This window comes from Scyliorhinus torazame, chromosome 29 (assembly GCF_047496885.1).
Source record: "Scyliorhinus torazame isolate Kashiwa2021f chromosome 29, sScyTor2.1, whole genome shotgun sequence".
Lineage (NCBI taxonomy): Eukaryota > Metazoa > Chordata > Chondrichthyes > Carcharhiniformes > Scyliorhinidae > Scyliorhinus > Scyliorhinus torazame.
Genome location: NC_092735.1, coordinates 19,497,102 through 19,565,477, shown reverse-complemented (window position 1 = coordinate 19,565,477; position 68,376 = coordinate 19,497,102). Strand labels below are relative to the sequence as shown.

The 68,376-nt window shown below is 48.1% G+C and overlaps 1 protein-coding gene and 1 non-coding gene across 2 annotated transcripts; one reads left to right on the top strand and one right to left on the bottom strand.

Annotated features, from left to right (window-relative positions):
* Nucleotides 1-7,675: 7,675 nt before the first annotated feature.
* Nucleotides 7,676-37,883, bottom strand: LOC140403917 (BTB/POZ domain-containing protein KCTD5-like). Its single transcript, XM_072492158.1, has 6 exons — nt 37,695-37,883; nt 22,930-23,038; nt 16,194-16,285; nt 13,978-14,073; nt 12,902-13,027; nt 7,676-8,542 (listed from the first exon to the last, which is right to left on the bottom strand). The coding sequence occupies exons 1-6, from the start codon at nt 37,842-37,844 to the stop codon at nt 8,513-8,515; spliced, it is 603 nt and encodes a 200-aa protein (XP_072348259.1). The 5' UTR covers nt 37,845-37,883; the 3' UTR covers nt 7,676-8,512.
* A 26,427-nt stretch (nt 37,884-64,310) lies between these two features.
* On the top strand, nt 64,311-64,383 carry trnar-ccu (transfer RNA arginine (anticodon CCU)). The gene has a single exon. It is a non-coding gene; the product is annotated as a tRNA-Arg (tRNA).
* The last annotated feature ends 3,993 nt before the right edge of the window (nt 64,384-68,376 follow it).

Here is a 68,376-nt window from a genome sequence, read left to right as displayed (position 1 = left end):
ATCAAAGCTCCAAGTCTTTTCTTTCCAGGTTGTCAGTTATCTGGGATGGAGGATTTGGGTTCCAATGTGCCGTTTGGCACTAAACCACCAAGCTGCCTCGGGGGCAAGCGGAAAGGTTGGAGCAGTTAGGGTCAAGAGTGGCTCTTTTGAGATTTGAGTTCAAGCACGGTGTCGAAGGGAGGGGACTCCCCTTTGAATCTAAACTGTGCTGCATCTGACCTGGGGACACCTGACATTGATGTTGAGCATAATCCTTTCCCTGGAATAAATTGAAAGGGATACGCCCAGCGCATTTCTAGATGGCCCATTAAACTTTAGGAACTGACAAAATTGAATTATTTTGCTAGTTGAAACTTTCAAAGCTCTTCTGACAATTTTACACAATAGTGATGTTATTCTGAAGCTGTTGCATTTAGTGATACTTGCAAATACTTGAAGCACCTGCTGCTGTATATTTTGTATAAAACAAATGATAGTATTTCTGGGTTTCAGTCTTTTTATTGTGACGGGGATTGTGATGTGCCTGTTGAGTAGCGGGGGAGTTGAAGGGGCATTTTATAAATCAATACTTTCAGGTTGAAGCAGTGGAAAGATCTTGCAATTACTTTTTAATTTCCCCAATTTTAATCGGGAAGTGGGTATGGGAAGCACGAGTCCTGAAGCAGGAACACACCGGAGGACAAGATCCAGGGACCTGGAGAATCAGTTCATACAACAGCTGGAACTTTTTCAAATAAACACTTCTCCAACTCCCCAGAACCTGACTCGGTTCATTACTAGACCAATGGGCAGCAGTGGAAGTCTGACCATCAGCAAGGGGTAGGGACTCGAGGGGATCCGGGAGATGGCGAAGGGAATCCAGAAAAAGGGAGGAGCACCATTTCGGTTTTCCCACAATGAAACTTCAAATTAGTTTTGTCCAACATGCCTCTTACAGAGCTGGAGTGGCTCAGTGGGTAGATCTCCTGCCTCTGATTCAGAATGCCCCTGGTTCAAGCCCCACTCCAGGATCTGTTGGCTACGAAAGAACCCAACCACTGGTGCAGGCAAACCGGTACCATCTTCAGCGATCACTTGCTAACACGTCTGAGTATCCACCTAAGAAACTCTGTGTTATTGGCCATGGGTTCTGCGAGTTCTTGCATGGCTGATGAGCCCGATCCTAGAGCTGCATCTTCGACCATACACTTGGCAGATGTTTCCAGGAGGTGGGATCGGTTCTTGGATTCTAGGTCCTTGGTATTCCCTTGCTCATGCTCCTTTTCCAGATCTTCTCTTGCCGTTGGGTGTCCTCGAAGCCCCGAGCCCCACAACCACACCTAACCTTTGGACACTAAGGGGCAATTTTATCATAGCCCATCTACCTAACCTGCACATCTTTCGACTGTGGGAGGAAACTGGAGCACCAGGAGGAAACCTGACACGGGGAGAAACCTACAAACTCCACTCAGTCACCCAAGGCCGGAATCAAACCCGGGTCCCTAGCGCTGTGATGCAGCAGTGCTAATCACGTTGGGTCACCGTGTGAATTTCCAAAGAATTTCTCGAAGAATTGTGTGCCTTCCATCAGGAAGTTCCTCGGAGTAGGTCTCTTCTCAGAAAGATCTCCTTTCTCAGGCATTGACGTCGACGTTGCATTTCTTGAGCTAACCCTTCAGGGTATCTTTGAAGCACTTTTGCTCGGAAGCTTTCCCTGAGCGGGGCAAAGATGATTGGTAAAGGTTGGTAAAGGACGCGAGTCTTCTTGAGGTTGAGACCAATTCTTTGGTATGCTTCCGTGAAGGTGTCAAGCATGGCCTGGAGATCCTCTTCTGAGTGGAGATGGCGGTGACATCCACATACTGAAGTTCCACAAGCGATGTCAGTGTAGTTTTTTTCTTGGATTTCAACCAGTTGAGGTCGAGAAGGTTTCCATCCATCCTGTAGACAATGTTTTTTTTACTGGGAAGCTTGCTCTTGACAAGGTGAAGGATGGTGGCGATGAAGATGGAGAAAAGCGTGATGACACATCTCTGCTTGACTCCAGTCTTGACCTCGAAGGTTTCCAGAATACATCGGTGCCCATCCCCAGCCCAGATAAACAGGGTGGGTTAGCAGCAGGAAGGGCATCTTGGCTGCAAAAACCACCCGCCAAATCCAAAAAATGTAATGGGTGATATAAAGGTGATCAACCAGCATTGCGGCAACCCTATGTAAAAAGCCAAACGAGGAACCAACCAACCAACCAGTTGGGCCTCTTCTGGTCCACAAATCAGTTGCTGACCAGGTACGCCCTGACGGGGAAACCGTAACTGCTTCAAGGATATAAAAGCCAACACACCATTGAATTAAGTTTAGAGAGGCAGCAAAGTGCTGAGGAACTGCACAACTCATTGGATTTTCACAACTTCAGCTCATCCAAAACTCTTGTAACTCATGCTCGCTGATTTCTGCTTGGCTGAAACTCTATTTCAAAATTCTCACCCTTGCGCTCAAATCCCATCTCCATAAGCTCTTCCAGCCTTTCCAAATTTGGTCTCTTGTGCACCGATGATTCACTTTTGGCGACAGTGCCTTTGCCTAACCTTTAAAACTCTGCCTTCCCTCCTTAAACCTCTCCAACTATGTCGTTCCTTAAAACTTACCATTTTTAGCAAGCTTTCAGCCACCTATCCTAATATCTCTTGATGTGGTTCGGTGTCCGACAACACTCAGCAAAGCGACCTGGGACATTTTGCAACGTGCTACATAAATGCAAGTTGTGGTCACTGTGGACGGTGCCAGATGTCACAACACAAAGTAATCTTGAAATGCAGGGCAAAACAATGGCCAATGAGGCTCGTTGACAATGTAGAGTGCTCCACTTTCCTAATTCCCTGGCCTGCTTGCTGCATTTAGCAAGTGACTTTTCATAGAATACCCTAAAGTGTAGGAGGCTATTCAGCCCATCGAGTCTGCATTGACCCTCCAAAAGGGCACCCCACCTAGGCCCACTCCCCCACCCGAGCCCCACAACCACACCTAACCTTTGGACACTAAGGGGCAATTTTATCATAGCCCATCTACCTAACCTGCACATCTTTCGACTGTGGGAGGAAACTGGAGCACCAGGAGGAAACCTGACACGGGGAGAAACCTACAAACTCCACTCAGTCACCCAAGGCCGGAATCAAACCCGGGTCCCTAGCGCTGTGATGCAGCAGTGCTAATCACGTTGGGTCACCGTGTGAATTTCCAAATCCCCCCCCCCCCCCAATCACAGCTCTTGCTTTATGGCAACAGCTCCTCCAATGCTTACGCAAATAAGCCAACCCTCAAAATTGTGCTGCAATAAATTTTGTCGAACATGAGGGCACAGCATGGGGGCTAGATGAAGGAACGGCAGCACCGCACAGCGTGTGAAATTGGCAGTGGGGAGTTACACTTCGGCAGAGGTAAAACCCCTCACTCCACGTCAGAGACAAAATTAAGTTCTGTTCTTGGCCACAACATTCAAGTTGAAACCGCTCTGGTTAAACATTTACTGTACTTGTTCAACATTCGTGCCCAGAAGGTTATCTAAATAGGACAAGCGCATCAAAGGCTGATGTATTAAAGCAAACTTCAGTTAAAGAGAATGTGACCGCCGTACTTGACATTAACGGGGACTGATGCTGAGTTATGCACAGAGGGTTGCCAACTCTCCAAGATAAGGAACTCCATCTCTGGGACGCCGCTGCAAGCAACACCCGGAACAAAGATAATAGGTGGAATGAAAAAAAATATTGTGCGCTGCTCTCATTTCCTTGGATCACTTTCATTCGTTAGTCGTTGACCGTCAGTCAAGAATCAGCCAATGGAGTGACAGTCTTTTTCACTTGACACTTGGTGCGGAGGTAGAGCTTTACAAGGGTGGACTTTGTAGCGAGACCCAATGGTCAGGATGAAACTTCAGGAGTACATCCAATTGGAGCTGGCAGCCTTACATACACACATCGGAAGGCCCGCAGGTCTGGGCTGAGTCATGTGACTCCAGACATACTGGGACTATATAACAAGTTTTGGTGTGAGCGATAGAGTGGTAAGAGGAAGTGGGGGGGGGGGGGTGATTTTGAAAGACATCATCAGGCTTCCTGATCATCATCCAGTGAGATCCACAAAATACACGTGACACTCAATAAAGCAGGACGGTAAAGGAGAAGTGTGGATGGAAGGGGACAGCGAGCGAAGAGATGTAGCGGAATTAGGGATGGAATTCCCAGTTGATGACAGGGCCACCAATGGTACAGCGAAGGAGGTCAGGGATGTCCAAGAGGCCAGCGTTGGAGAAGAGCAGCAATATTGCAGCGATGTAGGGCTGCAGGAGGTCAGAGATAGGAAGAGATGAGATTTCTCAACATGTAGGTAAGTCTTTTTTAATTGTCTTATCACGATCCTCGAGTCAGGCTATCACTATCCAGCCAGTAGGCAGTAAAAGGCAAATCCCAGATCATAAAGTAGTTGGAGTATACTTATGCAGTGGACTTGTGATACTGAGGCCATTACACCAGATGGAATTCAATGTAGAGAAGCATGAGGTTTACCCACTTTGGCTCAGAGAATAACAAACTGGAATATCTTCTTAATGCTAGAGGGCTGGGAACAGTGAAGGAGCAGAAAGATTAGTGTGCCCACGTCCACAGTGCCCAAGACCTTATGCACAAGCACTAAACAAATCCGATAAGGCCAATGGAATATTGGCGTTTGCCTCCCAAAATAATCTCAAGGTCCCACCATCAGGAAGGACATGAAGATGCTTACCAAATCAGTTTTGGTGGTATGGGGCTGAGGAATAAAGTTGATCAGGGCAAGATACCAGTAGAGTTTTATTAAACTCAAGTCGTGAATAAGCAAGTCGCATAAAGGAGTGAGCGTGTCCTCTCTGTTATGTGGATGACAACCAGTTTGGTCAAACAGCTCCCCAACAAATGATTCCCATCAACAGGGAACTCATGCAAGCCATCCTTGGAAGATTTGGACGGTACCAATGCTGGGAAGTGTCTACAAGCAGAGTCTCGGCGAGCTCAAATAAATGTTCACTTGTGGGGAATTAAGAGCCAGCTCTACCTTTGGTGCTGACTTGACCATCAGAATTTCAAAAAATGCTGGAAATACATGGCGGCTTGATGAAAGGGAATGATCACAGGATGCTCATTGGAAAAAAGCAATCCACCCCATTATAATTCATCCATGATACAAAGCATCTCCCACTGCTCTACTGGGAAGTTCATTCCACATGTTGATCATTCTCTTGTGAGCTTTACCATTTAATAGTTTGAACCCTTCCTGCTCCCAGTATCATTCTGGATTAGCCTTGCCAGATCATTAGTTACCTTCATGTACCTCCATCAGATCTCCTCTCAAATATTATCTTTCTGGGTTAACTCCCCGAGTACCCATAGCTTTGAGCTTTACTGGTCCTCTTTTGTGCCTTTTCGATTTCCAAATGCCATGGATTTACCAATCACCTTGCCTCATTCCTACAGTACACCCTTAAAGAAAGCGAGAGTATGCCCAAGTAATGTTGATGAAGCAGGATCACATCCCGTGTGAGGCAGTTGACTGCTGTATTAATGAATTCCATTTTACATTCAAGTAAAACTAATTGGTCTAGTTATAATACATTTACTAATGAAAAATCACATTCTTCAGCAAGTCCTCATTACCCAAAAGGATCCTGCATTGCTGGGGGCCGTTTCGACACCCTCTTAGAACCTGGGCACCCCACTAGCCTGTTTCTAAAACGCTCGCGCTCTCTGGAGTCCCATTCCACCGGCCTGCTTTGTAATAATTTCTTTTTAAATAAATAAATTTAGAGTACCCAATTCATTTTTTTCCAATTAAGGGGCAATTTAACGTGGCCAATCCACCTACCCTGCACATCTTTGGGTTGTGGGGGCGAAATCCACGCAGACACGAGAAGAATGTGAAAACTCCACACGGACAGTGACCCAGAGCCGGGATCGAATCTGGGACCTCGGCGCCATGAGGCAGCAGTGCTAACCACTGCGCCACCATGCTGCCCTGTCCTTTCTAATAAGTCAGTGCCTCATAAATCTCTTCCCTCATCTTTTTCAGCTCTCTAGAATAACTATCGTCTGTCCCATGGAATGTATTTGATCCAAGACCTGCCAGATCATAAGACTTCCATCTCATTTATCTGAATTACACCAGTTCTTTTTTAGGGGATTGGGGGCATCTTGATAATGTTCTGCCTTAGGAACACTTCGAGTAAGTCATTAGATTGGCCTTCTGCTTGTCAGTTTCAAGCTCACCCCCACTCAAATGTTCTCACTGATTCTCCAACAGCCCCCTTGCTACTCAGTGCTGGAAGATTTTCATGATATTCTATGCTTTAGCTGCCACATTTTATTCCCCCCAGTTCAAATCGCCATCCATTGAATAGTTCCCACCACGTCATATGAGCAATGTTTCCTGTGGCTTTCGTTTGCACAGAAGATTGGCGTCTCTCCAAATTATATTGGGGTGAATTTCCTATTCACAGTAACATTCCTGCTCGCACGCCCTTTTCATTTCTTCAAAGAGCAAACAGTCCTACTTCCCGAGTTAAATTAGATCGATATTTCTGAGGGTTGGGGTCGGGGAATGCACTCTTTTGTCTTGTTGAAGGTTGCCGCCAAAAAGGGGGATTGTCCTGGAGTCTCCAGGATCTAAGGTTTCAACACCAATAGCACCCAGAGGAAGAAAATTATAGGAGGCAGTAATACTCATCTGTTCATTAGTTACAAACAGTATTGGAGTTGAGTGGAAAAGGTTGTTTAGACTGGGCGATGTTGGCAGAGATCATGTGATGGAATCTCCCAACTATAGTTGGCGACCCAAATACCCAGAGCATGAACCCGTCGTTCTACAGCTGCTGACCAACATGCGTACTTACAGCATTTTCTTTTCCCGTTACAGATGCACAGCATATGGAGCAGCACGGCGGCGCAGTGATTAGCACTGCTGCCTCAGGGTGCCGAGGTCCCAAGTTCGATCCCGGCTCTGGGTTACTGTCCGTGTGGAGTTTGCATTCTCCCCGTGTTTGCACAGGTCTCATCCCCACAATCCAAATATGTGCAGGGTAGATGGATTGGCCACGCTAATTTGCCCCTCAATTGGAAGAAAAGAATTGGGTACTCTAAATTTATTTTATTTTTTAAAAATAGATGCACAGCATATTCAGTTTTTCCACCTTTTATTGGGGCATGTGTCAAGTGATTTCTCCAAACCACTCAGTTTTGTTGCATGCAGAGATCGAAAATGAATATACTGGGGCTGGTTCAGCACAGAGCTAAATCGCTGGCTTTGAAAGCAGACCAAGGCAGGCCAGCAGCACGGTTCAATTCCCGTACCAGCCTCCCCGAACAGGCGCCGGAATGTGGCGACTAGGGGCTTTTCACAGTAACTTCATTTGAAGCCTACTTGTGACAATAAGCGATTTTCATTCCATTTCATTTTCATATCCAATCCAATTTTTGAGACCTGATGGTGTGAACCAGGGCTCCGGTTGGTTGGGTGGGTGGAGGGAGGGGGTTGGGGGGGGGGGGGGGGGGGGGGTAACATTTTTTATTTTTAATACTCTGATGTATGAGAAACATATGGGCTTGAACGGCCCCACTTCACTAAAAATAAAATCTGAATTTCCGGAAAGAATTACAGGACCAATGAGTAAAAATGTTTTTCCACACAATATTTATCCACATAACTGTTGTATTATCAATACTATTGTCACATCTAAATAGCCAGTAGCTCAACCTAAACCCTCAGCCAGCAATCTCAAAACTATTTTATTTTTTTAAAAAAGTGTCCACTATAGATTAATCTTGCTTTCTGTTTATAGCTAAAGTTAAGATGTACCAAAAAAAATTTCATTTAAAAAGTTAACATTTTCAAGTACACTCCCCAGTCTCAGCACTACAACTGTTCAAAGTTTTGGTCCCGACCATCTGTAAACAAAAAGAACAATACCGGGGAGAACACAATGGCATCTCGTTAATATTCACTTGCTCTAGTGCCTAAATTGAGAACATGCATTGCCGACCTCAAAATGGTGGCTGAGGTGTCCAAAGTTTTGCCTGACCCGGCGAAGTCCACTAGTGTTACCACCACAAATTGCTCCCCCTAAAAATAAAAAATTAGCTGCCGTTATCCTGCCAGCATCAGAAATGCCTTCAGTACAAGAGTACCACAATGTCCCTGGTGTAAGAAATCTCCAGCCTTCCACAGCCACCAACACAGAAACACACGTGCTCCTCCCCTGCCCCCCGAGGAAGGCTGCAGGTACCGAGATTCCAAAGAGTGAACCCGCAACTGTCCTCTTAAATCGGGAAGAGGATCTACATTTAACATCAAAAGGAGAATTTAAAAAGAAACAAAATTGCAGAAACGGTTTGTGTGTGTCCTGCTATGGCTTTTGGTGTTGTGATATGCTGTAGAGATCCACATTGTCCGCAGAGTGGGATATGCATCATTTATATAAAAAGGGAAGAAAAGGCGAGTTGAACGCATCCTCTCACATTGTTGAGCCTTTTGCTTGCAAAAGCTGCGGGAAGGAAGTCAGAAAAAAAGGTTACAATTGCAGACACCAATAAAAACATTTTTTTTTTAAATAAACAGTTTGGTTCACAGCCTTTGCTTATTAATCGGGCGATCAGGAAGGAAAACAAGAGGAGACAGTAGGTCTAATGCCTCAGTGACTTCCCTCCAATATTTCTCCCTCCCTTTTTGGGCTCAGAGATCACTTCGAGTGCTAGGGAAAGGGGGATAACTCTCCCTCTTACATTGCCGGGCTCACTGTTCTTGGCAGCTCTGGGTGTCTGTTTCAGTCAAGGGGAAGCATTGACTTCACTGAAAAATACAGGGCTGAGGAATTTTAAGAGGGGACAAAGTTTCATCAAGGCCATTTCGGGCAAATGTAAAGGGGTGGCACGGTAGCACAGTGGCTAGCACCGTTGCTTCACAGCTCCAGGGTCCCAGGTTTCGATTCCCAGCTTGGGTCACTGTCTGTGCGGAGTCTGCACGTTCTCCCAGTGTCTGCGTGGGTTTCCTCCGGGTGCTCCGGCTTCCTCCCACAGTCCAAAGATGCGCAGGTTAGGTGGATTGGCCATGATAAATTGCCTTTAGTGTCCAAAATGGTTAGGTGGGGTTACTGGGATGGGGTGGAGGCATGCGTTTAAGTGGGGTGCTCTTTCCAAGGGCCGGTGCAGACTCGATGGGCTGAATGGCCTCCTTCTGCACTGTAAATTCTATGATTCTACAACCAAATAACTATAGACTGAAAGTAGTGCCTCCAAGCCAAAATTTGTTTTTTAAAAAAACAATACTTGGATAAGGACTACAAATCAAGAGCTGGAAAATGGGATTAGGCGAGTTAATTCTCTTTCTGCCAGCAGACATACTGGACTGAGTGGCCTCCTTTTGTGTCATACATTTTTCCACGTTTTTTGCCATGAGGCCATTCGGCCCATCACGTCTGTACCAATCCTCCGAAAGAGCACTCTACCCAGGCCCAAACCTCTGCCCGATCCCCGTACCTCTGCGTGTTGATCATGGCCAATTCACCAAACATGTACACCTTTGGGCTGTGGGAGGAAACCGGAGCACCCGGGGGAAACCCACGCAGGCACGAGGAGAATGATCAAATTCCACGCAGTCACCCAATACCGGAATCGAACCCGGGTCCTGGCGCAGTGAGGCGCAGTTAGTTTTTAAACTAACTTCCCTTTTGGCAGTGAAGAATCAGAACCCAGGGCAGGCTGAAGAGTCAATGTTTTGAGGCAAATTGTGTTTAAAGGAACATCCCAACAACTCAAATACTCTCCATAGAAACACAGGCCAAAGAATCCCTGATTTAGCCCATTCCCCTGCACATTACAGGCATTTATTTGTAGAAAACAAAACAATGAAGTTAGGCCATTCTCTATGTAGGCAAATAGAAACATTACGCAAATAATTTTTGGTAAAAACATTTAAAGCACGCACTAAAAATACCCGTCTCACACACACAGCACCCGTCCTAGCTGCACTACCTGGTGACTCCAAACAACACACATTTACCAACCATTCCTTTCATGCCACATTGCAATTGGGGCAACAGACGATAGGAAGGTGGACAACAAGAGCTGTGCACAGTAGAAAAAGTGAAGGAAATGACTTGAAATCAAAGACAAAATGGTGTGAGTGGAGCAGACATACCACACAAAAAACTCATATCAAAAGAAGCAAAACCAATGAGCGCGCACACGCCCACCCACAAGGTGCAAACACAAGGGACACACATGCAGGAGAGAACCCATATTCAAATGTGCTGGCATATACATGGCGCAGGCATATATATATATATATATATATATATATATATCACACACAGTTGTGTATACATGGGCGAGAAATCTGCACAAGTACCCATGACAGGGGCGCATGAACAAGCAAGGCGGTATGCACACATATAGAAGGGTTTTCTGCGCACATGACACACAGGGACCACGTGTGGCCAACACACCTATACATAAGGGACTCAAACACGAATGATCAAACGCTGCACTTCCCTTCACCCCGATGAAGGCGAACGTAGACATGTGACAGGGGTGCATACAAAAGGAGGGAGGATTTTTATTCATGCAAACACATACAGACATGAGGGAGCTGGAGGGGGTGACAGGTTTGGTCAGGAAGAGATTTAAGCACAAGAATGCGCAACTTTAAATTGGAGGTACTGCAGAGAAGGCTGAAGGACAGGAGTGGTGTACGAGCAGGGCTCAGTACAGGATTGGATGCAGACCATCAGACAGTTTTGGATGAACAGCAGCGGACAAAGGATGACGGATAGATAGCAGGCTAACCTGGAGGACGTCAGGATAGTCGAGTCTGCAGGCGATCAAAACGTGCAAAGATTTCAGCCACAAGCGGGTTGAGGCGGGGGTAAGGAGATGGAAGTAAATGGTCTTTTGTGGTGGAAATATGTTGGGATGGAAGTTCAGCTTGGTGATAAACAGATTGTGAACAGTCTAGTTCAAGGTGAAAAATGACTGGACGTGGATGGAATTGGTGGCAGAGGCTGAAAATGGTGACTGCAATCTTCCCAATGTTTGACTGAAGGACAACACAGATGAAGCAGTGTGGTGAAAAGAAGTTATGGGGAAATAGCTAGATAGCCTCGGTCTCCAGGCAGAACCAGACCATATCTCCATGTGGATCCAGAAAAAACCAAGTGCAGCATGTAGGGGTGACCAAGAACAAATCCGTAGTGATTCTAAAAGTAATGGCATAGGGGAAGGAAGAAAGGCTGCTGCCCGAGGTACTTGAGCTGCAGTTGTACAGGTAAGAGTGGATAATCTCACTGAACTGGACAATGATGAAAAAGCTTTGGCGAAGTTTGATTGTTGCAAACATCAAAGAGAGAGCCTCATTCACAGAGGACGGCATGGAGGCTAGCACTGCTGCCTCACAGCGGCAGAGATCCAGGTTCAATTCCAGCCTTGGGTGACTGTCTGTGTGGAGTTTGCACGTTTTCCCAGTGTCTGCATGGATTTCCTCCGGGTGCTCCGGTTTCTCCCCACAGCCCAAAGTAGTACAGGTTAGGAGGATTGGCCATGCTAAAATGCCCCTTGGTGTCGAAAGGTATGCAGGTTAGGTGGGGTTAGGGGGGGGGGGGGGGGGGGGAAAGTGAGCCGAGATACGGTGCTCTTTCTTGATGGGCCAAATGGCCTCCTTCTGCACCAGGAATTCTATGTTTCTATATATGAGAGGGTTGCACATCTGCATGCATACATGTACATACACAAAACGTACAAGATACATGTGAATGCAGATGCCACATGTATGCACAGACAGACAAGTGCCGCAACCTACACCACGCTCATTAAGTGACACAAAAGCAGACAACAGATCTTATTGGCCAGATCTTCTTTCATAGATGGCTCATTTTCATCACTCTCAACATACGAATGCTGAAACGATCCCATCACCAACTATTCTAAATCACTACCAGTTCTCACCACCATGTACGTGAGTTACATTTTATTCCCCGTCATTCATATCACAATCAGCTTCCTCTTCCTCGCCCTTTATCCAACATGCAGCATGCACAAGGGGTCAAATGTTAAACAGAAAAGAAGAGTGGCTAAAAGATTAAGAAACAGCAATTTTGACACTTGTTAAAATGTTTTTTGGCAGTTTTCAAAATCAGAACATGCACAATCTACCAAGTAGCTCAGTGGCTCAGACGGTTGAATTCAGTGAATGGAGAAATGGGGAGGCCAATACGCAATGCAGAGCTGCCACAACTTAACAGGCAGCCTTTGGAGGTGGGATGGGGAAGAGTAGCCCCAGTTACGGGCAATGAAAGGCTTAAAAAGAAAAAATCAAAAGTGTGTTTTTCATTAACCAACAGAAAGAATATAAGAAAGAGAACTTTCCCACTCCAACCCTATCTCTCAGTTGAGGATAAGGTCTGCATTACATTGAAACACTCTTTGAACTAGATACTGCTAGATTTTTCTGCAGTGTCACCGTACACAGCTCAACAGTGACACCTTGGGGTACAGCATCACAGCGAGAGTGAACCTGCAGTGCCTGGCATCTAGGACGTGGGCAGTCTGCACAGCTCCGAGGGCGACTGACTTACACACAAGGCAAGAAATGCTTTGTGACATCTTTCCCTTTTGGATTCATCCAGCGAGTTTCCAACCAACAGCCCTGAGGAAGCAGCTGAGGTACTTGAAAATCAGATCACAACCCATCCCAAAGTCTAAAAGATTACCCAGGCTTCATTACATTAGGCTACAAGTGCATCTTATCAGCAAACCATTAATTTGCACACAAGCCAGTTTCAATGGTTGCAGGTCTCCATTCATTGCCTCTCTCTGCCCAGCCCGAATCTCTCACTATATTTCTGCCTCACCTTAGCTTTCCGGCTCGGTTCACAGCTTATCCCATTGGTGGTGTTGTGCAGCTCCTTGGAAACAACACACAGAAACTCAGCCTGGTCTTCGTTTCCATAGTTGTAGGAAGACCCAATGCTGACCAACTGTAATAACAATAACGTACGTTAAGACAGAACCTGCGGTGTCAAAGAAACCCTATAATGCTCCCGAGGGGCTCCCCCAAAAAGGACACTTGAGCGCAAGAGATGGACATTAAGAGTAACTAAAGGCTTCAGTCAAAAAGCGTGAGTTTCAAGGAGGGTCATAAAAGAAGGAGGACGGGAAGGGGGTGACTGACAGGTTTAGGGAAAGGAGGGAGGTGGACAGGCTCCCAGGAAGCTGGCAGTATGCAACAGGTGGGAAGGGTGCGCACAGGGCCATAGTAAAGAATGTGGATGAAGAGGCTACACGTTGAAATATTGAGACGGGACAACACGGCAGCCGGGTTGTATATGAGCAGTACGGTAGCACAGTAGTTAGCACTATTGCTTCACAGCGCCAGGGAGCCGGGTTTGATTCCCAGCTTGGGACACAGTCTGTGTGGAGTCTGCACGTTCTCCCCATGTCTGCGTGGGTTTCCTCCGGGTGCCCCGGTTTCCTCCCACAAGTCCCGAAAGACATGCTTGTTAGGTGAATTGGACATTCGGAATTCTCCCTCTGTGTACCCGAACAGGCACCGGAGTGTGGCGACTTAAGGGGATTTTCACAGTAACTTCATTGCAGTGTTAATGCAAGACTACTTGTGACAATAATAAAAGATTATCAATGCATGCTCTGTACTCGAGCAAATAGATCTAACTCCATTTACCCACTCTGTTGCCAAATCTCTTTTAATCCCTTTTCACTCACCCACTCCAATCTGATCTTTAATGTTGACGCTTCCTGCATCATCCGCTAACCCAAGAAGTGAATTCCACCAGTCTCCCAGCTATCTTGCCCTTTGCTAATCTCACAGTGATTCGCTTTGCTTGGGGAATGGGGTACGTTTATGTTATTATGCCCTGCGACCAGGAATTCTTGATACAAAACTGTGGGCAGACTTGCCCAGCCTCACCTGTTCAAACTTCCAACCGTCCGACATGGTGGAAACCATTTGGGTCAGCTCTTCCTCCTGACACTGGAGAACTCGGTAAACATGTTTTGTGGGAATCTGTAGAAACAGAGAACACCGAATGTGGTTAGACTCTTCCACTTGGACCCCACTCGTAGCGATTCACTTTATTTGGTCCGCACAAATGCAGCCTTCTTAAAATTATAATAATAAACAAACTCTCATTGCAACACTTGTTTGCCAGCCTGAACCTGCTTCACAAAAGACTGCAATAAATTTCTTGGTCAAGTGCCTAAGCTTCTGTGTGAGTTCTAAAGGAGCAGTTTCCCTCTTGTGTAAGTGGGAAATCATTCTTGTAAAACAGCACTTTTAGGGAGATTAGCTATCAACAAAACAATTAAAGCACTGTCTTAATTGAATAAAGCAACCCTTTTGCAGAATATGTATCACACCAGGGACTCACCAACGCCTCAGTAATTTCTTTATATCACTGATTTCTGATAAATACATGCACTGAATCTTAAGACACTAAACCAGTTTCCCATGCAAATTGCTACACAAATATACAATCTGGATACGTAAGCAAATTGTCTTGCATAGTACACCCACAGTGCAATTTTACACCGAAACACTTCGATGGAAAGGCAGCCTCAGATTTTAAAAAATTTAATTAAGGGGCAATTTAGCGTAGCTAATCCACCTACCCGGCACATCTTTGGGTTGTGAGGGCGAGGCCCACGCAGACGCAAACTGCACACGGACAGTGACCCAGAGCCGGGATCGAACCCGGGACCTCGGTGCCGTGAGGCAGCAGTGCTACCCACTGCGCCACCGTGCCGCCCAGATTTTTTTTATTTCTCTGATTATTGATGGATGATCATATGGAACACAAAGATTTGTCAAATAGCTGGGTTTAAATCAGAAGTTCAACGAAATCCTGATCCAGCTTTTGCTGATCTCACTTCTTATTTCATCAGAGTTGATAGCTGCACTATTGCTACATACGCAACAATTAAGCGATTTGATTCTTCCTTCTATTACACTGCCCAAAATTCCAGTTACGCTGTTGGATTGGCATGGATGAACACTTAAGCCGACAAAAAATGTCTCATTATTCTAACAAAGGCACTGCCCTGCCTTATCGTCCACCTATCTGTCCATCACACTCCGGATGTTACATCTTGATGCATCACAATTCAGCTCTCAGTTGTTCTAAATGGAGAAACAATCAAAGGGTCGGTCGCTGCAAATGTAAGATGTGGTCAAACATCTAACGACTGCCCTCGGAAGTACAACGTTTGCAAATGGGTTTATTTGGGGAGCTCTTTGGCTCGCCTAGGCCACATCAGCAGTCAAATATTACATCCACTAGATGAGCAGCATAGTTGCGTTTAAATTTTAATTCAAGCTGTCAACTCATCCTTTAAAATAGCACTGGTAGGGATTTAATACCAGCAAATTAAGCAAGCAAACCCTGCTGACTCACAGCGCTGTCTTTTTTTTAATGTTTGTGTCTCTATTTAACTCCTGGGTGCTGTTACCATCAACTGCCTGTCCCCTACACTTGTCAAGTATACAGAATTTGAGATCCACTCCCGCGGTTCAGTTGGTAACCGTGCCACCTGGTGGGAACTGATCCAGGAAGATTTATGGTTCAACCCCAATCTGTGCCAATTTAATACTGCATGCCACAGCTGTAAAGGCATGCGCGCTACTCGACCAGGAAGGTAGGGGGAAAATAGGAAATCAAAGGTATAGGGGTTCCTGTTGGTATTTACGGACATCCGAAATGATAAAACACCAGGCATAGGTTGAGGGCAGAGTTGCGCTTCCTCACACAGTCAAATAACCGGCCAAAACTCAACCCAGTAAGCTCACATCTGAAGAATTCAGGGGAGGCGGTGGCGTAGTGGTATTGTCACTGGACTAGTAATCCACAGATCCAACATACTCTGGGGTCCCTGGTTCAAGTCCTGCAGATGGTGAAATTTGAATTCAATAAAAAATCCGGAATTAAAAAGTCTAGTGATGAGCATGAAACCACTGTCGATTGTTGCAAAATCCCAACTGTTCACGAACATCCTTTAGGGAAGGAAATCTGCCATCCTTACCTGGTGTGGCCTATAAGGGCAATTAGAGATGGGCAATATGCCCACTAACTTTGAAAGAGGCAGAGGGGTTTAGTTTCTTCCTCACTTCATCCCCCCTACTTTCCTTACCTGTGTAGGTTTACAGTCTCGCTCTTTGATCTTCTCTTTCACTAGCTTAATGAGAGGTGCTATGTTGTAAAACTCAGCTTCTTCTAGAACCCCTGCAACAGAGAAACATTACAACTGCTGTGACATTCCACATAACCGCGATTCATTCCAGAGCCATTGACGATACACGGGAAAATCTAAATCTATCCTTTTCAAACCCTTAACTTACTTAATTTGGAGCATTTTCTTCTAGTTTACAAACCTGACCTCCTCACTCATTCTGCTGCTACCAACCAAGAGGGCATTCTGCTCTGCCTTTATACAACAGTAGCAACCCGTACCCAATACAACATAGCGCCTTTAATGTTGTATAACACCCTTGTGAGGTGTTTTAGAACGTCAAACAAAATGCCGCACCAACCAGATGAGGAGATATTATGAATCAAAATGTTGGAAATACTCATGTCTGGCAGTAACTGTTAAGAGAGAAGAAACGTTCAGATAAATGATCTTTCAGACTGAGGCCAATGTACTAGGGAGCAATCAGTGCTCACATAAGAGCAAAGCATAGTACAGTGGAAGACTTGATATTTTATTGGTGAAGCACAGACGGTGTTCCAGCTGCTGAACATCTTAGTTACACCAGTTAGTTACACTGGAGCACCAAGTGAGATATCCTCAGAAAGAATCACCCCAGTCCAACGCCGGCATCTCCACATCCTTAGAAAGAAAAAGAGAACGTCCCACTCGAGTGACAGATACCTTCCAATGAACAGTTGAGACGGGTGGACACAGTCCAGGGTGGGAATCTGCCTTCTCAAGCACAGGTGCCATGCATCACCAGGGAGAAATACAGGTCTTATACCTCTGAAAAAAAAACCATGGTTGACCTGCATTGGCTGTATATGAAACAAAGTAGATTTAGCTTTTAACCAGGACAAAATAATGCTCTTTAATTAGTTGATGCAGGCATCATCAAATCCCAGGATGTTGGCTGGCGGTATTTAAAATTCATTTAATACATTTGGAATTGCAAGCTGGTTTCAATAATGGTGAAACTATAATCAATTAAAATATATCTGGTTCATTAATGACTCATAAGGAATTCCTAGGTTGTACTGATCTGACTAATCTCAACTGGGGCAGTAATTTAAGCACCAAGACAGTGGAGGGATATTATTAGCCAGGATTTCTGTTCCTGATCGCCATGCATTGAGCCCTGCTAGAAAGTGTACGTTTGTACATCGCGTGAAGTCTGACCTCAATAATAATACTCTCCGTAGATCACAGGCCTGCAGATGATGGGCAGCCACTTGGCCAAGATATCAGAAGCCAGGGAAAGAGCAACAAAATTTAATACAGCAAAGTCTACAAGGTTTGTCAACCAGTGCTACAGCTGGGCTCTAGGGGAATAAAGGAATAGGGAAAAGAAAGCTGAAATTACATAACTTACAGAATATACAATTAACAGGCCATTCAGCCCACTGATCCATGCTAATATTCACCGCTTCCACCCACCCTACTTTATCTTGGGGAGATGGTGGTGTCGTGGTAATGTTACCTGACTAGTAGCCCAGGCTAATGCTCATGGGTTCAAATCCGACCATGGCAGCCGGTGGAATTTCAAATTCAATTAATTAATAAATCTGGAATGTAAATTACGGCGATGATGACGACTCTCACCGATGGTTGTTAAAACCCATCTGGTTGACTAATGTCCTTTTAGTGAAGGAAATTGGCCATTCTTGCCTGGTCCACATGTCCCTGCAGATCCACATTAATGTGAATGACTATTAACAGCCCCCTGAAATTAAGGACAGGCAACAAATGCAGGCCTTACCAGTGATGCCCACATCCCAAGAAAAAATAAACTTTGTATTGCTGAAAGAGAGACTCGTTCTGTCAAAGCTTTTCATCTTTCACTCGCCCAGGCTTTCACATGGTATTTCTGCCATATTTGGGCCCTTGAAGATACCCAGTCCAACAAGGAGATTGAATGCACCCCACCCTTTATTCAGCCCATTCGAGAGGCACCCCATCCACCACCTTAAACATTCACTCTCTCCACCATCGATGCATAGTGCAACAACACAAGATGCGCTGCAGCAACTCACCAAGGCACCGTCCAAACCCACAACCTCTAACAGGGGCAAGGGCAGATGTATAGAAACATCACCACCTGGAGGTTCCCCAAGTCACTCACCATCCTGACTTGCAAATATCTCACTGTTCCTTTACTGTCACTGGGTCAAAATCATGGACTCCCCTCCCTAACAGCACTGTGGCTCACCACCACCTAAAGGGCAATTAGGGATGGGAATGATATACAAAAAATAGGACATATAGCAAAAACTTGGTCAAGGAGGTATGTTTTAAGCTTCTTAAAAGGAGAAGGGGTGGGAATTCTAGAGTTTATGGCTGGGGTAACTAAAGGCACAGCTGTCAATAGTGGAGTGTTGAACGTTGGTGATGCACTCAATGCCAGAATTGGGGGAGTGCGCAAGTCTTCTTGCTGTAAGGCTGGAGGACATAGAGGGCGACAAGGCCAAAGAGAGATTTGAAAATGAAGATAAAACTGAGGCACTGCCGGTCAAGGAAGTCAATGGTCACATTAATGATAAGTGAACAAAACCTGGTGAGTTCAGACACGGGCAGCTTTGAATGAGCTCAATTATACCCAGGAAGCAAGCAAAAATCCCAGCAATATTTGATGTACAAAGTTACTCCTTCAGCATCACTGACAAAATGGAAGAGGTGTGTGAGACAGCAGTGAGCTGGGTTAAACAGAAGCCTTCCACTGACCCTCTGTAATAACTAGATATCAAATTACTTTAGCAATTTTAATTAATAATTTTAATCGGAGACAATAAATGTTCATGCTGTCTTTCACACTTTTTATTGGTTTTTACATCGTCAGAATTTTTCACTTCGCAGGAATCATTAAAGGAAGGGGAAAATGAGAGGGAGACAGAGAACCTTGTGGCATGGTGCAATGACAAAAATCACTTCCTCAATGTCAGCAAAACTAAGGAGCTGGTCATCAACTTCAGGAAGTGAAGTGTCGTCCACGCCGCTGTCTGCATCAATGGTGCCGAGGTGGAGATGGTTGACAGCATCAAATCCCTGGGTGCAAACATCACCAACAATCTGTCCTGGTTCACCCACATCAACGCTACGACCAAGAAAGCACAACAGCGCTTATACTTCCTCAGGAAATTCGGCATGTCCACAATGGCACTCATCAATTTCTAAAGATGTACCATAGAAAACATCCCATGTGGCTGCATCACAGCCTGGTATGGCAACTGCTCAACACAAGACCACAAGAAACTAGAGAATCGTGAACATAGCCCAGTCCATCAGGCGAACCCGCCTCCCATCCATTGACACGGTTTACAGCTCCCGCTGCCCAGCCATCAGGTGAAACCCACACAAACACAGGGAAAATGTGCAAACTCCACACGGACAGTGACCCAGAGCCGCGATCGAACATATTTGCACATTCTCCCCATGTCTGCGTGGGTTTCACCCCCACAACCCAAAGATGTGCAGGTTAGGTGGATTGGCCACACTAAATTGCCCCTTCATTGGAAAAAAAAAATTAATTGGGTACTCTAGATTTAAAAATAAATAAATAAAATAAGCATCATATATCTTTCTTACCAAACCTTGGCAGTGCTTGAATATATTTCAACATATCCCCACTCGACTAGGAGGAGTTACTCCTTCCTCTAAATTTCCTCACTGTCTGCCTTTAAGTCCAACATTTTACGTTGATATTCTCTTAATTTCCATTTTGGGGAGTAAAATTCTCTCTTTACTCTTGCCATTGCCTCTCTCTCTTTTGCTTCTGCCAGCACCTTTCCCTCTGTCTCTTTTTCTTCTGCCTATACGTCTCTCTTTTTCCTTTCTCTGCCCTCTCACTTTCCTTTACTTTGAATTCCAATTCAAATTGTCTCATATCTCTAACATCTTGCAACTGTTTCATTTATAACTGGATCCTAGCCGAATCTAATTATTCAGACAGTCTTTCTGGGGAATTTAAATTCTGAGCTATTGAATGAATTATCCCCACTTTCCTCACCCCATTCAGGTAAAGTCAATTGCAGCTTGTCTGCCAAATCCACAATTATAGAATTTACAGTGCAGAAGGAGGCTATTCAGCCCTTCGAGTCTGCACCAGCCCTTGGAAAGAGCACCCTACTTAAGTCCACACCTCCATCCTATTCCCATAACCTAGTAACCTTACCTAACCTTTTTTGGACACTACAGGCAACTTAGCGTGGCCAATCCACCTAACCTTCACATCTTTGGAATTTACATAGAATTTACAGTGCAGAAGGAGGCCATTCGGCCCATCGAGTCAGCACCGGCTCTTGGAATGAGCACCCTACCCAAGGTCAACACCTCCACCCTATCCCCATAACCCAGTAACACCACCCAACACTAAGGGCAATTTTGGGCACTAAGGGCAATTTATCATGGTCAATCCACCTAACCTGCACATCTTTGGACTGTGGGAGGAAACCGGAGCACCCGGAGGAAACCCACGCACACACGGGGAGGATGTGCAGACTCCGCACAGACAGTGACCCAAGACAGAATCGAACCTGGGACCCTGGAGCTATGAAGCAATTGTGCTATCCACAATGCTACCGTGCTGCCCCTGGACTGTGGGAGGAAACCGGAGCACCCAGAGGAAACTCACAGAAACACGGGGAGAATATGAAAACTCCACAGTCACCCGAGGCCGACATTGAACCCGGGACCCTGGAGCTGGGAGGCAACATTGACCACTGTGCCACCCTTTGTAAATCAACCAGAGGGACCTCTTCCACACCCAGCCACTGAAAGAGCCATTTCACAAGTCCCATCCTATTTAAACGGCCCGGATGCAACTCCTGACAGAAAGCAGCAGTTCCACGATCTTTAAATTCAATAATCCCAAACTAAACTAGGACCCATATTTCTTAGTCGCGGTAAAGAGCCCCCAATTTTGTTATAATATCGGACCAGACCCCCAATTTATATTAGGACACCGGATGAGGAACCCCCACCATTTTTTCCAATTTGTAAATTGTGAGGAACATGATTTCACTGACAAATAGGGACTCTTCTGTATTAAAAAAAAACATTTACACAGGATTAACCCCATTAACATCCAATGGAAAAGGTTTTTCAATTAACACTTCGAGTTCTTAAAAATAGGGCAGCATGGTGGCATAGTGGTTAGCACTGCTGCCTACGGCACTGAGGACCCCGGGTTCGAATCCCCGCCCTGGGTCATTCTCTGTGGAGTTTGCACATTCTCCCCGTGTCTGCGTGGGTTTCACCCCCACAACCCAAAAGATGTGCAGGGTAGGTAGATTGGTCATGCCAAATTGCCCCTTAATTGGGAAAAAATAATTGGATACTCTAAATTTTTTTTTTTTTTTTTTTAATTTCTTAAAAATAATTACGGTCTTTGAGCTTATTTTCCCATCTACTTCTAAAATTTCAATGATACAAAATCCACACACAGATCAAATGCCACTTATTAAAATAAAGTTAACACTCAGTGGTTTACAGATTTATTCACAAAGTCCTTGGGCGAGAAGCTTTCACAGAAGTCAGTCTGAGAAACACAAAGCAGAACTCAGGTGGGGAAGGAGCAGCGCTCCGAAAGCTAGTGATTTGAAACAAACCTGTTGGACTTTAACCTGGTGTTGTAAGACTTCTTACTGTGCTCGCCCCAGTCCAACGCCGGCATCTCCACATCATGCCTCCCATGAATGGCATCACAGCCTGCCGAGCCGTTAACCCCTTTATCACAGCTTTAACAGAAATATAATCTGTATATCTTAACCCAATTTCTTTTAAGAACATTGCAGCAACAGGCTTAATACAATAAAACAAATTTCTACATTCAGCATACCTTTTACCGAGCGATATGTGGAAAAAAATCAAGATAACGTTTCTTGAACCCAACCTGCCTGCTCATCAATAATTCAACATTTAACAGATAAGTCACTTTTTTTTTTTAATCATTTCACTATGCTTTAAAAACTAAAACTACTTTATTTCATATGTAACTGACCCGTCTTAAAGGTGCTAATAATTTGGAGCTTGTGAAGAAGAATCAGGACCTTCAACCAAGCAAATCCTCAAGCCTTTTGCGCTGGGACCCATTGGGGGAAATAAAAAAACTGTGACAGATGATTTTTATACAGGTAACTGGACTTAGGCACTTCACCTTAGAAAGAATATGCCGGCCTTGTAAGGTGTACAGCACAGATCCATGAGAATATTATCAAGACTCCAACGGCTACATTAAGAGTGGAGATCATATAAACGAGGCTTTTGTACAATGAAACATAGAAAGCGAAGGGGAGATTTGAGATTATGATTTGGAAATTACTCAATGTAGTAGACAGAAGGAAACTTTCTCCGCTGATGTGGGGTTGGGGGGGGGAGGAATATAGGACAAGTGAACATGACCTTAAGAGAGCTAGGTCACTCTCAGGAAAGCGATTTTGGAACTTTTTCCCCACGAGGGGTGCCAAAAGAGTGGAGCACAACCTCTCAAAAAGCACAAGCAATCCCAATTAATAATTTTAATCTGAGATCAATAGACATTTGCTGGCCAAGGGTATAAAGGACATGGAGCCAAAGTGGGAATATGGAGTTAGGATGCTGCTAAGATCACAATGAACGCAGGCTCGAGGGACTGATACCTTCTTCCATGCTCCCAAGTGTGAAAGACTAACTAACCCCTTACCTTCTTCAGCTAGTTCCTTGTTGATGACCAGCTTGCCATGTCGGAGATAGTTCAATATTGGCCCAAAGTAGGTGGGATCCCGGTCAATCAGATACGCTCCCGTCTCATCCTGAGGGACAAATTCATTGGTTTATTGTCTTTCCAATACCCAAGAGATTCCATGACCCCGCTGATTTCTGGTAAACACATGCACTGAGATTCAAGGCATTTTATCCGTTTCCTGCGCAAATAGCCACGGAATTATACCATTTGGAAAAAGGAGGAAGTGCAAATTGGATAGCTCTTGCAAACCACAGGCCAGCAGAGGCATGATGGATACCTCTATTTGAACAGAATTATACAATTTGCCACATTTTACTAGCTCAGCCCCTGTCCCATTTTTACAGGGCGGAACACATTTCAATGGAGAGTCAATCTGCGAAGACCCTCTGAGGGATTTACTTCTCAACACTCTTGGGTTGACGGATAATCGTGCAGGCAAAAATAATTGCTAATCAGCTCATCTTTGTTCTCAAGTGCAACAAAACTTCAAGCCAGGATTTTTGCCAAATGCAGGGTCACTGTCTGTTAAGTCAACTCAGCTGTGGATTCAAGCCTCACTCCCAAGTCTTGAGGAAAAGGTTAGGCAGTCACTCCAATGACTAAAGTGCCGTACTGTCAGACAAGATGAGACCATATCTAATGGTCTACCCACAGAAATACAATCGGATCAAGGATCAAATTTTACCTCAAAGTTATTCAAAGAAGTTATGGATAGCTTAGGAGTAAAACAATTTAAATCAACTGCGTACCATCCAGAATCGCAGGGGGCATTGGAAAGGTGGCATCAGACATTAAAGACAATGTTGAGGGCTTATTGTCAAGATTATCCAGAGGATTGGGATAGGCCACGAGGCGAGGCCATATTGGATTTGATACTGGGTAATGAACCAGGACAGGTGTTAGATTGGAGGTAGGTGAGCACTTTGGTGATAGTGACCACAATTCGATTAAGTTTACTTTAGCGATAGAAAGGGATAGGTATATACCGCAGGGCAAGAGTTATATCTGGGGGAAAGGCAATTATGATGCGATGAGGCAAGACTTAGGATGCATCGGATGGAGAGAAAACTGCAGGGGATGGGCACAATGGAAATGTGGAGCTTGTTCAAGGAACAGCTACTGCATGCCCTTGATAAGTATGTACCCGTCAGGCAGGGAGGAAGTGGTCGAGCGAGGGAACCGTGGTTTACTAAAGCAGTCGAAACAGTTGTCAAGAGGAAGAAGGAGACTTATGTAAAGATGAGACATGAAGGTTCAGTTAGGGCACTCGAGAGTTACAGGTTAGCTATGAAGGACCTAAAGAGAGAGCTAAGAGGAGCCAGGAGGGGACATGAGGAGTCTTTGGCAGGTAGGATCAAGGATAACCCTAAAGCTTTCTATAGATATGTCAGGAATAAAAGAATGACTAGGGTAAGAGTAGGGCCAGTCAAGGACAGTAATGGGAAGTTGTGCGTGGAGTCCGAGGAGATAGGAGAGGTGTTAAATGAATATTTTTCGTCACTATTCACACAGGAAAAAGACAATGTTGTCGAGGAGAATACTGAGATTCAGGCTACTAGACGAGTAGGGCTTGAGGTTTATAAGGAGGATGTGTTAGCAATTCTGGAAAGTGTGAAAATAGACATGTCCCCTGGGCCGGATGGGATTTATCCAAGGATTCTCTGGGAAGCTAGGGAGGAGATTGCTGAGCCAATAAATAGAATATTGATCTTTAAGTCATCTTTGTCTACAGGAATAGTGCCAGAAGACTGGAGGATAGCAAATGTTGTCCCCTTGTTCAAGACGGGGAGTAGAGACAACCCCGGTAACTATAGACCAGTGAGCCTTACTTCTGTTGCGTGCAAAATCTTGGAAACGTTTATAAGAGGTAGGATGTATAATCATCTGGAACGGAATAATTTGATTAGAGATAGTCAACACGGTTTTGTGAAGGGTAGGTCGTGCCTCACAAACCTTATCGAGTTCTTTGAGAAGGTGACCAAACAGGTGGATGAGGGTAAAGCAGTTGATGTGGTGTATATGGATTTCAGTAAAGCGTTTGATAAGGTTCCCCACGGTAGGCTACTACAGAAAATAAGGAGGCATGGGTTTCAGGGTGATTTAGCAGTTTGGACCAGAAATTGGCTAGCTGGAAGACGACAAAGGGTGGTGGTTGATGGGAAATGTTCAGACTGGAGTCCAGTTACTAGTGGTGTACCACAAGGATCTGTTTTGGGGCCACTGCTGTTTGTCATTTTTATAAATGAGCTGGAGGAGGGCGTAGAAGGATGGGTGATTAAATTTGCAGATTACACTAAAGTCGGTGGAGTTGTGGACAGTGCAGAAGGATGTTACAAGTTACAGAGGGACACAGATAAGCTGCAGCGCTGAGCTTAGAGGTGGCAAATGGAGTTTAATGCAGAAAAGTGTGAGGTGATTCATTTTGGAAGGAATAACAGGAAGACAGAGTACTGGGCTAATGGTAAGATTCTTGGCAGTGTGGATGAGCAGAGAGATCTCAGAGTCCATGTACATAGATCCCTGAAAGTTGCCACCCAGGTTGAGAGGGTTGTTAAGAAGGCGTACGGTGTGTTCGCTTTTATTGGTAGAGGGATTGAGTTTCGGAGCCATGAGGTCATGTTGCAGCTACACAACACACTGGTGCGGCCGCATTTGGAGTATTGCGTGCAATTCTGGTCGCCGCATTATAGGAAGGATGTGGAAGCATTGGAAAGGGTGCAGAGGAGATTTACCAGAATGTTGCCTGGTATGGAGAGAAGATCTTATGAGCAAGGGCTCAGGGACTTGAGGCTGTTTTTGTTAGAGAGAAGGTTAAGAGGTGACTTAATTGAGGCATACAAGATGATCAGAGGATTGGATAGGGTGGACAGTGAGAGCCTTTTTCCTCGGATGATGATGTCTAGCACGAGGGGACATAGCTTTAAATTGAGGGGAGATAGATATAAGACAGATGTCAAAGGTAGGTTCTTTACTCAGAGAGTAGTAAGGGTGTGGAATGCCCTGCCTGCAACAGTAGTGGACTCGCCAACACTAAGGGCATTCAAATGGTCATTGGACAGACATATGGACGATAAGGCAATAGTGTAGATGGGTTTTAGAGTGGTTTCACAGGTCATCGCGGGCCGATGGCCGAATGACCTGTACTGCGCTATAATGTTCTAACCAATCAGATCGATCCCACGGATACTAAGCAAAGGAATTCGGAGGTATGCCTGGTATCCTGGCCAGCGTACACTTATTTCACAAAACAAAAACATATTAACCAGCCATTCATCTAATTTGTCATCATGGGAGCTTGCTGTATTGGCAGCTGTATTCTCAACTTAGTGACACAAAACAATACCCACGGATGTGAAAGGAGATATATAAATGCAAGACTGTTTAGATAAATATTTGAAGAGCAATAAAGATCAAAAACTTCACATTTGTCAATTGGGCAGGATTGGGGAGGTGGGGGCGGGAATGGCCTAATGGTCAGCCATTCCCAACTATTGCTGGCCAACAATGGCAGATTTCAACTGGGGCAGGGAGTTGGGGAAGCATAGTGAGCCTCAATGTCTAGGAGCAAGAGGAAATAAATGGCCAGGGTTCTCACTTATCATTGCCATCTAATCACCTTTGCCGGAAGGGGAGCGGTTCAGGTGAGGGACAGGATTAGCTCTACCATGATGCCTTCTGTGGCCAAATACCCAACTACACTCAAGCATCCAATGAAAAGTAGTGGAAGACTGGGTGGCTGCCGGCTCCATAGTATCACAGACTCTCACAGCACGGGAGGCAGTCATTTCTTTGAATAGGAAGGAAAAGTGCTACGAACCTTCTGGATTCCAGAAGTCATTGTGGAGTTGAGCTGGCTTGATGCACAGTCACGCTAAATTAACATCATTAAAACCACCATACATGGAATGTCAACACCCCAGATTCTTTTGATTCTTGAGCTGGTTTTGGCAGTACACCGTAGAATTTCAAAGAGCTTCAAATTTCAGATGCTTGCCAAGTCCCACAGCGCATACTGTGGCACAGGTTTCCTAACATCAACCTGTACTTGTAAAGCACCATTAAAATAGTAAACCATCACAAAGCACTTCACAGGAAGATAATTACCCAAAATATGACACTGGGCCACGAAAGGAAATATTTGGGGCAGGTGACCAAAAACTTGGGTCAAAAGAGGAAGGTTTTAAGAGTCTTAAAAAAGAAAAGCGATGCGGAGGGAATTCCAGAGCTCGGGAGTCCAGGACATTGAAGGGACAGCCCCTACGATGATGCAAAAGCTGAAGACGGTTCGGGAGACACGGAAGGGCAAGGATCATGGCGGGATTAGGTCACAAGGGTAGAATTATAAATCCATGGCGCTGCTGGGCCAGAGGCCTACGCTGGTCACAGCACAGGGGTGGTGGATGAATGAGACTTGATGCAGGCAACTGGAGTTCCAGGTGAACTGAGATTCACAGGTGCATGGCAGGTAGAAGGCCAACCAGGAATTGCTGTGTCTGGAGGTTCCAAAGAGAATCAGCCACTGATGGGCTGAGGCACATCACCACACTGGCATCCCAAGTTGTTCTTGTCACAAATCCAAGTAACAGCTTGGATGATTTACACTTTTTCAGGCCATGACAAGAAGGCATTCATCAGCCACCCACAGTCATGCACAAAGCAGCAAGGCAAGTCGACAGCGTTGGAGAAACTAAACTTCTCAAAATTCCATCACGAAACCCCGACTCGGCTAAGAAGCAAATTTTAAAAATAGACAGTGAGATTCAAGTTTAAGTTGATCTTTTGACAGGTCAACAGATCTTAGATTCTTAGACTTACAGTTCCTTTACAGTAAAGCAATTTTAATTGCCTAGGCAGCAATAAAGGCAGCAGCCTCAAGATTGGAAAATAAAACATCCTGTGCCTCATTGTGCTCAAGTGTATATATGTGTCAGGTAAACACAAGAACGGAAGACTGTGGAGCCCCTCGAGTATGTTCCAAATAGAACATATTGATCTGTATTTTACTCCACTGACTGGGTTCCATAACTCTTGATAGCCCAAGAGAGACCGGTCACATTCTGTTTAGAAATCTTCAATCTGGGCTATTGTGATTCTTTAACAACCTGCAGACATTCACAATCCAGAAAGCACCCATTGAATTGGGTTCCAGCCTGACTCCATCTTCAAGACCCTCACAAACCCGAACCCTCAGCTTCAGGGGAACTCTCCAAATCACAGCTCTTGCCCTACGGCACAGCAGGAGGAACAATCTGGATTCTGGAAGGTCACAGGCCTGGAAGTCCCTCTCTCCTCAGTTGTTGCCAGATCTGCTCAGAATTACCACCACTTTCTGTTTTGATTAGATTTTCAGCACCCATGATATTTCACTTTTGTATAAACTTGATTCCGTTTGCCTGTCTTCAAGGATCTGGTCTGAGCTAAAAGTGACCCTTCTCAGTTGCTGTCCACAGAACTTACTGCGTTACAAAAGGCCATTTACTGCTCTGTCATTCCTGTTTTCGCAACCCTTTGTGGCCGAAACGCACGACATTGCAGTTACCCACAAAAACCAGTGCACCCTGCTTCTCTTCAATGACACAAGGGCCCACCTCAGATTTGATCGAGGTATTCAAAATCATGAGGGCTCCAGACAGAGGAGTTAGGGAGAAAACATTCCCACTCAAAAGGGGTCGAGAACGAGAGGGCATAAAACGTAAAGTAACTGGCTGGAGAAGCGAAAGAGACGGGGGAAAACCCTATTCGCTCAGCGAGCGGCGCCTTCAAGAGGGAATTGGACTGTTGTCTGAAAGAGAGGAAAGCGCAGGGTTGGGGGTCGAAGGTGGGAGATTGGCTCCAATGAATTGGTCATTCGAAGAACCCGTGCGCACACGATGGGCTGAATGGCCTCTTCTGCACTGGACTCCTTCAAATCAGCCAAATTTCATACCGCAGAATATTTCAGAAAAGTAACCCAGACCATCAGCGATTTTCTCCACCAGCTGTCTGGTCTGAACCGGGTGAGAAAATTGTACGTTCAAGTCACGTACAAAAGTTGAGATCATACTCTTGGGTGGCCATTTTAAGGAATATTGCAATGTCCACGCTAAGGTGAGCCCATAAACGTCAATTCTACATTAGCTTTACGAAGGGTGTGCACTAATAATGCCACAACCTCCCTTTTTTCCTTTCCAAATGAGGTCATACCTGCTGTGTGTTTTCAGCAGTTTATTTTCATTTTCCACTGACTGCATTTATAGAACACAGAACGATACAGCGCAGTACAGGCCCTTCGGCCCATGATGTTGCACCGAAACAAAAGCCATCGAGCCTACACTATGCCACTATCATCCATATGTTTATCCAATAAACTTTTAAATGCCCTCAATGTTGGCGAGTTCACTACTGTAGCAGGTAGGGCATTCCACGGCCTTACTACTCTTTGCGTAAAGAACCTACCTCTGACCTCTGTCCTATATCTATTACCCCTCAGTTTAAAGCTATGTCCCCTCGTGCCAGCCATTTCCATCCGCGGGAGAAGGCTCTCACTGTCCACCCTATCTAACCCCCTGATCATTTTGTATGCCTCTATTAAGTCTCCTCTTAACCTTCTTCTCTCCAACGAAAACAACCTCAAGTCCATCAGCCTTTCCTCATAAGATTTTCCCTCCATACCAGGCAACATCCTGGTAAATCTCCTCTGCACCCTCTCCAAAGCCTCCACGTCCTTCCTATAATGCGGTGACCAGAACTGTACACAATATTCCAAATGCGGCCGTACCAGAGTTCTGTACAGCTGCAACATGACCTCCTGACTCCGGAACTCAATCCCTCTACCAATAAAGGCCAACACTCCATAGGCCTTCTTCACAACCCTATCAATCTGGGTGGCAACTTTCAGGGATCTATGTACATGGACACCTAGATCCCTCTGCTCATCCACACTTCCAAGAACTTTACCATTAGCCAAATATTCCGCATTCCTGTTATTCCTTCCAAAGTGAATCACCTCACACTTCTCTACATGAAACTCCATTTGCCACCTCTCAGCCCAGCTCTGCAGCTTATCTATATCCCTCTGTAACCTGCTACATCCTTCCACACTATCGACAACACCACCGACTTTAGTATCGTCTGCAAATTTACTCACCCACCTTTCTGCGCCTTCCTCTAGTTCTAGGTCATTGATAAAAATGACAAACAGCAACGGCCCCAGAACAGATCCTTATGGTACTCCACTTGTAACTGAACTCTATTCTGAACAGTTCCCATCAACCACCACCCTCTGTCTTCTTTCAGCTAGCCAATTTCTGATCCACATCTCTAAATCACCCTCAATCCCCAGCCTCCGTATTTTCTGCAATAGCCTACCGTGGGGAACCTTAACAAACGCTTTGCTGAAATCCAGATACACCACATCAACTGCTCTACCCTCGTCTACCTGTTCAGTCACCTTCTCAAAGAACTCAATAAGGTTTGTGAGGCATGACCTACCCTTCACAAAGCCATGCTGACTATCCCTGATCATATTATTCCTATCTAGATGATTATAAATCTTGTCTCTTATAATCCCCTCCAAGACTTTACCCACTACAGACGTGAGGCTCACCGGTCTATAGTTGCCGGGGTTGTCTCTGCTCCCCTTTTTGAACAAAGGGACCACATTTGCTGTCCTCCAGTCCTCTGGCACTATTCCTGTAGCCAATGATGACATAAAAATCAAAGCCAACGGTCCAGCAATCTCTTCCCTGGCCTCCCAGAGAATCCTAGGATAAATCCCATCAGGACCCATGGACTTATCTATTTTCAGCCTGTCCAGAATTGCCAACACCTCTTCCCTACGTACCTCAATGCCATCTATTCTATTAGCCTGGGTCTCAGCATTCTCCTCCACAACATTATCTTCTTCCTGAGTGAATACTGACGAAAAATATTCATTTAGTATCTCGATTATTTCTTCAGACTCCACACACAACTTCCCATCCCTGTCCTTGACTGGTCCTACTCTTTCCCTAGTCATTCGCTTATTCCTGACATAGAAAGCTTTTGGGTTTTCCTTGATCCTACCTGCCAAATACTTCTCATGTCCCCTCCTTGCTCGTCTTAGCTCTCTCTTTAGATCCTTCCTCGCTACCTTGTAACTATCCATCGCCCCAACTGAAACTTCACACCTCATCCTCACATAGGCCTCCTTCTTCCTCTTAACAAGAGATTCCACTTCTTTGGTAAACCACGGTTCCCTCGCTCGACACCTTCCTCCCTGCCTGACCGGTACATACTTATCAAGAACACGCAGTAGCAGGTCCTATTTGCGGCCTCCCAAGGTTTCAGGGCCGCACTGCTTGCTGATATTGCCTTGGCAGTCACTCTGTGCAGCCTCGCCTGACAATCTGGGTGAGCACTGATCCATGTCTATGGAGGTTCTTTTGTTCATTGACTCGAGTAGCAATCTCTCCAATGTTCCTTTGTTATTTATTACCGATCTGTAACACTGTTGCTGCATCTGCTCTGGGGTACCCCTCCCGACTGTGCGCAATTCTTCTTGACGTGTCAAGAGCTCGTACCCTAGGGCCTCCCTACCTTTCTCCACCAGTGCCAGGCAGGAGGGCCTCCTCCTCCTGGTCAGATTTCCCCTGGTTCCTCACATAATCCACTGCCCCCGCTAAACTTTGCTGGAACCATTCACACCTCTTCTGGGCTGTTGTTTCTTTACTTGTCCCATTACCACCTACTTTGCCTTCCACCATCCTCCCTATTGCCATTTAGATCACTCCTGCCCTCTATCCCATCTCTGACCATTGTTTTCTTCCTCCCCCTGACGCTACTTGCTTATGATTAAATCTCTAGAATCTTCCCATTCTAACAAATCACCAAAGAGGTTAACTTCAGGAAGCGAAGTGTCGTCCACGCCCCTGTCTGCATCAATGGTGCCGAGGTGGAGATGGTTGACAGCTTCAAATCCTGAGGTGTGCACATCACCAACAATCTGTCCTGGTCTACCCACATCAACTCCACAACCAAGAAAGCACAACGCCTATCCTTTCTCAGGAAACTAAGGAAATTTGGCATGTCCACATTGACCTGTACCAATTTGTACAGGTACACATAGAAAGCATCCCATCTGGCTGCATCACAAGCTGGCATGACGACTGCTCAATCCAAGACCGTAAGAAACTACAGAGAGACGTGAACACAGCCCAGCCCATCACGCAAACCCGCCTCCCATCCATCGACTCGGTCTACACCTCTCGTGCCTTGGGAAAACAGGCAGCCTTAATCAGAGACCCCTCCCACCCGGGTCATCCTCTCTTCCAACCTCTACCATCGGGCAGAAGATACAAAAGTCTGAGAACGAGCACTATCAGACTCAAAAACAGCTTCTTCCCCGCTGTTACCAGACTCCTGAATGACCCTCTTATGGACTGAACTGATCTCTCTACGCATCTTCTCTACTCAATAGTACTACACTCCGTATGCTTCACCCGATGTCTACGTATTTACATTGTATAATCTATCACTGTCCTGTGTTTTTGATGTATGAAACGATCTGTCTGGACTGTACGCAGAACGGTACACGTGACCAGCAAACTAAATCTAACTCTTTCCTAAGATACTGCCTCGCCTGCCGAGTTTCTTTTCCAGAAGAGGTCAGGAAGGTAGCACGGTGGTTAGCACAATTGCTTCACAGCTCAGGGGTCCCAGGTTCGATTCCCGGCTTGGGTCACTGTCTGTGCGGAGTCTGCACATTCTCCGTGTGTGTGGGTTTCCTCCGGTTTCTTCCCACAGTCCAAAGATGTGCAGGTTAGGTGGATTGGCCATGCTAAATTGCCCTAGTGTCCAAAATTGCCCTTAGTGTTGGGTGGGGTTACTGGGTTATGGGGATAGGGTGGAGGTGTGGGCTTGGGTAGGGTGCTCTTTCTAAGAGCCGGTGCAGACTCGATTGGCCAAATGGCCTCCTTCTGCACTGTAAATTCTATGAATTCCAGTATCCATTGTATTTTGTGTATGTTCTTACTCCTAACAATCTCTACACTGACCGTATTAAATTAAGCTCAAGGGCAGCGGTCTCCAACCTTTTTAAGCACAAAATCACTTTTAGAATTTAAATGCAGCACAAGATGGTCCCTTAAAAATGCAACCTTATTAAAATCCCCAAAAATGTACGCTATGCTTAACGTTCACCTATTCTTGAAAATTAACAAATGAAAATCGCTTATTGTCACAAGTAGGCTTCAAATGAAGTTACTGTGAAAAGCCCCTAGTCGCCACATTCCGGCGCCTGTTCGTGGAGGCTGGTACAGGAATTGAACCGTGCTGCCTTGGTCTGCTTTAAAAGCCAGCGATTTAGCCCAGTGTGCTAAACCAGCCCCTATGCTAAACCAGCTCCCAAGAAAGAAATTGTGAAGTTACTGTGAAAAGCCCCCAGTCGCCACATTCCGGCGTCTGTTCGGGAAGGCTGGTACGGGAATTGAACCGTGCTGCTGGCCTGCCTTGGTCTGCTTTAAAAGCCAGCGATTTAGCCCAGTGTGCTAAACCAGCCCCTATGCTAAACCAGCTCCCAAGAAAGAAATTGTGAAGTTACTGTGAAAAGCCCCCAGTCGCCACATTCCAGCGTCTGTTCGGGGAGGCTGGTACGGGAATTGAACCGTGCTGCTGGCCAGCTTTAAAAGCCAGCGATTTAGCCCAGTGTGCTAAACCAGCCCCAAGAAAGAATTATGAAGTTACTGTGAAAAGACCCCAGTCGCCACATTCCGGCGCCTGTTCGGGGAGGCTGGTACAGGAATTGAACCGTGCTGCTGGCCTGCCTTGGTCTGCTTTAAAAGCCGGCGATTTAGCCCAGTGTGCTAAACCAGCCCCAAGGCTAAACCAGCTCCCAAGAAAGAATTATGAAGTTACTGTGAAAAGACCCCAGTCGCCACATTCCGGCACCTGTTCGGGGAGGCTGGCATGGGAATTGAACCGTGCTGCTGGCCCGCCTTGGTCTGCTTTAAAAGCCAGCGATTTAGCCCAGTGTGCTAAACCAGCCCCTATGAAAAAATTATGAAGTTACTGTGAAAAGCCCCCAGTCGCCACATTCCGGCGTCTGTTCGGGGAGGCTGGTACGGGAATTGAACCGTGCTGCTGGCCTTCCTGGGTCTGCTTTAAAAGCCAGCGATTTAGCCCAGTGTGCTAAACCAGCCCCTATGCTAAACCAGCTCCCAAGAAAAAATTATGAAGTTACTGTGAAAAGCCCCCAGTCGCCACATTCCGGCGCCTGTTCGGGGAAGCTGGCACGGGAACTGAACCGTGCTGCTGGCCTGCCTTGGTCTGCTTTAAAAGCCAGCTATATAGCCCAGTGTGCTAAACCAGCCCCTATGAAAAAATTATGAAGATACTGTGAAAAGCCCCCAGTCGCCACATTCCGGCGCCTGTTCGGGGAGGCTGGTACGGGAATTGAAACGTGCTGCTGGCCTGCCTTGGTCTGCTTTAAAAGCCAGCGATTTAGCCCAGAGTGCTAAACCAGCCCGTTCTTAGTGTGACACCTGTGCTTGCACACTACATGTGAGAGTTGTGAAGTCCAGTTGCAGAGTGAGATGGTCGGCCTCATACAGTCCATCAGATGGACGCCTGTGATACTTGGACTTAATCATTAATTTACAGTGCAGAAGGAGGCCATTCGGCCCATCGAGTCTGCACTGGCCCTTGGAAAGAGCACCCTACTTAAGCCCCACACCGCCACCCTATCCCAGTAACCCCACCTAACCTTTTTGGACACTAAGGGCAATTTAGCACAGCCAATCCACCTAACCTGCACGTCTTTGGACTGTGGGAGGAAACCGGAGCACCCGGAGGAAACCCACGCAGATACAGGGAGAATGTGCAGACTCACCAAAGACAGCGACCCAAGCCGGGAATCGAACCTGGGACCCTGGAGCTGTGAAGCGACTGTGCTAAACCCTCTGGGAAAAATCCATCTCACAGAGCTTTGTGGAACCAAAGAAGGCCTTCACCCAGAGTGCGCAGGACGTCAGAAGAGGAAACATCTCATTGTCTACCAGTCTGTCCCTTGACCTAGCTTTCAGGTCGAAGTCATTTTGCATGGAGATGATTTCTGTTGATTTCCATGTCAAGTTCACTGCTTTGTTCAAACACCTGCTGAAATTGTGCTGTCAGTTCTCCAACGTCCACTTGAAGAAACGGATTCGAGACAAACATAAGTGATTTGTTCAACCTTGTTGAGCTCCTGAAATCATCTGTTGAATTCCTTTTCCAATCAATTCAGATGATCACAGAATTGGTTCCGTTGGAACCCTTTCTGTTTGACCAGTTCTTGGACTTTCTCCAGATTTGGGAAGTGCTCAGTAGTTTTGCTCTTTAACTGAGAGGACCACAGGCCCAACTTGAACGGATCCACTGCACTCATCATGTGTGACAAGTCGCTGTCCCTCCCTTGCAGTTCGCGTTTCAGCTCATTCAATTTTGTACTTGTATCTGTAAGAAATACCAAGTCTAACCACACATTATCTGACAAAGTATCCCATGGCGCCACATCAAAGAGCAGAGGAACTCTCCTCGGTGTCGTTACCAACAATTAACACCGGATTACTTGTTCATTATCTCATTGCTGTTTATGGGAGCATGTTGTGCACCAATTGATTGCTGTGCTGTATATACTACAAGTGTAACTAAATTTCAAGAACGTTTTTCACGAACTGGGACCTCTTTTGGAGTTGAAACGGTGCTCAGTAAATATATTTTCATTACTCTGTTTCAATGGTGACTGGACTGGATTGGCTTATTGTCACGTGTACCGAGGTACAGTGAAACGTATTTCTCTGCGAGCAGCTCAACAGATCATTAAGTACATGGGAAGAAAAGGGAATAAAAAAAAATACAAAATTTTAAAGGATTAGAACGAGTATAAGTAAAAAGTGGAACTGTTGGGGCGAGCTCGCAGAGTCGCCTTGCTCCGGCGCCATCTTCTGGAGTGCAAGGCTTTCCCCCTCGCGTTGATAATGGTCCTTTACCCCTGCTGACGTTGAGATTCTCTGCAGCTGCTGAGGCTCCCCAGTCTGACCCCCCTGCCTCCCCCAGTCTAACCCCCCCCTTCCTGTCTGACCCCCTCCCTCCTCCCCCCTTCCTGTCTAACCCCCTCCCTCCTCCCCCCAGTCTAACCCCCCTCCCTCTTCCCCCCCCGGTTTAACCCCCTCACTATGCCCCTCCAGTCTAACACCCACCTCTCCACCCCCAGTCTAACTCCCTCCTCTTCCCCTCCCCAGTCTAACCCCCTCCTCTCCCACCCCCCCAGTCTAACCCCCTCCTCTGCCCCCCCCAATCTAACCCCCTCCTCTGCCCCCCCCCCCAAGTCTAACCCCCCTCCTCTCCCCCCCCGTCTAACCCCCCACACTCTCACCCCCCCCCAACCCCCCACACTCTCACCCCCCCCCAACCCCCCACACTCTCACCCCCCCCAACCCCCCACACTCTCACCCCCCCCCCAACCCCCCACACTCTCACCACCCCCCCAACCCCCCACACTCTCACCACCCCCCCAACCCCCCACACTCTCACCCCCCCCCAACCCCCCTACCTTCACCCCCACCCAAACCCCTACCTCCACCCCCCCCCAACCCCTACCCCTACCTCCACCCCCCCCCCAACCCCTACCCCTACCTCCACCCCCCCCAACCCCTACCCCTACCTCCACCCCCCCCCAGCCCCTACCCCTACCCCCACCTCCACCCCCCCCCCTACCCCTACCCCTACCCCCACCTCCACCCCCCCCAACCCCTACCCCTACCTCCACCCCCCCCCCAACCCCTACCCCTACCTCCACCCCCCCCAACCCCAACCCCTACCTCCACCCCCCCCCCAACCTCCACCCCCCCCCAACCCCCACCTCCACCCCCCCCAACCCCCACCTCCCCCCCCAACCCCTACCTCCACCCCCCCCCAACCCCTACCTCCACACCCCCCCCCAACCCCTACCTCCACACCCCCCCCCAACCCCTACCTCCACACCCCCCCCCAACCCCTACCTCCACACCCCCCCCCCCCAACCCCTACCTCCACACCCCCCCCCCCCCAACCCCTACCTCCACACACCCCCCCCCCAACCCCTACCTCCACACCCCCCCCCAACCCCTACCTCCACACCCCCCCCCAACCCCTACCTCCACACCCCCCCCCCCCAACCCCTACCTCCACACCCCCCCCCCCCAACCCCTACCTCCACACACCCCCCCCCAACCCCTACCTCCACACACCCCCCCCCAACCCCTACCTCCACACACCCCCCCCCAACCCCTATCTCCACACACCCCCCCAACCCCTACCTCCACACCCCCCCCCCAACCCCTACCTCCACACCCCCCCCCCCAACCCCTACCTCCACACCCCCCCCCCCAACCCCTACCTCCACACCCCCCCCCAACCCCTACCTCCACACCCCCCCCCCAACCCCTACCTCCACACCCCCCCCCCCAACCCCTACCTCCACACACCCCCCCCCCCCAACCCCTACCTCCACACCCCCCCCCCCCAACCCCTACCTCCACACCCCCCCCCCCAACCCCTACCTCCACACCCCCCCCCCCCCCAACCCCTACCTCCACACCCCCCCCCCCCCAACCCCTACCTCCACACCCCCCCCCCCCAACCCCTACCTCCACACCCCCCCCCCCCAACCCCTACCTCCACACCCCCCCCCCCCAACCCCTACCTCCACACCCCCCCCAACTCTACCTCCCCCGGCCGCGCTCACTCACTCGGTCCGACAGCAGCTCCCCCTCCTCCTGGCACAGGCGATACAGGAACGACTTCTCCTCGCGGCACAGGGTCTGCCGTGTGGTCAGAAAATGAGTGCCCCCGACATTGAGCCGAACCCACTTGTTATTCGGCTCCTTCCCCTCCGCCATTTTCAGTTGCCATCTGCCGCCCTGCCCCCTCCTCCACCGGCAACGCGCAGGCGCAAACCCAGACCTCCATCCCCTCAATGCGCAGGCGCGAATCCAGACCGCTAGCCCCGCAATGCGCAGGCGCAAATCGAGATCGTGCCACCCAACAATGCGCAGGTGCAAACCGTGCCCTCCCCTCCCAGATGAGCGCCGGTGCGGACCAAATCCCGCCCCCTCTCCGCAAGGCAGGCTGGGGGTTGTAGTCAACAGGCGCCTGCTCGCCTGGGTTCAGCAGGCCTTGGCCTTCCTTGTGGTGTGTTCATGCTCGCATTGCAACAAACTTCCATTGATAATGTAAATAAGCCACATGAACCTCTTCATCTGCGAATCCTTCAATTCCTTTCCCCACATTATGAAAGTGTACATCCAATTGTGTTTACTATCAAATTGTCACAAACAGGATTTGTCCGGATAGGCAGTGGTTGAGATGGGATCCATGGTGTTGAAGTGAAAATGTCAAACAATCCAGCCATAAAACAATACTATAAGGCAAAAAGTGAAACGTGTGCAAGCTGTTCTTGTATATCACAAAATTGAACTCCAGTATTATTGACTTATACTGGGATTTGACCCTTTTGATTTGTTCTTTTGAGGGGTAAAATAATAAAATAAGACAGGATGGTCACATATAAAAGGGGCACTCCCGAAGCCCCCAGAAAGGGATAACCTTTAGTGGCATGACCTCTTTCTCTCGTTCTCATCTGTACATCACAAACCCATCGTGTATGATACCCCAGAAAACAAGCCTAAGATGTGCAGGGTTAGGTGGATTGGCCATGCCAAATTGCCTCTTAGTGTCCAAAGATGTGCAGGTTAGGTGGGGTTACGGGGATCGGGTAGGGGAGTGGGCCTAGGAAGTGCGCAGTTTTGGAGGGCCAGTGCAAACTCTATGGGCCAAATAGCCTCCTGCACTAGGAATTCTAAGTAAATCTATTCTATGAATAGTGTCCTTTAAATGCACTCATGTGGACATATGTAGGCAAAGAAAGCAACATCATGAACGTAATAAACTTGAACGTCATACTCATGCAAAGGAATCACAACAAATGGTGTGCATACCAGGCAGACAAACACATCTCACAGGAGTGAACTACCCTATAGCCACAGGGGTTTATTCAGCACCCAACTATCTCCATCAATCAAAAATTATGAAATCTCAACGTGGGTGGGGGACCTCTATAGCAAACGGAGTGTCTTAAAACAGGCTTAGAGGGAACAAGGCTGGTGGTACATGTAGACGGTGAGCTAAGTATGTTAGAAGCAGTGCTGTGTAGGATCATAAGACCATAAGACATAGGAGCGGAAGTAAGGCCGTTTGGCCGATCGAGTCCACTCCACCATTCAATCATGGCTGATTTCAACTCCATTTATCCGCTCTCTCTCCATAGCCCTTAATTCCTCGAGAAATCAAGAATTTATCAACTTCTGTCTTAAAGACACTCAACGTCCCAGCCTCCACCGCCCTCTGTGGCAATGAATTCCACAGACCCACCACTCTCTGGCTGAAGAAATTTCTCCTCATCTCTGTTCTAAAGTGACTCCCTTTTATTCTAAGGCTGTGCCCCCGGGTTCTAGTCTCCCCTGCTAATGGAAACAACTTCCCTACGTCCACCCTATCTAAGCCATTCATTATCTTGTAAGTTTCTATTCGATCTCCCCTCAACCTCCTAAACTCCAATGAATATAATCCCAGGATCCTCAGACGTTCATAGTATGTTAGGCCTACCATTCCTGGGATCATCCGTGTGAATCTCCGCTGGACCCGCTCCAGTGCCAGTATGTCCTTCCTGAGGTGTGGGGCCCAAAATTGCTCACAGTATTCTAAATGGGGCCTAACTAATGCTTTATAAAGCTTCAGAAGTACATCTCTGCTTTTATATTCCAAGCCTCTTGAGATAAATGACAACACTGCATTTGCTTTCTTAATTACGGACTCAACCTGCAAGTTTACCTTTAGAGAATCCTGGACTAGGACTCCCAAGTCCCTTTGCACTTCAGCATTATGCATTTTGTCACCGTTTAGAAAATAGTCCATGCCTTTATTCTTTTTTCCAAAGTGCAAGACCTCGCACTTGCCCACGTTGAATTTCATCAGCCATTTCTTGGACCACTCTCCTAAACTGTCTAAATCTTTCTGCAGCCTCCCCACCTCCTCCATACTACCTGCCCCTCCACCTATCTTTGTATCATCGGCAAACTTAGCCAGAATGCCCCCAGTCCCGTCATCTAGATCGTTAATATATAAAGAGAACAGCTGTGGCCCCAACACTGAACCCTGCGGGACACCACTCGTCACCGGTTGCCATTCCGAAAAAGAACCTTTTATCCCAACTCTCTGCCTTCTGCCTGACAGCCAATCATCAATCCATGTTAGTACCTTGCCTCGAATACCATGGGCCCTTATTTTACTCAGCAGTCTCCCGTGAGGCATCTTATCAAAGGCCTTTTGGAAGTCAAGATAGATAACATCCATTGGCTCTCCTTGGTCTAACCTATTTGTTATCTCTTCAAAGAACTCTAACAGGTTTGTCAGGCACAACCTCCCCTTACTAAATCCATACTGACTTGTCCTAATCCGACCCTGCACTTCCAAGAATTTAGAAATCTCATCCTTAACAATGGATTCTAGAATCTTGACAACAACCAAGGTTAGGCTAATTGGCCTATAATTTTCCATCTTTTTCCTTGTTCCCTTCTTGAACAGGGGGGTTACAACAGCGATTTTCCAGTCCTCTGGGACTTTCCCTAACTCCAGTGACTTTTGAAAGATCATAACTAACGCCTCGACTATTTCTTCAGCTATCTCCTTTAGACCTCTAGGATGTAGCCCATCTGGGCCTGGAGATTTATCAATTTTTAGACCTCTTAGTTTCTCTAGCACTTTCTCCTTTGTGATGGCTACCATATTCAACTCTGCCCCCTGACTCTCTGGAATTGTTGGAATATTACTCATGTCTTCTACTGTGAAGACTGACGCAAAGTACTTATTTAGTTCCTCAGCTATTTCCTTGTCTCCCATCACTAGATTACCAGCGTCATTTTGGAGCGGCCCAATGTCTACTTTTGCCTCCCGGTTGTTTTTAATGTATTTAAAGAAACTTTTACTATCATTTCTAATGTTACTGGCTAGCCTACCTTCATATTTGATCCTCTCTTTCCTTATTTCTCTCTTTGTTATCCTCTGTTTGTTTTTGTAGCCTTCCCAATCTTCTGACTTCCCACTACTCTTTGCCACATTATAGGCTTTCTCTTTTGCTTTGATGCATTCCCTAACTTCCTTTGTCAGCCATGGCTGCCTAATCCCCCCTCTGATAACCATTCTTTTCTTTGGGATGAACCTCTGTACTGTGTCCTCAATTACTCCCAGAAACTCCTGCCATTGCTGTTCTACTGTCTTTCCCACTAGGCTCTGCTCCCAGTCGATTTGTCAGTTCCTCCCTCATGCCCCTGTAGTTACCTTTATTTAACTGTAACACCTTTACATCTGATTCTACCTTCTTTCTTTCAAATTGGAGATTGAATTCTACCATATTATGATCACTGCCTCCTAAGTGTTCCCTTACTTTAAGATCTTTAATCAAGTCTGGCTCATTACATAACACTAAGTCCAGAATGGCCTGTTCCCTCATGGGCTCCATCACAAGCTGTTCCAAAAAGCCCTCCTGTAAACATTCAATGAATTCCCTTTCCTTGGGTCCACTGGCAGCATTATTTACCCAGTCCACCTGCATATTGAAGTCCCCTATGATCACTGTGACCTTGCCTTTCTGACATGCACTTTCTATTTCGTGGTGCATTTTGTGCCCCCGGTCCTGACCACTGTTAGGAGGCCTGTACATAACTCCCATTATGGTTTTTTTGCCTTTGTGGTTCCTCAACTCTACCCACACAGACTCCACATCATCTGACCCTATGTCGTTTAGTGCTATTGATTTAATTTCATTCCTAATTAACAAGGCAACCCCGCCCCCTCTGCCCACCTCTCTGTCTTTTCGATAGGTTGTGAATCCCTGGATGTTTAAATGCCAGTCCTGAACCCCCTGCAACCACGTCTCTGTGATGCCTACCACATCATACCTGCCAGTCACAATCTGGGCCACAAGCTCATCTACCTTGTTCCGTACACTGTGCGCATTTAAATATAGCACCTTTAATTCTCTATTGACCGTCCCTTTTTGTTTTCTTAGTGTGGTGGACCTTGGTTTACTGAGCCTTTCCATACACTGTGTCATATTTTGTGGGATTGGGATTATCGTAACCTCTCCTGAGTTTTGTTTTTTCGTGCTTTTTTGTATTCCTAAGCAGCTACGCTTCCCACTGATTACTTCACCTCTTGGTTCCCTGACTTTCCCTTCCCCCCAAATCTCTAGTTTAAAGTCCTATTGACCACCCTATTTACTCTTTTCGCCAGAACACTGGTCCCAGCTCGGTTCAGGTGGAGACCATCCCAATGGTATAGGTCCCCCCTGTCCCAAAACTGATGCCAGTGTCCCATGAAAAGGAACCCCTCTTTCCCACACCACTCTTTCAGCCACGTGTTAACTTCCCTTATTCTTGCCTTCCTATACCAATTTGCACGTGGCTCGGGCAGTAATCCGGAGATTATGACCCTTGAGGACCTGTTTTTTAATTTGAATCCTAGCTCTTTATAATCTCTAAACAGGTCCTCTTTTCTAAACTTGCCTATGTTGTTGGTACCGACATGGACCACAACAACTGGATCCTCCCCCTCCCTCTCCAGTATCCTTTCAAGCCGGTCAGAGATGTCCCGCTCCCTAGCACCGGGCAGGCAACACCGGGCAGGACTCTTTATCCTGCTCACAAAGGATACTATCTATCCCCCTGATAATAGAATCCCCTACAACTACAACTTGCCTATTTACTCCCTCCCCTTGAATGGCCTGCTGAACCATGGTGCCTTGGTCAGCTGACTCATCCTTCCTGCAGCCCTGTTCGCCATCCACACAGGGAGCAAGTGCCTCATACCTGCTGGACAGGGTCAAGGGCTGAGGCTCCTGAGTTCCTGACTGCTGGTTCCCTTTACCTGCCTGACTTGCAGTCACACCCTGCTGTCCCTGGCCACTGGCAGGATTTAAACTACTTACTCTGACAGGTGTGACTGCCTCCTGAAACACAGTGTCCAGGTAAGTCTCCCCCTCCCGGATGTGCCTCAGTGTTTGAAGCTCAGGCTCCAGCTCATCAACTCTGAGCCGGAGCTCTTCGAGCAGCCAGCACTTACTGCAGATGTGGTCGCTGCAGCTCGCAATGGGATCTGCCAGCTCCCACATCAAGCAGCTCAAGCACATCACCTGACCAGCCATCACTAATTAATTAATTCATTTAATTTAAGTTTACAAATTTAGCTGTGTTTTTTTTTTAATTTGGGGCAGATTTGCTATCAACCAATCAGATCACAGCTTCCCTCTGACGTCACTTTTGGGGGGAAAAACTGGAAAACGAAGTTACCGTTAGGTTTTTATACTCACAGAGACTGCTCCTCCTCCTCCGAACGGCTTCCGAAATTAGGCCCGGAGAAAGAGAGAGAACAAAACAGTCGGGAAAAAGCACCTTCTCCCACTCTTCACCAAATTCCCTCACTGCACCAAATTACCAAATTCTCACTCTGTCTGTGTCTCACGCACGCAGGCTGTGTCGCCTTGACCAGCGCAATGCTTACTAAGTGCGCTTTCTGTCTGTCTTTTATACAGACTTTAGGATGACTCACACTAAAACTTCAAAGAGAAGAATACAATGTGTACCTTTGTGCCCCTTAACAGGCCTCAGGTGACTGCCAGATAACTGCCTCTCAGCAATTAGGGTGGGGGCAGCTTCAACCAATCAGACACTAATCTACATTGCACTTTTAACTGAAAAACAACAAAATTAGATTAACCACTTACCTTTCCTGGTTACCTCACTGCACCAAATTACCAAATTCTCACTCTGACTGTGTCTCACTCACTCAGGCTGTGTCTCCTTGACCAGCGCAAAACAGGCAGCATTAATCAGAGACCCCTCCCACCCAATGTCCCTGGATCAGATAGAAACGTCTCCACATTGGGGGGCTACACAGGGCTTCATCGCAAAGGCAGTGATTGAGCCAGGACCCTGGGATCCATCGGTGGGGTTTACCCAATAGCTGATATCTTTGACACCATTGGAACTGTGGACAGCATAGATCGCTCAGCTGGTACCCTCGGCTTTGCACGAACAAGCCAGACTGGCCGGGAAAATGAGAGGTCTGGTGTATGAAGGAACAGTCTTGGCACGTGGGGTCCTCGCAGTGAGAAGCACCGTGGCTTGCAAAATCCAATCACAGATCCAACTCTGATAGAGGCGTTGGGAAGACAGTGTGACACAGGCACTGGCAGAAAATTCTCCCCTGCAGTTTCTCAGAGGCCTGCATTGTGGTTTTGTTGTCCGTGTGGACACAAAGGTGCTAGAACTGCACGATCTACGAACTGAAGTGTTTGATAGAAGCTGTGATGGACAGAGCTTCAATTTCGCGATGGAGGTGAACGGGTGATGTGACTAGCGCACAGCTTGGCACTGAAAACCCATAAAGTTTAAGTCCATTGCCACAGGTCACAGAGAGGGTGGATGTTTCTCAACAGCACCACCTCTAACAACCCAGATCTGATCGTGTAGACTAGGGAAGGGTTCTAGTCAATGCAAGAGCAGGTTGTGTCAACTGCAAACTTGTGCGGAGATCATCTGTCCACTCGACCCTTTCATTGGATGGACGACCGTGGTATCTGCACCCTAGGGGTGAGCCACACTAAGGGAGGGCTCTTGAAATCTAAAGATGAGCAGGCTAGGTGGATTGGCCATGCTGAATTGCCCTTAGTGTCCAAAAAAGGATAGCAGGGGTTACTGGCATTAGGGTGGAAGTGTAGGGATAAGTGGGATGCAGACTTGATGGGCTAAATGGTCTCCTTCTGCACTGTAAATACAAATTACCTAATAGCACATCTTTCGAGACTTGTGGGAGGAAACCGGAGCACCCGGAGGAAACCCACGCTGACACGAGGAGAACGTGCAGATTACGCACAGCCAATGACCCAAGGCGGGAATCGAACCTGGGACCCTGGAGCTGTGAAGCCATAGTGCTAACCACTATCCTACCATGCTGCTCATGGACACCTTTGTGAGGTGTGACCATTCCACATGACATCATGAAATATTGTGCTATCGGAATCTGGTAAAAGAGCATTGGTTAGATCAGTTACAATTATGTGTTCACACAGGGCAACCTTGCACAAAGTTGAGGCAACATCTGACATGATTGATAGTTGCAGCTTACCATGGCGCCCAACATCAGCGAATTATGTGGCAAGTCAAAAAGCCCAATTTGACCTCTTCACAGGGAATGAGGGTTAAGGTACTTCACAGAGATCTCCGCATTCACAGCAAATAATTAGCAAAGCTAATAGAATGTTATCATTTATCGTATTATATCATAGAATTTACAGTGCAGAAGGAGGCCATTCGGCCAATCGAGTCTGCACCAGCTCTTGGAAAGAGCACCCTACCCAAGGTCAACACCGCCACCCTATCCCCATAACCCCACCCAACACTAAGGGCAATTTTGGACACTAAGGGCAATTTATCATGGCCAATCCACCTAACCTGCACATCTTTGGACTGTGGGAGGAAATCGGAGCACCCGGAGGAAACCCACGCACACACGGGGAGGATGTGCAGACTCCGCACAGACAGTGACCCAAGCCGGAATCGAACCTGGGACCCTGGAGCTGTGAAGCAATTGTGCTATCCACAAGGCTACCGTGCTGCCCCTATCGTGAGGGGAATTGATTACAAAAGTAGGGAGGTTATGCTTCAGTTGTATGGGGCATTGGTGAGACCACATGTGAAATATTGTGTACAGTATTGGTCTCCTTATTTAAGGAAAGATGTGAATGCATTAGGTTCCAACTCCATCTACAGGTTTCCTGACGACATGACAACAGTGGGTCGGATCTCGAAAAACGATGAGTCAGAATACAGGAGGGAGATTGAGAACCTAGTGGAGTGGTGCAACGACAACAATCTCTCCCTCAATGCCAGCACAACTAAAGAGCTGGTCATTGAATTCAGAAAGCAAAGTACTGTACACACCCCTGTCCACATCAACGGAGCTGAGGTGGAGATGGTTAACAGCTTCAAATTCCTAGGGGTGCACATCACCAAAAATGTGTCCTGGTCCACCCACGTAGACGCTACCACCAAGAAAGCACAATAGAGCTTTTATTCTTAGGAAACTAAGGAAATGCGTAATGTCCACACTGACTCTTACCAACTTTTACAGATGTACCATAGAAAGCATCCTATGATGACTTCCGGTTGCGACTATGCGGAGCTAAGTCGCACGTTCGGCAGCTCCTGCTAAAAACTGACTTTTAAAACATAGAACACTACAGCGCAGTACAGGCCATTCGGCCCTCAATGTTGCGCCGACCTGTGAAACCACTCTAAACCAATCTACACTATTCCATTATCGTCCATATGTCTAGCCAATTACCATTTGAATGCCTTTAGTGTTGGCGAGTCCACTACTGTTGCAGGCAGGGCATTCCATGCCCTTACTACTCTCTGAGTAAAGAACCTACCTCTGACATCTGTCTTATATCTATCTCCCCTCAATTTAAAGCTATGTCCCCTCGTGCTAGACATCACCATCCGAGGAAAAAGGCTCTCACTGTCCACCCTATCCAATCCTCTGATCATCTTGTATGCCTCAATTAAGTCACCTCTTAACCTTCTTCTCTCTAACGAAAACAGCCTCAAGTCCCTCAGCCTTTCCTCATAAGATCTTCCCTCCATACCAGGCAACATTCTGGTAAATCTCCCCTGCACCCTTTCCAATGCTTCCACATCCTTCCTATAATGCGGCGACCAGAATTGCACACAATACTCCAAATGCGGCCGCACCAGGGTTTTTTACTGCTGCAACATGACCTCAGAGGCTGTTTAGCACAGGTCTAAATCGCTGGCTTTGAAAGCAGACCAAGGCAGGCCAGCAGAATGGATCAATTCCCATAACAGCCTTGCCGAACAGGCGCCGGAATGTGGCGACTAGGGGCCTTTCACAGTAACTTCATTGAAGCCTACTTGTGACAATAAGCGATTTTCCTTTCATTTCATTTCATTTCATAGCTCCGAAACTCAATCCCTCTACCAATAAAAGCTAACACACCGTACACCTTCTTAACAACCCTCTCAACCTGAGTGGCAACTTTCAGGGATCTATGTACATGGACACCGAGATCTCTCTGCTCATCCACACTGCCAAGAATCTTACCATTAGCCCAGTATTCTGTCTTCCTGTTATTCCTTCCAAAATGAATCATCTCATACTTTTCATACTTAAAATGACAAACAGCAGTGGCCCCAAAACAGATCCTTGTGGTACACCACTAGTAACTGGACTCCAGTCTGAACACTTCCCATCAACCACCATCCTTTGTCTTCTTCCAGCTAGCCAATTTCTGATCCAAACTGCTAACTCTCCATGAATCCCATGCTTCCGTATTTTCTGCAGTAGCCTACCGTGGGGAACCTTATCAAACGCTTTACTGAAATCCATATACACCACATCAACTGCTTTACCCTCATCCACCTGTTTGGTCACCTTCTCAAAGAACTCAATAAGGTTTGTGAGGCACGACCTACCCTTCACAAAACCGTGTTGACTATGTCTAATCAAATTATTCCTTTCAAGATGATTATACACCCTATCTCTTACAAACCTTTCCAAGATTTTGCCCACAACAGAAGTAAGGCTCACTGGTCTATAGTTACCGGGGTTGTCTCTACTCCCTTTCTTGAACAAGGGGACAACATTTGCTATCCTCCAGTCTTCTGGCACTATTCCTGTAGACAAAGATGACTTAAAGATCAAAGCCAAAGGCTCAGCAATCTCCTCCCTAGCTTCCCAGAGAATCCTAGGATAAATCTCATCCGGCCCAGGGAACATATCTATTTTCACACTTTCCAGAATTGTTAACACCTCCTCCTTATGAACCTCAAGCCCTTCTAGTCTAGTAGCCTGAATCTCAGTATTCTCCTCGACAACATTGTCTTTTTCCTGTGTGAATACTGACGAAAAATATTCATTTAGCACCTCTCCTATCTCCTCGGACTCCACGCACAACTTCCCGCTACTGTCCTTGACTGGCCCTACTCTTACCCTAGTCATTCTTTTATTCCTAACATATCTATAGAAAGCTTTAGGGTTATCCTTGATCCTACCTGCCAAAGACTCCTCATGTCCCCTCCTGGCTCTTCTTAGCTCTCTCTTTAGGTCCTTCATAGCTAACTTGTAACTCTTGAGTGCCCTAACTGAACCTTCATGTCTCATCTTTACATAAGTCTCCTTCTTCCTCTTGACAACTGTTTCGACTGCTTTAGTAAATCACGGTTCCCTCGCTCGACCACTTCCTCCCTGCCTGACGGGTACATACTTATCAAGGACACGCAGTAGCTGTTCCTTGAACAAGCTCCACATTTCCATTGTGCCCATCCCCTGCAGTTTTCCTCTCCATCCAATGCATCTTAAGTCTTGCCTCATCGCATCATAATTGCCTTTCCCCCAGATATAACTCTTGCCCTGCGGTATATACCTATCCCTTTCCATCGCTAAAGTAAACGTAATCGAATTGTGGTCACTATCACCAAAGTGCTCACCTACCTCCAAATCTAACACCTGTCCTGGTTCATTACCCAGTACCAAATCCAATACGGCCTCGCCTCTCGTTGGCCTATCGACATACTGTGTCGGAAACCCTCCTGCACACATTGGACAAAAACGGACCCATTTTGGGCTCTTTTTAGGGCCAGTAACGGCGCTGGTTCGACGATTCCCGGTGTGGGAAGGGGACAGCAACAATCCCCCAAATGTGTGTGGATTGGACCAGGAGTGGGGCGATTAAAAATGTGGCATTGAAGCAAAGAAAGGTGCGAGTGAGGAGGACCAAGATGGCAGCGGGCAGAGACCAGGCAGCGCGGAGGCAGTGGGCGCAAAAGCAGCAGGAGCTTCTCCAGCGTTGTTTTAAGGAACTAAAAGCAGAGCTGCTGGAGCCAATGAAGGCTTCAATCGATAAACCGCTGAAGACCCAGACGGCCGAAGGGGCAGCGGTCCAGGAGGTCCGGCAGAAGGTCTCGGAGAACGAGGACGAGATCCTGGGGCTGGCGGTGAAGGTGGAGGCGCACGAGGCGCTCCACACGAAATGGCAGGCAAGGTTCGAGGAGATGGAGAACCGATCGAGGCGGAAGAACCTGCGGATCCTGGGTCTCCCGGAGGGGCTGGAGGGATCGGACGTGGGGGCCTACGTGGTCACCATGCTGACTTCGCTGATGGGAGCGGGGGCCTTTCAGGGGCCCTTGGAGCTGGAGGGGGCCCACCGAGTGCTAGCGAGGAGGCCCAAGCCCACCGAGCCGCCGTGGGCGGTGCTGATGCAGTTCCACAGGTTTGCTGATCGAGAGTGTGTCTTCAGGTGGGCCAAGAAGGAGCGGAGCAGCAGGTGGGAGAACGCAGAGGTCCAGGTCTACCAGGATTGTAGCGCGGAGGTAGCGAAGAAGAGGGCCGGTTACAACCGGGCGAAGGCAGTGCTGCACAGGAAGGGGTGAAGTTCGGTATGCTGCAGCCGTCGCGTCTGTGGGTCACCTTTAAGGACCGACACCATTATTTCGAGACCCCGGAGGTGGCGTGGGCCTTTGTTCAGGCCGAAAAGCTGGACTCGGAGTAAGGGCCGGGGACGAGGGGTCGCGGTGCAGGGATGGTTGGGGATGAAATGAAATGAAAATGAAAATCGCTTATTGTCACAAGTAGGCTTCAAATGAAGTTACTGTGAAAAGCCCCCATTCGCCACATTCCGGCGCCTGTTTGGGGAGGCTGGTACGGGAATTGAACCGTGCTGCTGGCCTGCCTTGGTCTGCTTTAAAAGCCAGCGATTTAGCCCAGTGTGCTAAACCAGCCCCTCTGTTGTGTTGTGGATTGTTGTGTTGTGGATTGTTGTGTTGTGGTTCGAGGGGGGGTTCTTTGTTTGTCGGGGGTTGATTGAGCATTGTTTTCATTAGGTCCGCTGGGTGGGCTCGCGGTGGGGGGGGCGGGGGGGGAGGGGTAGGTAAACTGCTTGGGGGGTTGATGGTCGGTAGGGGAGATGGGGCCCCGTGGGAGGGGGACAAAGAGGCCTGAGTTGGGGGTAGTGTGACCGGGCCTGGAAAGCCAGAGGAGGTGGGGCCGGGCGAGCGGAAAGCCCGGGCTTTTTCCCACGCTGAGGTTTGAAGGGGCAGGGCCAGAGCTGGGAAGCACGTGCTTGTCTCCCGCGCTTCGAATGGATGAGAGCCTGCTGGTGGACAAGAGGTGGAGGGGGGGGGGGGGGGAGGGGAAGTTCCACACTGGGGGGGGGGGGAGGGTCAATGGAGCGGCGGGGGTGGCCGGGGCAGCTGACCACACACACACACACACACACACGCGCACATGCACACACATGTGGGCACATGTGGGCACGTGGCTGTCCTAGGAAGGGCTCGTCGGCGGGGGAGGGGGGTGAGTAGCCCCCTGATCAAGCTGATAACCTGGTATGTAAGGGGACTGAATGGGCCGGTCAAGCGGGCCCAGGTGTTCAGGCACCTGAAGGGGCTGAAGGCGGATGTGGCCATGCTTCAGGAGACGCACCTGAGGGTGGCGGATCAGGTAAGGTTGAGAAAGGGGTGGGTAGGGCAGGCGTTTCATTTGGGTTTGGATGCAAAAAAATCGGGGGTGGCGATCTTGGTGGGGAAGAGAGTGTCGTTTGGGGCGTCGAGCATTGTGGCAGACAATGGCGGTAGGTATGTGATGGTAAGTGGCAAGCTGCAGGGGGAGCGGGTGGTGTTGGTCAATGTATATGCCCCGAATTGGGACGATGTGGGGTTCATGCGGCGTATGCTGGGCCGGATTCCGGACCTGGAGACAGGGGGCCTGATAATGGGGGGGGATTTCAACACGGTGCTGGACCCGGCACTGGATCGCTCTAGGTCTAGGACGGGCAGGGGCCGGCGGCGGCTAAGGTGCTGAGGGGGTTCATGGACATGATGGGAGGGGTGGACCCATGGAGGTTTGCGAGACCGGGGGCCAGGGAATTTTCATTCTTCTCCCATGTCCACAAGGCCTACTCCCAGACTGAATTTTTTGTCATGAGCAGGGCGCTGATTCCGAGGGTGGAGGATACGGAGTACTCGGCGATAACCATTTCTGATCATGCTCCGCATTGGGTGGACCTCGAGTTGGGGGAGAGGGACCAGCGCCTGCTGTGGTGCCTAGAGGTGGGGTTGCTGGCGGACAAGGAGGTGAGCGGGCGGGTGCGGAGGTCTATAGAGAGGTACCTGGAGGCCAATGACAATGGGGAGGTGCAGGTAGGGGTGGTCTGGGAGGCGCTGAAGGCGGTGGTCAGAGGAGAGCTGATCGCCATTAGGGCACACAAGGAGAGGGGGGAGAGGAGAGAGATGGAGAGGTTGGTGGGGGAGATGGTGAGGGTGGATAGGAGGTACGCTAAGGCCCCGGAGGAGGGATTGCTTAGGGAGCGGCGTAGCCTCCAGGCTGAGTTTGATTTGTTGACCACCAGGAAGGCGGAGGCACAGTGGAGGAAGGCGCAGGGGGCGGTATATGAATACGGAGAAAAGGCAAGCCGTGTGTTGGCGCACCAGCTTCGGAAGCGAGAGGCAGCTAGGGAGATCGGGGGAGTTAGGGATGGAGGAGGGAACACGGTGCGAAGTGCGGTGGGTATCAATGGGGTCTTCAGGGACTTCTACGAGGAACTGTACCGGTCTGAGCCCCCACTGGAGGACAGTACGAAGTCTTACAACACCAGGTTAAAGTCCAACAGGTTTGTTTCGATGTCACTAGCTTTCGGAGCGCTGCTCCTTCCTCAGGTGAATGAAGAGGTATGTTCCAGAAACACATATATAGACAAATTCAAAGATGCCAAACAATGCTTGGAATGCGACCATTAGCAGGTGATTAAATCTTTACAGATCCAGAGATGGGGTAACCCCAGGTTAAAGAGGTGTGAATTGCATCAAGCCAGGACAGTTGGTAGGATTTTGCAGACCAGATGGTGGGGGATGAATGTGATGTGACATGAATCCCAGGTCCCGGTTGAGGCCGCACTCATGTGTGCGGAACTTGGCTATAAGTTTCTGCTCGGCGATTCTGCGTTGTTGCGCGTCCTGAAGGCCGCCTTGGAGAACGCTTACCCGGAGATCAGAGGCTGAATGCACTTGACTGCTGAAGTGTTCGCCGACTGGAAGGGAACATTCCTGCCTGGTGATTGTTGTGCGATGTCCGTTCATTCGTTGTCGCAGCGTCTGCATGGTCTCGCCAATGTACCACGCTTCGGAACATCCTTTCCTGCAGCGTATGAGGTAGACAACGTTGGCCGAGTCGCACGAGTACGTACCACGTACCTGGTGGGTGGTGTTCCCGCGTGTAATAGTGGTATCCATGTCAATGATCTGGCACGTCTTGCAGAGATTGCCATGACAGGGTTGTGTGGTGTCGTGGTCACTGTTCTGAAGACTGGGTAGTTTGCTGCAAACAATGGTTTGATTGAGGTTGCGCGGTTGTTTGAAGGCAAGTAGTGGGGGTGTGGGGATGACCTTGACAAGATGTTCATCGTCATCAATGACGTGTTGAAGGCTGTGAAGAAGATGACGTAGTTTCTCCGCTCCGGGGAAGTACTGGACGACGAAGGGTATTCTGTCGGTTGTGTCCCATGTTTGTCTTCTGAGGAGGTCGGGTACCGTGCCAGATCATTGACATGGATACCACTATTACACGCGAGAACACCACCCACCAGGTACGTGGTACGTACTCGTGCGACTCGGCCAACGTTGTCTACCTCATACGCTGCAGGAAAGGATGTCCCGAAGCGTGGTACATTGGCGAGACCATGCAGACGCTGCGACAACGAATGAACGGACATCGCGCAACAATCACCAGGCAGGAATGTTCCCTTCCAGTCGGCGAACACTTCAGCAGTCAAGGGCATTCAGCCTCTGATCTCCGGGCAAGCGTTCTCCAAGGCGGCCTTCAGGACGCGCAACAACGCAGGATCGCCGAGCAGAAACTTATAGCCAAGTTCCGCACACATGAGTGCGGCCTCAACCGGGACCTGGGATTCATGTCACATCACATTCATCCCCCACCATCTGGCCTGCAAAATCCTACCAACTGTCCTGGCTTGATGCAATTCACACCTCTTTAACCTGGGGTTACCCCATCTCTGGATCTGTAAAGATTTAATCACCTGCTAATGGTCGCATTCCAAGCATTGTTTGGCATCTTTGAATTTGTCTATATATGTGTTTCTGGAACATACCTCTTCATTCACCTGAGGAAGGAGCAGCGCTCCGAAAGCTAGTGACATCGAAACAAACCTGTTGGACTTTAACCTGGTGTTGTAAGACTTCGTACTGTGCTCACCCCAGTCCAACGCCGGCATCTCCACATCATGCCCACTGGAGGAGGAAGAGATGGGTCGCTTCCTGGGCTGGCTGAGGTTTCCGAGGGTGGAGGAGGGTCAGGTGGCGGGGTTGGGGGCGCCGGTTGGGTTGGAGGAGTTGGTCAAAGGGATAGGGAGCATGTAGGCGGGGAAGGCACCGGGGCCGGATGGGTTCCCGGTTGAATTTTATAAGAAGTATGCGGACCTGCTGGGCCCGCTGTTGGTAAGGACCTTCAACGAGGCAAGGGAAGGGGGGGCTCTGCCCCCGACGATGTCTAGAGCGCTGATTTCCCTGATCCTGAAGCGGGACAAGGATCCCCTACAGTGTGGATCTTAAAGGCCAATCTCACTCTTAAATGTAGACGCAAAGTTGCTGGCAAAGATTTTGGCCATGAGGAGAGAGGACTGGGTGCCGCAGGTCATACACGAGGATCAGACGGGGTTCGTGAAAGGGAGGCAGTTGAATACTAATGTACGGAGGCTCTTGAATGTTATAATGATGCTGGCGATGGAAGGGGAGGCGGAGATAGTGGCGGCGAGGGATGCGGAGAAGGCCTTTGATAGGGTGGAATGGGGGTACCTGTGGGAGGTGTTGAAAAAGTTCGGGTTCGGGGAGGGGTTCGTCAGGTGGGTGAGGCTGCTGTCTGAGGCCCCAGTGGCGAGTGTGGCCACAAACAGAAGGAGGTCAGAGTATTTCCGACTACACCGTACCCTGTCCCCTGTCCCCCCTGCTCTTTGCGCTGGCGATTGAACCCCTGGCCATGGCGTTGAGGGAGTCGAGGAATTGGAGGGGGCTGGTGCGGGGTAGGGAGGAGCATCGGGTGTTGCTCTATGCGGATGATTTGCTGCTATATGTGGCGGACCCGGTGGGGGGAATGCCGGAGGTGATGAGGATCCTTAGGGAGTTTGGAGATTTCTCCGGGTACAAGATTAATATGGGGAAGAGCGAGTTGTTCGTAGTGCACCCGGGGGACCAGGAGAGGGGGATTGGTGAGCTCCCACTAAAAAGGGCGGAGAGGAGTTTCCGGTACCTGGGGGTCCAGGTGGCTAGGAGCTGGGGGGCCCTGCATAAGCTTAACTTCACGAGGCTGGTGGAGCAGAAGGAGGAGGAGTTTAAGAGGTGGGACGTGCTGCCATTCTCCCTGGCGGGTAGAGTGCAGTCAGTTAAAATGGCGGTGCCCCCGAGGTTTCTGTTCCTGTTCCAATGCCTCCCCATCCTGATCCCTAAGGCCTTCTTCAGGCGGGTTAACAGGAGTGTTATGGGGTTTGTGTGGGCGCAGAAGACCCCGAGGGTGAGAAGGGTGTTCCTGGAGTGGCGCAGGGATGGGGGGGGATTGGCACTGCCTAACCTCTGTGGGTATTATTGGGCCGCCAACGTGGCGATGGTGCGTAAGTGGGTGATGGAGGGGGATGAGGCGGCATGGAAGAGGATGGAGATGGCATCCTGTGTGGGCACGAGCCTGGAGGCGCTGGTGACGGTGCCGCTGCCGCTTCCTCCAATGAGGTACACCACGAGCCCAGTGGTGGGGGCAATGAGACATCACAGGGGGGAGGTGGGGGCCTCGGTGTGGTCCCCGATTCGGGGGAACCACCGGTTTGTCCCAGGGAGGATGGATGGAGGGTTTCTGAGCTGGCACAGGGTAGGTATTAGAAGGACGGGGGACCTGTTTGTGGACGGGAAGTTCGCGAGCCTGGATAAGCTGGAGGAGAACTTTGGGCTCCCCCCCCCCGGGGAACACCTTCAGATATATGCAGGTAAGGGCGTTTGTTCAGCGGCAGGTGGTGGAGTTCCCACTGCTGCCGCCACGCGGGGTCCAGGACAGGGTGGTGTCGGGGGTGTGGGTTGGAGAGGGGAGGATCTCGGCAACGTATCAGGTGATGCAGGAGGAGGAGGAGGAGGCCTCGGTGGAGGGGCTAAAGGGTAAGTGGGAGGAGGAGTTGGGTGAGGAGATTGACGAGGGGATGTGGGCGGATGCCCTGGGGAGAGTGAACTCTTCCTCCACTTGCGCGAGACTCAGCCTCATACAATTTAAGGTGCTGCATAGGGCTCACATGACCGGGGCAAGGATAAGCCGGTTCTTTGGGTGCGAGGGCAGGTGTGTTAGGTGCTCAGGGAGCCCAGCAAATCACACCCACATGTTCTGGGCGTGCCCAGCGCTGGAGGAATTTTGGAAGGGTGTATCGAGGACGGTGTCGAGGGTAGTAGGTTCCAGGGTCAAACCGGGCTGGGTGCTCGCAATATTTGGGGTGGCAGAGGAGCCAGGAGTGCAGGAGGCGAAAGAGGCCGGAATTCTGGCCTTTGCGTCCCTGGTAGCTCGGCGAAGGATTCTCCTTCAGTGGAAAGATGCGAGGCCCCCAAGCGTGTAATCCTGGATCAAGGATATGGCGGGGTTCATTAAATTGGAGAGGGTGAAATTTGCCTTAAGGGGATCAGTGCAAGGGTTCTTCAAGTGGTGGCAACCGTTCCTAGACTTCCTGGCAGAACGTTGAACGTTAGAAGACCGCCAGCAGCAGCCTGGGGGGGGTGGGCTCGGGCGGGTTTGTTTGTTTGTCTTGAGCGGACGTGTATATTTGCCTTTGTGTTGATGAAGGCTGTTAATTTATTATTTATTTATATGGGGGGGGGGGGGGGTTGCTCTTTTCTTTCTGCATTTTGTTGTTGATATTTTGTGAAAATTCGAATAAAAATTATTATTTTTTTAAAAAGCATCCTATCTGGCTGCGTCACAACCTGATATGGCAACTGCTCGTCCCAAGACCGCAAGAAACTTCAGAGAGTCGTGAACACCGCCCAGTCCATTACACGAACCTGCCTCCCATCCATTGACTGTCGACACCTCCCGCTGCCTGGGGAAAGCGGGCAGCATAATCAAAGACCTCTCCCACCCGGCTTACTCACTCTTCCAACTTCATCCATCGGGTGGGAGATACAAAAGTCTGAGACGCGCACGAACAGATTCAAAAACAGCTTCTTCCCTGCTGTTACCAGATTCCTAAACGACCCCCTTATGGATTGAATTGATGAATACTACATTCCTGTATGCCGGTGTCTATGTATTTACATTGTGTACCTTGTGTTGCCCTATTATGTATTTTCTTTTTCTTTTCTTTTCATGTACTAAATGATCTGTTTGAGCTGCTCGCAGAAAAATACTTTTCACTGTCCCTCGGTACACGTGACAATAAACCGAACCAAATCAAAGAAGCAGTTCAGAGTAGGTTTACTCGATTAATGTCTGGATTGGGCTGGTTGCCTTATGAGGAGAAGTTGGACAGGCTGGGTTTGTCACCACTAGAGTTTAGAACAGTAAGAGATGGAAGAAAGTGATTGCCAAAGTTACATAGCCGACAGATTGGATAAATGCCATTATGGTGGGAGAGAAGCCAAATCGGCGGTTAAGAATTTATTCAAGAAAGGAGAGATAAAGAAAGCATGAGACTTTAGGCCAGTTAACCAAACATCTGACATAGGGGAATTGCTAGAATTCATTATATTTTCTAAATAAATTCAGAGTACCCAATTTTTTTTTTTTCTCAATGAAGGGGCAATTTAGAGTCGCCAACCTACCTAACCTGCACATCTTTGGGTTGTGGGGGTGAGACCCATGCAGAAACGGGGAGAATGTGCAAACACCAAACAGGGCTGGGATCGAACCCGGGTCCTCAGCGGCGTGAGGCAGCAGTGCTGACCACTGCACCACCGTTCCTAGAATCAATTATTAACGAGGTTATAGCAGGATACTTAGAAAATCATAATGGGATTAGGCAGAGTCAACATGGTTTTGTGAAAGGAAAACCGTGTATAACTAATTTATTAAAGTTCTTTGAGGAAGTAACAAGAAATGTGGATAAAGGGGAACCTGTAGATGTGGTGGCAATGGATTTCCAATATTTGATAAGGTGTTACATAAAGATTGCTATTCAACCCCTGAATTCTCCGGTCCCCTAGCCGTGTGTTTCTTGCCGGTGCGCCGTTCGCTGGAGGCGGGATTCTCTCCTCCCCGTCGCTTGTCAATGGGATTTCCCATTGAAGCCACCCCACGCCACCGGAAAACCCGCAGGGGAGGGAGCACTGCCAGCGGGAACAGAGAATCCCAACGGCTGGAGAATTCCAACCCAGAGCTCATGGAGTAGGGGGCATATTGGCATGGAAAAGGATTAGTTAGCTAACAGGAAGCAGAGAGCAGGGATAAATGGGTGCTTTTGGGGGGTAAACAGGCTGTTTCTAGTTCAGTGTCACAATGGCATGAATGAGGGGGCCAAATATATAGTCGCTATATTTACCGATAACTCCAAAAATAGGTCGGAAGGTTAATTGTGAAGAGGAAATAAAGGGTCTATGACAGGATATAGAAAGGTTAGAGAAATGGGTAAGAATTTGCCAGAAGGAATGTAATATGGGAACATGTGACCTTGTCCAGAAAAGGAGAAAAACTGCATATCATTTAAATAGAGAGAAATAGCAGAACTTTGAAGTACAGATGGATCTGGGTGTCCTGGTACATGAATCATAAAAGGTTAGTATGCAGGTAAACAAGTGATTAGGAAGGCAAATGGGGGCAGCGCGGTGGCACAGTGGTTAGCACTGCTTCCTCACGGCGCCGAGGTCTCAGGTTCGATCCCGACTCTGGGTCACTGTCCGTGTGGAGTTTGCACATTCTACCCGTGTTTGCCCCCCACAACCCAAGATGTGCAGGCTAGGTGGATTGGCCACGCTAAATTGCCCCTTAATTGTGAAATGGAAAATGAATTGCGTACTCTAAATTTATTTTAAAACAAAGGAAGGCAAATGGAATGTTGCCATTCATTGCAAGAGGTACAAATATAAAATGGGGGAGTTTTACTGCAGATTTAAGGGACCTTGGTCAGACCACATCTGAAGAACTGTGTACAGTTTTCATAGAATTCCAACAATGCAGAACATAGAACATCGGCCCACGATGTTGTGCCCAACTAGTCTGAAACTAAGATCAAATCAACCTACTCCCAATCATTCTAGTGCACTCCATATGCCTATCCAATAACCGCTTGAAAGTTCCTAAAGTGTCCGACTCCACTACCATAGCTGGGAGTGCGTTCCACGCCCCAACCACTCTCTGAGTAAAGAACCTACCTCTGACATCCCTCCTATATCTTCCACTATGAACCTTAAAGTTATGCCCCCTTGTAACAGTTACATCCACCCGAGGAAATAGTCTCTGAATGTCCACTCTATCTATCCCTCTCATCATCTTGTACACCTCAATTAAGTCGCCTCTCATCCTCCTTCGCTCCAAAGAGAAAAGCCCTAGCTCCCTCAACCTTTCCTCATAAGACCTACCCTCCAAACCAGGCAGCATCCTGGTAAATCTCCTTTGCACCCTTTCCAATGCTTCCACATCCCTCCTATAATGAGGTGACCAGAACTGTACACAATACTCCAAATGTGGTCTCATCAGGGTCATGTATAGTTGCAGCATAACCCCGCAGCTCTTAAACTCAAGCCCCCTGTTAATAAACGCTAACACACTATAGGCCTTCTTCACGGCTCTATCCACTTGAGTGGCAACCTTCAGAGATCTATGGACATGAACCCCGAGATCTCTCTGCTCCTCCGCATTCCTCAGAACCCTGCCGTTAATCCTGTAATCCGCATTCAAATTTGTCCGACCAAAATGAATCACCTCCCACTTATCAGGGTTAAACTCCATCTGCCACACCATCACCATCTAAAATATCATAGCTCGACCCCAGTCAATCGACAGTCAATCGCGCGATCCCTCCGTCTGGGGATTTACTTGAGGAGGGAGCGTCCGCAAAGGGAGGCCATTTGGCCCACCGGGTCTGCACCGACCCACTGAAAGAGCACTCTACCCAAGCCCACTCCCCCCCCTATCCCCATAGCCCCCCCTAACCTGCACATCTCTGGACACCAAGGGACAATTTTAACATGACTAATCCACCTAACCTGCACATCTTTTGGACTGTGGGAGGAAACCGGAGCACCCGGAGGAAACCCACGCACACACGGGGAGAAAGTGCAAACTCCACACAGACAGTCACCCGAGGCCGGAATTGAACCCGGGACCCTGGCGCTATGAGGCAGCAGTGCTAACCACTGTGGCACCGAGCCGCCCCATGTCTTCTTATTCTTTGGTCTTCTTATTTGAAAAAGAATAATTGCATTAGAAGCAGTTCACAGAAGAGTCACTCAACGAGTTCCTGGGATGAAGGACTTTCCTTCTTAAGAAAACCAAAGAGATTAGGCCCATTGGGAGTTTAGAAGAAAGCGGGTTAATCTCATTGAAACATGTAAAATCCTGAGGGGACGTGATCAGGTGGAGATCAGGAGGGTGTTTCCTCATGTTGGGGAGGCTAGAACTGTTCAAGAACAAGAGGTCTGGAGAGGAGGAGAACTATTCTCTACAGAAGATCATTAGTCTGTGGAATACTCTTCCCCAAAGAGCAGAGAGACCACAACCGGATCAGCCATGATCTTATCAAATGGCGCAGCAGGCTCGAAGAGTCCAATTGCTCACTCCTGCTCCTAGGTCCTATGTTCCTGACGATATCAAGATAGATGGTGTAGATGAAAAAGATCATGGCCCTCGTCTCCAATAAGTCGTGGAGAAAGCCAGGAAAGCTAGGATCAAGCTAAACAGAGACAAATGCATTGTGAAGCTGGAGAATGCCAGTTCTTCGAAATGGTGTTTGTTGAATCTTGGACGTGCACAAATTGGCTGCCGCGTTTCCAACGTCGCACAAAACCCCCTGCACTTCAAAGATACCTCATTGGCTGCGAAGTGCTTTGGGTTGTCCTGCAGTTGTGGCAGGCGCTATATAAATGCAAGTCTGTCTTCGTTGAAGATGGTGGATCTGCAAGTCTTTGGTTTACGGCAGAGGTAGAGGTTGGTTATAAAATTCCCAGAACGACTCGTCCGTTTTAACATTTCTCCCAGCCGTCGTTCCCATCTCTCCCGGGGGTTCCATCACCACTGCAATCTCCGGCTGTGCGCTGTTCACTTCTGGCTTCGGGGTGATTCTCTTCGGCTTGGGGATGACTTTCTTCAGTGCTTTGGGTGGCCTGGGCTGCGGCAACACAGTGCGTTCACCTGGCCCGGAGATAACAGCAGGCCAGTTCTTCGCTAATTTCGGCCGCTCTTCGATGCACTGCTGGAGGTTCCTCGACAGCCTCTTGTGGGCCAACAGCTCGGCAGTCCAGACACCTTTGAACAGCAGAATGAGGAAAATGACCCAAACAATCCTCCAGTTTCCCTCCCTACGCCAACCAACCATCAATACACTGGATTACTAGTCCAGAGACACCACCACCTCCCCATAGCTCCCATCTGTCCTCTCAGATGAGGTAGTGGGTGTCTGAAATTCGCTGCCCGAGTTGGTGGTGGAGGCAGAGACCCTAAACTCTTTTAAAAAGTACCTGGATCTGCACGTTAAGTTCTGTAAGAAACTGGGCTATGGACCGGGTGCAGGAAGGTGGGATCAGAAAGGGCGACTGGGTGTCCTTGGGCTGGCATGGACAAGATGGGCGGAATGGTCGCCTTCTGTGCTGTAACTTTTCTATGATTCTATGAATGCAAGAGTTCTCTTGACACAACTTAATGAATAATGAAGTTCTCCCTGGTGTTCCGGTTAATAGTTATCCTTTAGCGGACACAGTTAGTACACTGAAGTAAATAATAAGAACATTTAGAATATTAGGGTCAAAGCTTAAGAAAGTATTCACATAAAATTCTAGTAAGAGCACAACTGAAGCCAAAGTGCTCTTTGGTTCCATACAAAAGATAATGAAAGATGGCCAAGGTGGCGTTGTGGAATAACAGACATTCCCTGGGATGCTACAACAGAAGCAAAATACTACGGAAGCGGGAAATCTTGACTAAAGACAGAAAATGCTGAAAATACTCAGCAACTGTGTGGAGAGAAACATGAGTCAATGTTTCAGGTCAATGGCCTTCCATCAGAATCTCTCAAACTTTTAACTCGTTCACTCCACTGAAACTGCCTGGCCAGCCTTTCGCATGCTGCCCGGAAGAGGAAAATACAAATATGGAAAGGTTATTAAATTGTTTCATAATGACAGAGATCGAGGGATGATTTGACGACTTTCTCTAACATTTTGAAGGGTTGGGACAGGGTAAATGGAACAGACTTGCCTTGCATGTTGAGGGATCCCGAATTATATAAACTGATTTACGATTTCACTGTATAGCATGCAGACTGGAGAATGCTAGTTCGGAGGAATGATTGGAACGGCTGGGGTTGTTTTCTTTGTAACAGAGGCATGGTAGCACAGTGGACGGCGGCACAGTGGTTAGCACTGCTGCCTTACAGCGCCAGGGACCCAGATTCGACTCCGACCTCGGGTGACCGTGTGGAGTTTGCACATTCTCCCCGTGTCTGCGTGGGTTTCCTCCGGGTGCTCCGGTTTCCTCCCACAGTTCAACGATGTGCAGGTTAGATGGATTGGCCATGCTAAATTGCCCCTTCGGGTGGGGGTTACAGGGCAGGGGATTGGGCCGAGGTAGGATGGTCTTTCGAAGTGTTGGTGCAGACTCGATGGGCCGAATGGCCTCTTTCTGCACTGTCGGGATTCTTTTTGTTAAAAATTTAGAGTACCCAATTATTTTTTTCCAATTAAGGGGCAATTTAGCTTGACCAATCCACCTAGCCTGCACATTTTTGGGTTGTGGGGGCTGATGCACGATCAATGACCACTAAAGTGAGGTTGTAGTCCAACCGAAGGCTTTAATAAGCTAGAGGTTTCCCCCAGCAGCTCAGGTACAGAATGAAGGCTGCTGGGGCGGCACAGGCTCTTATACCCCGCCTAGCAGGGTGGAGCTACCATACATCTTGACCAATAGGAAGCATACAGTTTCTACCAATGGTGTTCCAGCATTACCAGATACCGTAATACCTCTACTACCACAGGGGCGAAACCCCCGCAAACACAGGAAGAATGTGCAAACTCCACACGGACAGTGAACCAGAGCCGGGATCGAACCTGGGACCTCGGCGCCGTGAGGCCGCAGTGCTAACCCACTGCAGCAGCGTGCTGCCCTACACTGTAGGGATTCTATGATAGGAGATCTAATTGATAGGTATAAGAGATTGGCTCAGAAGGATCTATTCCCTTTGGTTGAGGGGTCTATGAACAGGACGCATAGATGTAGGGTAAGAGGTTTAGAATCACAGAATACCTGCAGTGCAGAAGGAGGCCATTTGGCCCATCGATTCTGCACTGACCCTCCGAAGAAGCACTCTACTTAGGCCCACTCCCTCACCCTATCCCCGTAATCCCGTGCATTGATGACAGCCAAACCACCTAACCTGCATATCTTTGGACTGTGGGAGGAAACCGGAGCGCCTGGAGGAAACCCACGGAGACACGGGGAGAACGTTCAGACTCCACACAGTCAACCAAGGCCGGAATCGAACCTGGGTCCCTGGTGCTGGGAGGCAGCAGTGCTAACCACTGTGCCACTGCATTGCAGGAGACTCTAGGATTATTTTTCACCCAGAGGATGCTGGGGAGCTCACTATCTCAGCCAAGGGCACAGAGACTGAGCAATGCAATTGAAGCATAGACTGCCTCCAACGTTTTAAGAATAGGTTAAAAATGAAACGGGGGAATTAAGGGATATGGAAGCAGGACAAAGGCACCAGAACAGGTTTGGTGCTCAAGTGAAGGATAACATGAACAGCGAGGGCTGGGCACCTCAGTTCCAGATTGAAATTCCTGCACGAGTTTAATGAATCACACCACAGAAAAACTAGAATTCACCTCATTAATACATCAGGGATACAGCTCACAGACAGCGGACAAATTTAAGAGTGCAGCTGAAAAAGATACCCAGAATTTTAAAGTCGTTAGATTCATTTCCACAAAGGACCCTGCTTGCCTGCAGAAAGGTTCATAACTGAATCATAGAATTTACAGTGCAGAAGGAGGCCATTCGGCCCATCGAGTCTGCACTGGCCCTTGGAAAGAGCACCCCACTTAAGCCCACACCTCCACCCTATCCCCGTAACCCCACCTAACCTTTTTGGACACTAAGGGTTGTGGGAGGAAACCCACGCAGACACGGGGAGAACGTGCAGACTCCGCCCAGACAGTGACCCAAGCCAGGAATCGAACCTGGGACCCTGGAGCTGTGAGGCAACAGTGCTAACCACTGTGCTACCATGCCACCCATTAGATACATCCTTTAAAGCCAACATTTTTGCAGTTTCTAGTGACAAAGACGGGTAACCATGGTCATTCTGTGCACAGTCCACTGGCCACTAAGCTGTTGGTGTCCAAGAGAGCATTCCAAACATAAGAAATAGGAACAGGAGTAGTCCATTTGGCCCATCGAACCTGCTCCGCCATTCAATATTATCATGACTTACCTAGCTCGAGTACCTAGGGGCTGGTTTAGCACAGGGCTAAATCGCTAGCTTTGAAAGCAGACCAAGGCAGGCCTGCAGCACGGTTCAATTCCCGTACCAGCCTCCCCGAACAGGTGCCGGAATGGGGCGACTAGGGGCTTTTCACAGTAACTTCATTTGAAGCCTACTTGTGACAGTAAGCGATTTTCTGTTCATTTCATTTCAACTTGCCCTATCCTTGAAACACTCGATTCCCTTCCCGCTCAAAAACCTCAGTCTCAAATATACTCAGGGGCTGGATTTCCAGAACCCAATTCCAAGGGTTCATGACCCTCGAAGAAAATTCTCCTCAGCTCATTGCTAAATAGCCGACCCTTTGTCCTGCCCCTGGGGGCCCTCATTCTCAACTCTCCAGCCCAGGGAAACAGCCTTTCACAGCATCAACCCTCAAGGACAAGTAGGGATGGACAAATGCTGGCCTTACCGGCAATGCTTGTATTCCATGAAAGAATAAACGTCCTGTTGAGCCCTCCATGAGTTCTCTACATTTCAATGAGATCGCCTTGCATTCCTTGTAGCCCCAGTGGCCTAATGGATAAGGCACTGGCCTCCTAAGCCAGGGATTGTGGTTTCGAGTCCCACCTGGGGTGGAGCTCATTTTTTTAGGGCAGCACGGTAGCACAAGTGGCTTCACAGCGCCAGGGTCCCAGGTTCGATTCCCCGCTGGGTCACTGTCTGTGCGGAGTCTGCACGTTCTCCCCGTGTCTGCGTGTGTTTCCTCCGGGCGCTCCGGTTTCCTCCCACAGTCCAAAGACGTGCAGGTTAGGTGGATTGGCTATGATAAATTGCCCTTAGTGAGCAGAAAAGGTTAGGAGGGGTTATTGGGTTACGGGGATAGGGTGGAAGTGAGGGCTTAAGTGGGTCAGTGCAGACTCAATGGGCCGAATGGCCTCCTTCTGCACTGTATGTTCTATGCTCTATGCTATTCTCAACTCCAGACAATAAAGGCCCTTTCTACTCAATCTCTCTCCAATGGAGCATCAACCCAGGAAGCAAACTGTTGAAGCTTCATTGCACTCCCTCCAAGACAAATCTACCCTTCCTGAGGGTAGCAGACCAGAACTGCTGACAGTACTCCGTGCGTGGTCTTACCATAAGCCTTATACACATATAGCTTGCAGGGGGAATATTGTACATCACATTCCTCCTACTTCAATCTATTCTTCACATCTCTGTCACAAAAAGGTTGAAGAAAATAGGGCTCCGTGATGGTTCTGAACATTTTGTCTTTATCAGTGCTGACTTTATGGCACAGGGGAAGACAAGTTTTTAAGAGTTGAAACTCTTATGTAACCAAATATATTCACTGGGCTTCCACAGAATGCCACAATCCTAAGAATTAGGATCTTGCCCCCTTTCTGCAATGCACTGGCTTGGGGGACATTTGTGAGTATCACACCCACCACCAGCTCTCCCATTCACCCACCCAACCACCATTGATCCAAACATAATACATAATGAGCTCCTAATACCAATCACGTTGCTATGCATGGCGCTATGCTGGCACAGTGGCTAGCACTGCTGCCTCTCAGCACCAGGGACCTGGGCTCAATTCCAGCCTTGGGTGACTGCCTGTGTGGAGCTTGCACATTCTCTCCGCCTGCGAGAGTTTTCCCCGGATGCTCCAGTTTCCTCCCACAATCCAAAGATGTGCAAGATGGGTGACACGGTAGCACAGTGGTTAGCACTGTTGCTTCACAGCTCCAGGGTCCCAGGTTCGATTACGGGCTTAGGTCACTGCCTGTCTGGAGTTTGCGCATTCTTTCTGTGTTTGCGTGGGTTTCCTCCGGGTGCTCCGGTTTCGTCCCACAGTCCAAAGATGTTCAGGTTAGTGATTGGCCATGCTAAATGACCCCTTAGTGTCCAAAAAGGTTAGGTGGGGTTCCTGGGTTATGGGGATAGGGTGGAGGTGTGGGCTTAAGTGGGGTGCTCTTTCCAAGGGCTGGTGCAGAAATGATGGGCCAAATGGACTCCTTCTGCAATGTAGGGATGCCAGGCACCTAGTTATCTATAGAGAAAAAGAACAGGGTGTGGTTCAACACAGATCCTTTATGTTTGCTGTTCTGGGTGTCAGATGGTCTTTGGTGTCATTTCCCTGCCTCCTCTCATCATGGAGAGAGAGTACAAAAATGAATTCCAGAACGCGACATCATCAAGCAAGGCAAGTTGTTAATCTGAGAGACTACTGACGAGGGAGGCAGCCTGCAACTGGATATCTTGCAGGCCAAACTACATATCTTAGCCCAAAAATAAACAGTCATTCCCTAGTTCACTTCCAAGGGCAATGCCTTGACCAGAGTCAACCTGTCCGGTCTGAATTTGGACAAAGCTGGGCGGTTAACTGTTCCGTGCTGCATTCACCATGGCCAGCACCTTCACCTATCAGAGTGCGCTTGCCAACCAATCAGCACTCTTTTCTCATGCAGTATAAATTGCTATTCCCCTGTTGCTGTGAATTATCCTGATGAGTGCAAGCTGAAAAACTTTGATGGCATGTCTCTTTTTTCAAGTTCTGTACTACCATGCGCCAATTTAAAAAAGACTAAAACAGCAGTGTGAAATGTAGGTTCCCCAGACTGTTTCCTGGGATAAAAGGATTGTTCTATGAGAAGATATTGACAGATATTACATTCCCTTAAATTAAGAGAGGTTTGGTTAGCACTGCTGCCTTTCGGTGCCGAGGATCAGGGTTCGATCCCAGCCCGGGTCACTGTCCGTGTGGAGATTGCACATTCTCCCCTTGTCTGCGTGGGTCTCACCCCCCCCCCCCCCCCCCCCCAAACAACCCAAAAGATGTGCAGAATCGGTGGATTCGCCATGCTAAATTGCTCCTTAATTGAAAATAAATAATTGGGCACTCTGAATTTTTTTAAAAATAATTTTTAAAAAAATAAAAATTAAGAGAGGCGAACGTCCAGAAACGTATCAAATTCTTCAGCGGCTTGACAGGGTCAGCAGAGAAGTTGTTTCCCCGGTTGTGAAACCTAGAACACAGGGTCGCAGTTTCAGAGTAAGGGGTCAGTCATTTAGGATTAGGCAAAGAGCAATTTCTTCACTCAAGCAGGATCTTCAGAATTCTCCACCACAGAAGACTTAGTGTAGACGCTCAGTCATGGAGTAGCCAGAAGCAAACAGATTTTGTGAATACTAAGGGATTTAATTGATGTGGTAATAGCGCAGGACGATCGAATTGGAGAGAAAATCATACACCACCTTGTTAAATGGCAGAGCAGATTCAAAGGACAATTAACCTACTCCAGCTCCCTACTGCTCACATTCCTATGTAGTTCCTACATGGGATTCGCTACATAAGACATAGACATAGAATTTGCGGTGCAGAAGGAGGCCATACAGGCCCATCGAGTCCGCACCGGAAAGACCAACCCACCTAAGCCACATAAAACAAAAAAGAGTGGCTAAAGTAAATATTGGTCCTTTAGAGGATGAGAAGGGAGATTTAATTATGGGAGATGAGGAAATGACTGAGGAACTGAACAGGTTTTTTGGGTCGGTCTTCACAGTGGAAGACACAAATAACATGCCAGTGACTGATGGAAATGAGGCTATGACAGGTGAGGACCTTGAGAGGATTGTTATCACTAAGGAGGTAGTGATGGGCAAGCTAATGGGGCTAAAGGTAGACCAGTCTCCTGGACCTGATTGAATGCATCCTAGAGTGCTGAAAGAGATGGCTAGGGAAATTGCAAATGCACTAGTGATAATTTACCAAAATTCACTAGACTCTGGGGTGGTCCCGGCGGATTGGAAATTAGCAAACGTGACACCACTGTTTAAAAAAGGAGGTAGGAAGAAAGCGGGTAATTATAGGCCAGTGAGCTTAACTTCGGTAGTAGGGAAGATGCTGGAATCTATCATCAAGGAAGAAATAGCGAGGCATCTGGATGGAAATTGTCCCATTGGACAGACGCAGCATGGGTTCATAAAGGGCAGGTCGTGCCTAACTAATTTAGTGGAATTTTTTGAGGACATTAACAGTGCGGGAGATAACGGGGAGCCAATGGATGTGGTATATCTGGATTTCCAGAAAGCCTTTGACAAGGTGCCACACAAAAGGTTGTTGCATAAGATAAAGATGCATGGCATTAAGGGGAAAGTAGTAGCATGGATAGAGGATTGGTTAATTAATAGAAAGCAAAGAGTGGGGATTAATGGGTGTTTCTCTGGTTGGCAATCAGTAGCTAGTGGTGTCCCTCAGGGATCAGTGTTGGGCCCACAACTGTTCACAATTTACATAGATGATTTGGAGTTGGGGACCAAGGGCAATGTGTCCAAGTTTGCAGACGACACTAAGATAAGTGGTAAAGCAAAAAGTGCAGAGGATACTGGAAGTCTGCAGAGGGATTTGGATAGGCTAAGTGAATGGGCTAGGATCTGGCAGATGGAATGCAATGTTGACAAATGTGAGGTTATCCATTTTGGTAGGAATAACAGCAAAAGGGATTATTATTTAAATGATAAAATATTAAAACATGCTGCTGTGCAGAGAGACCTGGGTGTGCTAGTGCATGAGTCGCAAAAAGTTGGTTTTCAGGTGCAACAGGTGATTAAGAAGGCAAATGGAA

What these genes read in the sequence shown, in the direction of transcription:
- LOC140403917 (XM_072492158.1), bottom strand. Translation starts at nt 37,844, where the DNA reads ATGGCGGAGGGGAAGGAGCCGAATAACAAGTGGGTTCGGCTCAATGTC. An exon ending in CAAGGAACTAGCTGAAGAAG is followed by an intron (nt 16,286 to 22,929) that starts GTAAGGGGTTAG and finishes TCTCTGTTGCAG; the next exon opens with GGGTTCTAGAAGAAGCTGAG. An exon ending in AACCGAGCCGGAAAGCTAAG is followed by an intron (nt 8,543 to 12,901) that starts GTGAGGCAGAAA and finishes TCCTTCCCGCAG; the next exon opens with CTTTTGCAAGCAAAAGGCTC.